This window comes from Dermochelys coriacea, chromosome 8, assembly GCF_009764565.3.
Source record: "Dermochelys coriacea isolate rDerCor1 chromosome 8, rDerCor1.pri.v4, whole genome shotgun sequence".
NCBI lineage: Eukaryota > Metazoa > Chordata > Testudines > Dermochelyidae > Dermochelys > Dermochelys coriacea.
The window spans coordinates 679,810-740,757 of NC_050075.1; the positions used below are offsets into that span (position 1 = coordinate 679,810).

The window sequence follows — 60,948 nt, forward strand, 5'->3', positions numbered from 1 at the left end:
AGGGAAGGAGAAGGCTTCTAACCTTTTATCTAGGAAGTCTATAAATTTGCCTGAAAGGGGATTGTGTAGGAATCCGCCTGATGGGCCAGAGGTCATTCTGGATGTAAGTGAGACCCAGAAAGAGTCTGTTGTTGCTCAGGAAAGTGTTTCTCTAGAGCAAGCCCTAGCTGAAGAGGTTTCAGAGTAGCAGCCGTGTTAGTCTGTATTCGCAAAAAAGAAAAGGAGTACTTGTGGCACCTTAGAGAGAGGGTAAGGGCAGAATTTCTGTGAAGGGTGAATTGTTGCATAGAAAAGCCCTTAGGGAAAGGAATCCTCATGGAGTCTTTGCAAGCAGTTTACTGCAACTGAAGGGTGTGAAAGTGATTTAATCAAGAAAGTTTCAGTTCCTAACAGCCAGAAATTTTCTGTTGTGAATGAAGCCACTGACTTTCCTGTTGAAAGATCCAGTGTGGATGGCTTTGAGAAGGTCTCAGATGGAGTGAAAACTGTTAAGAAAGTTAAACAGTCCTATAACTAAGTGGCTGTGTTTGGCCAGGTTGTTGAGAAAGGAATGTCTCCATGCTAGTTCTGTAAGTGAACAGTATGTGGCCCAGGTCAAGATTGGGGGCTCTTAACCAAGAGAACCCAAATTGCAGCCCTCCAGACTGGAGCGCTGGGAGAAGACTGGATCCCAGTTTGACCCCCGGGGGATTTGGGGTGGTAAAGGGGCACGGGCCGCATAAACCCTCCCACATGCAGCATGCGAGTGCTATCAACCACCCCCGACCTAAGGGAGGGCATGAAATTGGAAGGGCCTGGTGTAACTCCCACCAAGGAACGGGAGAGATGCTGGGGCATCCATGGGAACGTTGGTGGCTTCAAACTTCCCCAGGTCACTGGCTAAAGTGACTCCACTCAGTTCGGTCTCGAAGGCGGGAGAGATGTGACGAAGTGGGACTGTTCTTAATGTTTCCTCTGAATATTGTGGGGGTGCCTCAGTTTCCCGTATGCAGATCTTAAGTATCTAGGTGGTGGGATAAGGGTGTATGATTATTGCAGAGCCCTAGAGGGCAGGTGTGTGCAGGGGTATGGACACAGAGAATGGCCAACACCCTGTTTCCTGGCAACGGATGGCCTGCAAGGTGAGAGCTAAAGGGTTGGAGAACAAAGGAATCAGGTGACCATCTGGCCCTGGAAAGGGACAAAGCCTAGAGGAGGGGGGGCTGGGGAGAGTTTCAGCTTGAGGCTGGCTTGGGACATGGAGTGAAGTGCAGACGAAGTTGTCTGGCTCACTGCCCCCCAAAATGGACCCAGCTGAGGGGTCCTGTTCTCTGCACCTACAAGCTCTGTGTTAGACCATGTTCCTGTCGTCTAATTAACCTTCTGTTTTACTGGCTGGCTGAGAGTCACGTCTGACTGCGGAGTTGGGGGGCAGGATCCTCTGGCTTCCCCAGGACCCCGCCTGGGCGGACTCGCTGTGGGAAGCGCACGGAGGGGCAGAGGATGCTGAATGCTCCGAGGTTAGACCCAGGAAGGGGGAAGCCAGGTGAGCTGTGTGTCCTGGGGACAGGCTGCTCACAGAAAGGAGACTTCCCCAGATTCCTGCCTGGCTTCGTAGGGAGCAGTTCCAGGGCATCGCCTGGGGACTCCATGACAGCTGAGGAAAGGCAAGAGGAGCTGGGGAGCTCCAGCCTGGAAACTCCCCAGGCTGAAGCCTTGTTAAAGGCCAAAGCAGGTACTGGGGCTGCAGAGGTAGCTGGTTCAACCCCCTTGCCAATGATGAGTGGCCATTACAGACTGCAGTCTGCCCCAGTGACTAGGGGCTAGATGACTACTGGAAGTAGCCACTGAGACGAGGTGGGGATAGAGGGTTGGGGGTTCTGCTGGGAGGGGAGACCCAGCATGTGGGGGTACTGCTGTGGGCAGAACCACAGTGTAAATGGCACAAGTGTCCAGGAGGGACACGGGGCCTGAGGCAGGAGAGACATCGGCCAGCAGAGGGCGCTCTGGAGGCTGAAGAGCTAATTCCAAAGACGACCAGCAGGAGGCGCTGCATGGGTGAGTCTTTGCTTCGCTATAGTGCTGAAGAAGAATAATATTCTAAACTGGGAGGAGAGGTAGATACGCTGGAGGGCAGGGATAGGATACAGAGGGACCTAGACAAATTAGAGGATTGGTCCAAAAGAAATCTGATGAGGTTCAACAAGGACAAGAGTAAAGTCCTGCACTTAGGACGGAAGAATCCCATGCACCGCTACAGACTAGGGACCAAATGGCTCGGCAGCAGTTCTGCAGAAAAGGACCTAGGGGTTACAGTGGATGAGAAGCTGGATATGAGTCAACGGTGTGACCTTGTTGCCAAGAAGGCCAATGGCATTTTGGACTGTATAAGTAGGGGCACTGCCAGCAGATCGAGGGACGTGATCATTCCCCTTTATTCGACATTGGTGAGGCCTCATCTGGAGTACTGTGTCCAGTTTTGGGCCCCACACTACAAGAAGGATGTGGAAAAATTGGAAAGCGTCCAGCGGAGGGCAACAAAAAATGATTAGGGGACTGGAACACATGACTTATGAGGAGAGGCTGAGGGAACTGGGATTGTTTAGTCTGCGGAAGAGAAGAATGAGGGGGGATTTGATAGCTGCTCTCAACTATCTGAAAGGGGGTTCCAAAGAGGATGGAGCTAGACTGTTCTCAGTGGTAGCAGATGACAGAACAAGGAGTAATGGTCTCAAGTTGCAGTGGGGGAGGTTTAGGCTGGATATTAGGAAAAACTTTTTCACTAAGAGGGTGGTGAAACACTGGAATGCGTTACCTAGGGAGGTGGTGGAATCTCCTTCCTTAGAGGTTTTTAAGGTCAGGCTTGACAAAGCCCTGGCTGGGATGATTTAGTTGGTGTTGGTCCTGCTTTGAGCAGGGGGTTGGACTAGATGACCTCCTGAGGTCCCTTCGAACCCTGATATTCTATGAATATCCAAGCAGTCTTCTCTGAGACTCCCTGTCCCAGGAGCAAAGGATGACAGAAGAGTCTGGAAATGAGCCACTGGCTAGGAAAGGGGTGGAGGGATGTGATTTGGTGGAACATTGGTCCCCATTCTATGGGGCTGTATAGAGTGGCTGGCCTCCACCTCAGTAGAAGGGGACCAATATCGCTGAGGACAGGCTGGCCAGGGTAGGCAGGAGGGCATTCAACTAATAGTAAAAGGGGAGGGTAAAAAGAAGGATGATCTGAACCCTCAGCTAGCACAAAATCGAGGTGCTGAGAACAAAATGAATCCAGGTACCAAGGACGTGGAGAGAAGAAATTCTTGAATTGCCTCAACCCCAGTGTTAGGAGCTTAGGCAACAAACCAGAGGGATTGGAATTGCTCATTTATGAGCATAAATTCGATCTAGTTGGTATTGCTGACACCTGGTGGGTTGAGTCACACAACTGGACTGTTAAAATCAATGGTTATAACCTCTTCAGGAAGGACTGAATGGTCAAAAGGAGAGGAAGGGGCACTCTATGTCAAAAAAGGCACTGCCTCTTTCTGAGTCACTGGTAACTCGGAAGAAAAGGAAGTGCTTGTGGCTCAATTTCTAAACAGAATGGGGCATTGGTTGGTGTCTGCTACAGACTCCCAAATCACACTAGGAACAGGATGAGTGGCTCCTTAAGCACTTAACTGTAATGTGAAGGGAAAGAAGCTGCCTGATCAGTATTTCAATCTGAGTGACACGTACTGGAGGTTTCATGCTGCCAGCACTAAAATGTCCTTGGAATTTCTAAACATGACAGATGATAATTTCCTGATTCAAAAAGTGTTGCATCCAACCGGGGGACAGGACGGGATGGGACGGGACGTAATATCAAATCTTGTTGTGATGGATAAAGGGACTGATCAAAGAACTAAAAATTAATGGTAACTTAGCTACACATGATCATGACTTGGTCACATTTATAATGTGCAAACAGAGTAAAGTCCAGATCAGTAAGATAAAGATATATACACACACGTGTATGTATATATATATATATATATACACACACACACACACACACTTTGTGCTTTAAAAAGGCTAGGTTCACAAAGCTTCTGAGCCAAATCAGCTGGGAGGAAGAATTTAATCAGAAAAATGTGAATGGTAATTGGCAGTTGTTTAAGAACACTTTACTAGGTGTCCCAAAAGCCACAATCCCACAATTGAGGAAGAAGGCCATATTGGTTAAAAACCAATCTGGTTTAGTGGAGAAGTGAAGGGAGCTATAAAAAGAAAAAATATGTATATAAAACAAATGGAAGAAAGGGGAAGTTGATTGTAATATAACTCAGAAGACAGGAATTGTAGCAAATTGATAAGGGAAGCAAAGGGACACAAGGAGAAATCTATAGCCAGCAGAGTTATGGACAATAAGGCGGCATTTTTTAAAGTAAACTAGGAACAAAAATAATCCAAACACTGGTACTGGTCCATTACTAGATGGAAATGGTAGAATTAGCAATAATAAAGCAGATAAGGCAGAAGTGTTCAATAAATATTTCTGTTCAGTATTAGGGGGAAAAAACAGATGCTGTAGTCCTATCATATGATAAGACTCTTTCCATTCATTGTCTCAGGATGATGTTAAACAGCATCCCTGACATTTTTCAGTCAGCAGGTCCAGATAACTTACATCCAAGAGTTTTAAAAGAGCTGACCGAGGAGCTTGCTGCACTATTAATGTTGATTTTCAAGAAGTCTTGGAGCACTGTGGAAGTTCCAAAAGACTGTAAGAAAGCTAATGTTGTGCCAATATTTAAAAAGAGTAAATGGTATCACCTCCATAATTATAGGGCTGTCAGCCTGACATTGATCCGGGGCAAGATAATGGAGCACCTAAGCCAGGACTGGATGAATAAAGAATTAAAGGAGGGGGATATAATTAATCCCAATCAAAGTGGGTTTACGGAAAATAGATGCTGTCAAACTAATTTGATATCTTTTTTTAGATGAGATTACTAGTTTGGTTAATAAAGGTAATAGCTGATGTAATAGACTGGGACATTTGCAAGGCATTTCACTTGGTACCACATGACAATTGATTTAAAAACTGGAAAGATAGGACATTAACAGGGCCCTTATTCAATGGACTAAAAGCTGGCTAGCTGCGAGGTCTCAAAATGTAATTGTAAATGAGGAATCAGCACAGGGCAGGTGCATGCTAGTGGGGTCCCACAAGAATCAGTTCTTAGTCCTGCGCTATTGAATGTGTTTATTAACAACCTGAAAGAAACCATAAAACCAGTACTGTTAAATGTAACCCTTCTGGCAGGGGTGCTCTGAGTCCCTGGTCTACAGCAGTAATGGTGGCAGAGGCTCAGGACTCCATTTCCCAGAGTGCCTCAGGCCTAGGGCAGAGCTAGAACTGGCTGACAGCACTACCAGACCCAATGATGTGCCAGAACTGAGAGACAAGGGTTTGGTTTGACCTTCCGTGGGGGCTGTGTTTGGAGTGGAACAGGGAGAGACAAGTCACAGCTGGGGGGGGCCTTTTGCCCATCCTAAGGGAAGGCTCCAAGTCTGAGCAGTGTCGTCACAGCTGAGAGCAGACACCCAGGAGGCTGTGGAGCAAGTCCTGGCCATGGCCTAGCTGCCCACTGGAACCCAGACCGGAGAGCCGCAAAGATGGTTTGACCATCGGGAGGGACACTGTAAGAACACCCCTGTTTGTTGCTGTTTTAAGAAGCCCGTGCTTGAAGTGCTGCACCATCCCTCAGAGCCCGAGCCTGAGCTCACTACTTTCCCTGCCAGGTGCTGGGAGGGAGCACAGGCGGTGTAAATGTTGGGAGGGACAGAGTTTGTATATTGTTCATTTTGTCTTTTATCATCCTGATCCCTTTGCTCATTGTCCCCTGCCCTGAGTTCCCCACACCAGTTACTCTGGGCCTTGGGATAGCTATTTGAGTTTGTTGTGCTCTGACTGACATGCCTCTGGATGAGATAGGGTGTTGGATATTTTCCCAAGGGACAAGCCCTCTGTGTTCTCTGCACTGGGAGGGATTTCCTTGGGTGGAGGCACCAAGCACCCTTATAGGTAAGCCCAGGACCCAAACCCCAGAGGAGAAAAGGGAGAAGGCCGCAGCCACACTGCAAAGCTGGGTTACATAAAATTTGCAATTTACACAACAATTGGGGGAGTGGTAAATAACGAAGAGGACAGGTTACTGATTCACAGTGATATGGACCATGTGGTAAGCTGGGTGCAATCAAACAATGGGCATTTTAATTTGACCACTTGTCAATGTGTACTCCTAGGAGCAAAGAAAGTCTGCCATACTTACTGGGTGCAGGGACATGGGACGGGACGACACTCTAGCCGGGGAAGCAGAGACTCTGAAAAAGATTTGGGGGTAGTGGTGGCTAATCAGCTGAACATGAGCTGTAAGTGTCATGCTGTGGCCAAAAGGGCTAATGCCTTCCTGGGATGCATAAACAGGGAAATCTTGAGTCTGAGCAGAGAGGTTATTTTACCTCCATATTTGGCACTGGTGCGACCACTGCTGGAACCGTGTCCAGTTCTGGTGTCTACAATCCAAGAAGGATGTGGCTAAATTGGAGAGATTTAGTGAAGAGCTGCAAGAATGGTCAAAGGATTAGAAAAGATTCTTGTGTAGCTTCAAGAAGCTCAATCTCTAACAGAGACCCATTTATCTGATCTAATTGGGAATGGGGCCAGATTGGATCATCACAAATTTGGATAATCTGGAAAATGTGAGGTTGCAGTGCCATCTAGTGGCCACAGGAGAGATCTGCTTCTGGACCTGTGTGCGCTGGTGGTTCAGTTAATATAGAGAGCTGGATAATGGAGGGTCGGATAAACCAGGTTCTACTGTATTTAGCCTAATAAAGAGAAGGTTAAAGGGTGACTTGATTGCAGTCTATAAGTAACAACAAGGGGAACAAATATTTCATAATGGGCTCTTCAATCTCGCAGAGAAAGGGATAACACAATAGCGGGAAGTGGAAGCTAGATAAATTCAGACTGGAAATAAGAAACATTTTTAACAGTGAGAGGAATTAACCACTAGAACAATTTAGCAAGGGGTGTGGTGGATTCTCCATAACTGGCAATTTTTAAATGGAGATGGGATGTTTTTCTAAAAGATCTGCTGTAGCAATTATTTGGGGAGGTTCTGTGGCCTGCGCTATGCAGGGGGTCAGATTAGATGATCACAATGGTCCCTTCTGGCCTGAGAATCTATGAATCTCACAGATGTTATGCAAAATACAGAAGGCACTTATCACATGAGACCCATAATAAGAAACATCCAGCCTTGTCATGAGGCACCACCACCTTCCCTTCAGCCTTCAAACACACACTCCACTGTCATTCTGCAGCTACTCTAGGTAAAATTAAACCACTTTCTCTTGGCAAAGCGACAGGTTTCAGAGTAGCAGCCATGTTAGTCTGTATCCCCAAAAGAAAAGGAGTACTTGTGGCACCTTAGAGACTAACAAATTTATTTGAGCATAAGCTTTCGTGAGCTATGAAAACTTATGCTCAAATAAATTTGTGGGTCTCTAAGGTGCGACAAGTACTCCTTTTCTCTTGGCAAAGCATCCATTAAAAGGCTTCAGGAGCCAAGGAAGCAAAGGGTAAGCTGTGTCTTCCAGAATGACAGGAGGAATCGTAACTCTGCTAATGTCCATAATGGTCTATGCAGCAAGCAAGCCCGAGTTTCTATAGATCCTGGTATCATGGATCTTTCCAGACGCCCCACATTAACACGGTGAATCTTCCATGGTGATCAACATTACAACACCGTGGAGAAACACTCCTTCCTGTTAATTGTCTTTGGCCTGGCGTAGGGGACAAAGAATAAGGGGGTGTGTGTGTCCCCTAAATAGCCCCAGACAGTTTGGGAACCCTATCCTTGCAGAACCAGCAATAGCTTCCTGTGCATTGTCAAGCTTTGACCCAGAACAACAGCACCTTCCTCATAGCATCACAAACCTCCATGACAACAGCCCTGATAGTTCATCTATCATCACCCAACTGGTTGCTGCAGCCAAACTATATCAACCATTTGAATTCACCAAGACTCAACAGGAGGTTTTTGACAAAAGTAGAGACCTTTTTCACCTTCTAGATCAAACCAGGCAAGAGTGCAGGATAGAAACTATGTCCAAATTGAATCTCTCACATTCCAGCTACACCACCTGGGAAATGATTGAGACTGTGCAGCGATTCTAGCCTGGACAAGAGGGAATACTCAATCTGCAAACTCCATCACATTCCAGCTAGCCAATGGCAGATCTCCTAATCAAGACAAAGCTTTCAGCCATCCAGCTGACATAGTGGTTGATGAGAGATGGCAGGCTCCGAGCGTAGACAGAAACCTCATGGCTTCTTTCACTGACCAAGAGTTCGACACAGTTATACATCAACTGCAGCCGAACAAGGCTCCTGGGCAAGATAACATCCACAATGAGTTTGTCTCTCATTTGGGGCCAGTCACCAAAAGCTGGTTATATCCAGGACTGCAGCATCCCAAAAGCCGGGCATAGAGCAAAGGTCATAACTGTTCTCAAGACGGGGAAACCATTGACAGACCCAATGAGCTACTGACTGATTTATCTGCTATCTTCCCCCATAAATTGAGGGAAGAACTAATCCTGATGCAGAGTCATGAGGTGGTCGATCCCGCTGGATTCAGAAGGGGATGATGCACCCAAGATCAGGTATTTCGTCTGATTCAGGACAGAGATGAATTTAGTGCCTCGCATTGCTAGTGGCTGTTTGAACTATACACCAATTCCAGTCTGTATGTGCTGGCACACAGTTCTGCCAGCTGTTAAGTCTCTTTTCATCTGTCACTGCTGTCCAAGCACACAATTACATCTCCATTACGCTATGAATCCTATGGCTATCTCCACCCCATTCTCAGACAGGGAACAACACACTGTGTCAGCTCAAAGAGCTGCTTATATTCAGGAGAGGCATCCACTCTTGTGGTCCAGGACGGGATGCTGAGGCTGATCTCGACACTCCTTTGCCACAAAAAGAAAAGGAAGACTTGTGGCACCTTAGAAACTAACAAATTTATTTGAGCATAAGCTTTCGTGAGCTACAGCTCACTTCATCGGATGCTACAGCCGCTCACACACTCTCAGCTCTTTCCCATGCCTGGATGATCAGTGCCACCAGGGAACTGAAAATCAAGTCTCTACAGAGTGGAAGCATCGGTGTCAATTCAGGATTCCATCACTGCACCTGCCTTCTTGTCCACTTGATTGTAGATGTTGGACCAAGCTCAACAGGCTACTCTCTGGCTGAACCAGAATTGCCACAACCATGGACTCACTTGCCCTGGTTTCCTTCCCATGCTGAATACGGGGCAGCATCACAGACTATAACTCGGGGTGGAAAAGTGCCCAACCCAATTTGATGATATACCCCATATTCTTTATGGAAATATCTGTAGGATATGAATGTGGCATAACAGATATATTTCATGCAAGATGGGTCATGTGAAGTTTCATTGGAAAGGATACGATTTACTGAATGTGATTATCCTGTTTGTATGCATGTATTATTTCTGTATCTAAAGTTAGGAATATTGACAATGTAACAAGAAAAGGAGTACTTGTGGCACCTTAGAGACTAACAAATTTATTTGAGCATAAGCTTTCGTGAGCTACAGCTCACTGAAGTGAGTACCTGCTGGTACTTTTCCACTGGAAACAAAGGCTTCCCACCTTATGTAAATTCTGTTTAAGGCTGGGGAGTAAAGCAAACAGGACTCTTCTCCATTGCCTTCCTGACCAAGACGACAGACTGCTGAAAGTACCTGACAAGACAGAGGAACTGAGCTGAGGGAAAGGCAAGGGCTGAGTCCAAACTAAGACAGGAGTCTAGTCTGTAAAGAGAAATACCTAGAACTCTAAGCTACAGAAACTCTTCAACTTGCCTAAAACAACATTTTGAGTGAAAAATTATTTCTTGAAACCAAAACACAAAAACGAGGAGTACCAGTGGCACCTTAGAGACTAACAAATGCATCTGATGAAGTGGATTTTAGCCCACGAAAGCTTATGCCCAAATAAATTTGTTAGTTCCAAGATACCACTAGTACTCCTCGTTGTTTTTCTTTTTGCTGATACAGATTAACACAGCTACCACTTCTTGAAAACATCTCTTTAAGATCTTAAGCTTAGTATGTGTGTTTGGTTTTATTTGTTTAGTAATCTGCTCTGTTCTGATTGCTATTCCTTATAATCACTTAAAATCTGCCTTTTATATGTAATAAACTTGTTTTTGTTTATAAGTAAACACAGTTTGTGCAATTTATAACTGGGGAGGGAGGGGAGGCAAGAAGTTGTGCTTATCTTCCTCCACATGGAGGAAGGGGGTGAATTTATGTGCTTACACTGTACAGATTTCTCTACCGTGCAAGACAATGGTATATTGGGTGTACTTTCGAGAGGGGATCTGCACGTGAGTGCTGGGCAATTTCCTAGCTGAGTCATCCCATAGAGAGCTGTTTGCTGACTCTGTGTAATGATTGTACAACTGGTGCATCCCTATCTATGTGTCCGTGTGTGTGCTGCCTGAGGCTGGAGAGCCTAATTTAGCAAAACAGGATGAGGGAGCCCAGGCTAGTGGAGCAGTCAGGCTCAGTGAAACCCCAGTACATCAGGTGACACCCCAGAACGGGGGTCCAACCTGTCACACCGACCTCTGGAGGGCTGTCTACCATGCCTAGATTCCCTCAATACAAAAGCCATCGTGTGGTTACAAAACACTGGACATCGAGCTGTGACGTTTGCATATGAGAGGAAGTAGCTAATCGGGGGTGGGAAGCTTCCCGGTGGTGTTGGCAGCGTGCTTCACTACACTGAGGGGAGCTCTCACACCGTACCTTCAGGGTTAGTGCTGTGCAGATTTCTAGAAAACTGATCTTTGTCATCTTGAAGTTCTGCAGACAATGAACAGTGAAGTTCTGTCCCATCAGTCACTGCAGAGCCCAGAACGGGTATACCACCGAGCAAAGCTGCTTCAGGTAAATGCTCTGCAGAAGTAAACTGCCCTACAGCTACCGCCTGCCCCTCCCCACACCTCAGCCCCACAGCTACCGCCTGCCCCCCCCACACCCCAGCCTCACAGCTACCGCCTGCCCCTCCCCACACCTCAGCCTCACAGCTACCGCCTGCCCCTCCCCACACCTCAGCCTCACAGCTACCGCCTGCCCCTCCCCACACCCCAGCCCCACAGCTACCGCCTGCCCCTCCCCACACCTCAGCCCCACAGCTACCGCCTGCCCCTCCCCACACCTCAGCCCCACAGCTACCGCCTGCCCCCCCCCACACCCCAGCCCCACAGCTACCGCCTGCCCCTCCCCACACCCCAGCCTCACAGCTACCGCCTGCCCCTCCCCACACCTCAGCCTCACAGCTACCGCCTGCCCCCCCCACACCCCAGCCTCACAGCTACCGCCTGCCCCTCCCCACACCTCAGCCTCACAGCTACCGCCTGCCCCTCCCCACACCTCAGCCTCACAGCTACCGCCTGCCCCTCCCCACACCCCAGCCCCACAGCTACCGCCTGCCCCTCCCCACACCTCAGCCCCACAGCTACCGCCTGCCCCTCCCCACACCTCAGCCCCACAGCTACCGCCTGCCCCCCCCCACACCCCAGCCCCACAGCTACCGCCTGCCCCTCCCCACACCCCAGCCTCACAGCTACCGCCTGCCCCTCCCCACACCTCAGCCTCACAGCTACCGCCTGCCCCCCCCCACACCCCAGCCCCACAGCTACCGCCTGCCCCCCCCCACACCCCAGCCCCACAGCTACCGCCTGCCCCTCCCCACACCCCAGCCCCACAGCTACCGCCTGCCCCCCCCACACCCCAGCCCCACAGCTACCGCCTGCCCCTCCCCACACCCCAGCCCCACAGCTACCGCCTGCCCCCCCCACACCCCAGCCCCACAGCTACCGCCTGCCCCTCCCCACACCCCAGCCCCACAGATACCGCCTGCCCCTCCCCACACTCCAGCCCTAGAGTTACCGTCTGCCCCTCCCCACAGCCTAGTTACCGCCCTGCCCCTCCCCACAGCCCAGCCCCACAGCTACCGCCCTGCCCCTCCCCCACTTCGCGAGCCGCAGCCCGACTCTGCCGCACGCGCTAAGAGCGACTATTGGGCGGGGTGACTCCTGGCCGCTCCTTTCTATCACACCAGGATCGCGGCAGAGTGGCAGCTGGTCCTCCAATCAGGTGTCTGCTCCGCCTGGTAGGCGGGGTCCGTTCGCCACATAGCTCATGACGGTCGAGTCCGCGAAAGCGCTGAGATTGCGTTTTGCTGATTGGCAGCTCCCTGACCTATCAGACTCCTCTGACATTGCAGGTGCCAGGCTTAGCCAATCGCCGCGCGCTAACACCCACCCACACCCACACACACACACACAGAGCTAGCTCTAGATCCCCGCCCCTGCACACCTCCCTCACCTATGGGCCAATAGGAATGGAGCGGCGCGGAAGGGCGGGGTTCATGCGCCGTGCGGCCCAATGAGGGGGCGGCGCGGGAGGCGAGTGCTCGGGGATTGCCGCGCTCAGGTAAACAGTGGGCGGGGCGAGCAGCCGGGGCGGGGCCGGCGGCGGAGGCGGGCGCCGAGCCGGAGCCGGAGCCGGAGGCAGCGCGAGCCCGGCCGGGGAGGAGGCGGCGCCGCCCCGGGCCCCATGGAGCTGGAGAACATCGTCGCCAACACCGTCCTGCTCAAGGCGCGCGAAGGTGCGGCCGGGCCCCGCCCGCTGCCTTGGGGCTCGCCGGGCCGCGTGTGAAGGGGGTTTGGGGGGGCCGGGGGCCGGGGCCGCGTGTGAAGGGGGCGGTGGGGGGTCCGGGGGGGCCCGGGAGCGGTGGGGGGCCCGGGGCCGCCTCTGAAGGGGGCGGTGGGTGGGGGGTTCGGGGGGGCCCGGGGCCGCCTGTGAAGGGGGGGGGGGTTCGGGGGGGGCCCGGGGCCGCCTGTGAAGGGGGCGGTGGGTGGGGGTTCGGGGGGGGCCCGGGGCCGCCTGTGAAGGGGGCGGTGGGTGGGGGTTCGGGGGGGGCCCGGGGCCGCCTGTGAAGGGGGCGGTGGGTGGGGGTTCGGGGGGGGCTCGGGGCCGCCTGTGAAGGGGGCGGTGGGTGGGGGGTTCGGGGGGGGGCCCGGGGCCGCCTGTGAAGGGGGCGGTGGGTGGGGGGTTCGGGGGGGGGCCCGGGGCCGCCTGTGAAGGGGGCGGTGGGGGTCTGGGAGGCCTGGGACTGCATTTGAAGAGGCAGTGGGTAAAGGGGTGGTGGGTAGGGAGATGGTCGGGGATGGTTAGGGGTTTGGGTTTGGCCAAGCCACAGAGCACACACAGGAGCGGCAAGCTCCAAGGCCCAGGTAAGTCTTGGGCGTGTGGCTGTGGCATGAGTGGGTGCTGCAGTGGGGCTGGTGAGAAGCAGTGTTTCTGCTGCAGGAGATGTATGAAGAGGACTTGGGGGTCAGTGACAGGGTTACTGATAGTTGAGGCAGTTGGGAGGCCTGAGTGGAGGAGGAAGGCAGAGTGGCTGGCCTGGGGGAAGTTCTTGTTGCACAAGCTTCTGCCTATGAGATGTACGCAGGAAGCTGAGCTATAGCCACAAACTGATATGGTTGGGGCAGGCAGAGAGAGGGGCATTTGTGGTGTCTGAAGAGAATCAGAGTGAGTTAGCTAAGGGAGTTGTTGGAAGCTGTAGGGCTGCACTGGGGGTCAAGGATGTGCCTTGAAGTAAGCATCTTTACTAGCAAAAAGAGGGTAGTTGTTCTGAGGGATCTGGGTCCTAGACCCAAAACTAGTCAAGGATGTTGAGGGGAAAAACCTTTCCCGAGGGGGGTGGTCATGCTGCGATATGAGGTGGATAGTGGCACTTTTTAGAGAGCTGGAGAAGGTTCCAAAGGAATTGTTGAGAGTGGAGACAATGTAGGGAGGGGACCTGTGTTTAAACGACAGAAGGAAGGGAGTCTGGAGAATGGATTATGTTGGGTGTGGCTGAGCATGTCCAATAGATTGGAGTGTATATGGATAACTTGGGTGAGATTTACGGAGGTATTTGAGTGATGCCCCCGAGTGTGGGTGTCAGCCTGACACTTGTTACCTGGGTTCACAACCTGGCATCTTGTTGGATCCTTTGCTGCTGCTGGATGTCCAGGTCCCAGTTAAGAGAACCTTTCATCACTTTTGCCTGGAGTCTGGGTCAGAGACTTAGCAGCAGGTATCTAGGTCTGTCATCTCGGAGTTGGGTCACTGGAATGAGCTGTACATGGGCTACATCTTCAAAAGAGCCTGTTACGTTATGTTCAGCCCAAACTCTCCAGAGGGTAAACAAGGTTTTATTAAGCCTGAGACAAGTGGGAATGTTTGACATCTTAAAAGTCTAGTGGAACACGTTGTTTTTAAACAAATAACCCTTCTCTAGCCACGTGAGCCACCCAAACGCTGGAGCACTGAACTCCAGAGTGGGACTGACTATCATTGTACCAGCTGAGCAAGATGCATAAACCGTGTCCAGATATAAACTGACTTCTAGAGATTCTTTCCCTTCTGATAACTCTGAGTGCTGATAGTAACACAAGGAGAGGTTTATTTACATCATATGATTTTTTTGTTGACAGTGCTGCATCTGGAGATTGCAGCTTATCCAGAATGTGGACTTTCCCAGGGGAAGCATCTCTCACTGGTTTTCTGTGACCTACGCTGGCTAGCAGCCCATTTCCATGGGATATTTATGATGGCTTTGACCTATAAAGCCCTGGACACTTTGGGTCTTGCCTCCTTTAGAGACTATCTTTGTCCTTGTATGATTCCACAGCAGCTGTGTTCACCAGGAGTGCACAAGCTCACAGGCCCATGGCTTAAGCAAGAGAAGCCTAGGGCAGGGCACTTTTGGTAAAAAGTTCTTGACTTCCCTCTCCTTGGTCTGCCAGGTCCTGGATTGGACAGCCTGGCTGCGTTCAGCCCAGGATTGCCATTGGGGAGGCTTTAAGGTTGTGCTATGCCTAGTTTATCACGTTGTCTTTAGTTTTTGTGCATGTCCTAAAAAGGTTATAACTAAATGCCTCAAATATCTGGGGTGGGTAAGGAAGGGAAAAGTATTAGGGATGCTCCGGTAGAGGAAATACCAACATGAATTAGATTTGTCACTTTCAGAGAAGGAAGCCAACTCCTTACCCTACTTTTTCCTGATCAGATGAATGTGGAGAAGAGGCTGTATGAAATGAAAGAGGGCGGAAGACTGGCTAGCACTCTTGGCAGTGCTCTCTCTAGTCTGAGCTTTTAGTCCTACAAGCAGAGAGGCCACTGTCACTGGCAGCCCACTGGAAGCATGCATCTGCTCAGTTATCATTGAAAATCTCCCTCTCTTTCTCCCTCACAGAGCTCTTGATTATGTTGTCAAGAGACCCCTTTCTAATCTGAGGTGTGAGGATCCTCTCCCCTCCCTTTCACTCTCCCTGTAAGTTTTTTGCCCTGTGCAACTCTTCACAGGCCTTGCTGCATGGTCTGAGGATGGCTGGGATGTCGGTGAGGACAAGTATGCAAGTCAAAGCTTCCTGGCTCACATTGCCACTGTGGCCAAGCATGCGCTCAGTTGCCAAGGAGAAGCAATAATGCTGTTTTCAACAGGTGGCACAGGAGAAGCTTGCACGTAGTGCCTAGTGTTCACTCTTGCCCTTCCCACTGCTGTCTTCACCATTTGTACCTTGATGGATGCACAAACCAGCTACGCAGTGAAATTCTGGTGCTTGTAGTCACCCTCAATCTTGTTGGTCTTATCCTTATTTAGTATGGATCCAGATCTCAACCTGCATTCAGTGGTAACTGTGGAGACTTTCTCTTCATCTGCTAGCTGCGCTATGGGGCAGAATTACTCACTGAGGGTTTGCTGTAGGCTGGGCATTATTAGATTTTCTCAGATGTATTTTCAGTCCTGGAGGACAGCTGGCTTTTGGTTTCTTCATCACAGTCTGAGATACTAGAGTCTGAATATTTTATGCTGCTGGAAGCTCTGATTCTAGATTGCTGCCCTGACGTGGTTACTGAAGGAGACGTGCAGATAGGGCATCGTATCTGTTGATGCAGAGAAAAGCAAGAGCCGGACATGACTAGTTATGTATATGGCTTACAAGAATATGCAGTTATAACAGTTAATGCAAACAGAGTTTGGAAGGGATAAAAACTCATGCTTTGAGGGTTAAACTTGTTGGGGACTAGGATGAGACCTACATGGTAGGTAGTTTACCTAACATCTGCTACTGCTGGGTTTCTTTTAACTTCCCAGAGGCGTCTGGTGTTGGCCTGTCAGAGGCAAGATACTGGACTAGACAGACTGCAGGTGTGATCTGGCCTGGTGATGCCTTTGTTGCCAAAGATCAGCCTGGACTCTGGAATTTGACTTCTAGACTTTTTGTATGTCATTCTGAACTCCGAGGATTGTGGACTTCACTGATTAAGAGGCTGGTGAACTCTGCAGGGCTGGTGGGATAAACTTGTCCCTAAATGAAGCCCCAGAACTTGGTGTCCAGTCCTGTGCTCAAGTGGCTGTGAGACTGGCACACCTATCTACTTGCCACTGTTCCTTACTGCTGATGTTGCACCAGGAACTCAAGACCCTTTAGGGTTTCTGCATCTCTGGGCAGCAATTCCTCTGTCAACAAAGCCATTTACACACCACACTGTGGATCTCGGTGGTTCCAGAGCCTGTCCCAGAGGCTGCTGCTATCATAAAGGCAAAGGAGCAAAGCCTGGCTCTGCAGTCTCTTGGGCAAAATGGTAGATTTCAGCCTGACAATCCAACTACCTCTGTAGTGGCCCTCTCCACCCCAGTGCCGACCCCAAAACTTTATAAGTGCAGGTCCCATTCCTTTGCTGACTCCTATAGTGACCATGGACCTCAGTATTCTGCAAAATGGAGCAGACTCTGCCAGGTACTGAAGCTGAATTCCAGGACTTCTGGGTTGGGTGGTAGGCTAGTAGCAACAGAATTATGTGAAACGTGGAGCTGGCTAGAGGTGCAAGTTGACTGTGAGGGTGATTAGACATTGGAACAGCTTACCACTGGAAGTGGTGAATTCATTATCATGTGAAGCCATTAAATCAAGGCTGGTTGTCTTTCTAAAAGAGATCTAGTTCAACCCCATGTTACTGAGCTCAATAGGTTTCAGAGTAGCAGCCGTGTTAGTCTGTATTCGCAAAAAGAAAAGGAGTACTTGTGGCACCTTAGAGACTAACAAATTTATTAGAGCATAAGCTTTCGTGAGCTACAGCTCACTTCATCGGGCAATAGTGTCACTTATTGAGTGAAGAAGAATTCCCTTCACTGCAGGAATAGGGGGTGAAATTCTCTGGTCTCTGTTATGTAGGAGGTCAGACCAAGTGAACAGAGAATAGCTCCTGCTGGATTTTAAGTCCATGAAAAGGTTTTGAAGATGAGGGTTTTTGGGGAAAAACAAAAGCTGAATAGGGACATGGGCAGAGAAACTCAAGCTACTTGAAAATCAGGTTTCGGGTAGAAACCCCAGGGAAGGTAGAAGACTCAGGCCAGGTAATCCCACAGCTATATGCCAATGAGGTGGGAAACTGAAATCGCTTCAGTGTTGGATTTAGATACGGAAGGATCCAGTGTCTGAAGAGACACGCTATCAAAGCCTCCAGAGTAGTGGTGGGTAACCTGTGCCTGTCAGGGTATGCACTGGTGGGCCGCGAGACAATGTTTATTTTGACAGTCTGCAGGCACCGCCGCCCGCAGCTCCCAGTGGTCACAGTTCCAGAGGAAACTAGGTGGCAGCAATTATCTTGCTCACAGACTCAAGAGATGTGAAAGGAACCCTGCTCCTGCACTGACTGTCATAAACTGCTGATTTCCAGAGACTGGAGTCAGTTACTCGCACATGGGGAAATGGGGGAGCCACAGCCTCGATTCTGGGCAACTATTCAGCAAGGAGCTCAGCCAGCCTTCTGCTTCTGCTATTAACGGTCACTTTCCATGGGCGTCTGTGTGCAGTTAAGCACACCCACAGAGTTAATGTGCTGTACAGTCTTTTATTAGAAAGCACCAATCCAGGGTTTGTAATGTATGTGATTAGAGAATGAAAGATGCTGGGCTAGCTGCTTGGGTGTGCCAGAGCAGTACGTGGCTATACCACCTTTCCGCATCCCCCTGTCCTGGGGGTCAAATTGCAAAGCCCTGCTTGCAAGTGAGAGCAGCCTGTGCTGATGGACAGAACCGCTCTGCTGGCCAGGATTGCTAGCCAGTCCCGCCCTCCCTGGAACACCACTTACACTGATGCCGATGGGGTGGGGTGATGCTGCCCTAGACCTGTGGAACAGTGCACTCCAGGGAATCCTCAGCTGCTGCCTGAAGAGCGCTTCAAGTTTCCGTTGCACTGCTGCAGCGGGGCCAGGAGCCAAGAGGGGCTGAGGATCTGGCCCACTGACTGTAAAGCTGTTCCCTACAATATCAACCCGTCCCCCAAATTAACTCCCCATCATTCACCCACTCTTGCCCCAGATGCCTTTGAAAATAGGCCAACTTGGCAGTGTGCCCTGGAGCTCAGCCCCTTCAGGCTTTGGGTGGGGAAGAGCTCCTCCTGGAGAATGGTCTGCTCCTGGCTTCTTCCCCCTTAAGGCATGGGCTGTTAGCTGAAGTACCCCCACTGCTGGCTGCTGTGAGGGAGTTCTGCAGGGAGGGCAGCTAGAGCTCAGCTGGGCACCCAGCTGCTTGCTGTAACCAAGGGGAGAGCTTGGGGGGCGAATGCCTTGCTGCTACGGTTCCTTCTCTAAACAAGTCAAAGGAAACATGAGTTCTGCAGCTCTTCTCTTCCTGCCGCCCCTCTCCCCAGCATGAAGTGGGGCTCTGGGTCTGCCTTTCATCAAACCCTCTGCATGGCAGGTGGGCTCTCCCTGGCTCTGTGGCCCACATCTCCCTCCCTGCTTTTGTCTTTGTCACTGATTAGTCCTTCACGTCCTGTAACTGCAGGCTGTAGCTGAGAAGAAGGTGTCTGTACTGCTGGCTCCTTCCCACTCCTGCTTGCCCTGAGTCACTTCCTTCCTGGGTTTGTATAGTTAGTTGCATAGCAGAGCTGCTGTTGTTGGGCAGATGCAATGCTGCTGCCCACAGAACATGCAGCAAACTCCGGCACGTGCACCAGGTGCTCAGCTCCTTGGGCTCCAGCCTGCTGTAGCCTGCGTGGCTGCATGAGATACTCTGGGCTGGAATTTCGCTGTATCCAGAGCCCAAGTAATATGTTGATCTGGTGGCTCGTGCCCTATTATCGGAGGCAGCAGTGTCTCCTCTGGATGTTTGCCTCTCTGAAGCTTTCAGTGTTGGGTGTCTGTGTGAAGTGAGCTTGGGGGAAGCGCTCTGCTTTTTGCCCCAGAGAAGGCAAGCTGATTTAAACAGCTCTTGTTGAAAGCAGCAGTACCAAGGGCTGGCCAGAGCTGGAGGCACTTGGTCTTGCACTGTACCTGGGGATTTTCTGCCGGGTACAGTCCCTCTCCCCACCCCTCTGCCAGGGCTCTTGTCTGTGTATTTAATAAGTGTCCTGTCCTGTCCCTTTGTCCTTTCCAATGGTCTCTTATAGGCCCCCCCAGTGGTTGCTACAGGAAATCTGGCTGGCGGGGGATGTGCAAACTGTCAAGGATCAACACTAGGGGTTGGCTCATGCGTTCAGCAGTTGTTGGTGTGCTGCTGCCAGCTGCTTTTTCACTAGCTGATTGATCAATCAGAATGAAACATCTTCTCCTTTTTGGAAGAGTCCCATTTCTGTGCCTGAATCAGCTGGGTCTGGCTGAGGGGTTGAACACAGCCCAAGTGCACCTTGACTGGCCTGGAGGAGAGGCAGGTGTGCTGTGGGCTAATTTCCAGAGTGGATATCGTACCCTGCAGCATTTTAATACTTGCCATTTACATAAAGTATTGTATACACAGTATTTAAAGAGCTTCCCAGTTCTGTCCCATGGCGCTGAGCAATTAACCCTAAGAGACCAATCTGCTTTTAACAATATTGATGCTAGCTTTTGGATCCTGCTTTCCAGACATTAACTAACTCTTGCTCCCTACCTGGGAGGGAGCAGTTAGTTCCATTTGCAGGTGGGGAGGCTGAAGCGACTTGCCCAAGGCTACCCAGTGAGTTGGCTGCAGAGCTGGGATTAGAGCAGAAATTTTTGTCTCCCAGTCCCACATGCATTTTTCATTAGCATGTTGCCTCCCTGTAGTGAATATATTTAACCTTGGAAGATTAGGTAGCATGAACATCCCTAATTGTGCTAGGCAGGAAATTCTGCAGCTGGGGACTTCATACCTTCGCAGCACCGGGTAAATGTTATCCTTCAGCTTACTTTCAGAGATGGGGTTTGAATACAGGCCTGGGAGCTAGAACTTTAGCTGATACAGGTGCTCTTAGGCCTTCTCCAGTCTATGCCTTAGTTTCCCCATCTGTAAATGCAGATAACTCCTTTGAAATGGTTGGACAGAAGAGCTCATTATTGTTGATTCAGTGACTTCCTGCTCCTCTCTGTTGAGCTGGAGTGATTTATCTTTCCTTTAGCAGCAAGGCGAGGTCCTGTCACTCAGGGAGAAAGGCACCATTGCTGTCTAGATCCACAGCATGGGGCTCAGGTCCCCAATGTGCATAGCCTTGTGACTGTTCCAGGGAGTCCATTTCCTGATTCCTGCTGGCTGGGTGTAGCCCAGCATGGGGGGTGTCTCCTTCCCAGCTCTCTGTGCTGCTAGGTCGGAGGCTCTAGCTTGGTCTTTTTTGTGGCTGCCTCATTGTGATATCTGTTCTCTGTCCCCTGCAGGCGGCGGAGGGAACAGGAAGGGCAAGAGTAAGAAATGGCGCCAGATGCTGCAGTTCCCGCACATTAGCCTGTGTGAAGATTTCCGGCAAGCACTCGGTGAGGAGTAGCTGTTTGTTGGATGTCAGGTGCTGTCCCCTGCCCTGTTTGCATGTGCAGCTGGCGGATGTACATGGGATGACTTGGGATGACTCTTAGTTGCCTGGCGGGGAGTTGTTCATCCATTGTCCTGCAAGCTCTGCCTAATTGCACTTGAGTCTCACTGTGTCATGGGAGAAACTAGGGGCACTGTGATGTGTATGCGGCACAGATCTGCCAGACGTGGTAAGAGTCTGGGTGCAGAGAAAGGGGGAATGCTGGTAAGTCATGCTTTCTCCAAGCCAGCTGGACACATCCAGCAAGGTCCTCCAGGGTCCTCTAGACCAGTGGCTCTAAACCTTTCCAGACTACTGTACCCCTTTCAGGAGGCTGATTTGTCTTGTATACCCCCCAAGTAACATCTCACTTAAAAACTACTTGCTTACAAAATCAGACATAAATACAAAAGTGTCACAGCACACTGTTACTGAAAAATGCTTACTTTCTCATTTTTACCATATCATTATAAAATAAATCAGTTTTAATATAAATATTGTACTTACATTGCAGTGCATAGTATATAGAGCAGTAGAAACAAGTCATTGTATGAAATTTTAGTTTGTACTGACTTCACTAATGCTCTTTATGTATCCTGTTGTAAAACTAGGCAAACACCTAGATGTGCTGATGTACCCCTGGAAGACCTCTGTGTACATCTGGTTGAGCCACTGCTCTAAACCATTAGATGTTTCCCCAGAGACAAGAACTTTCTTTTCATGTAAACATAGCCCAAAGGGTGTCGCTGAGCCCCAGCTCACATTTCAGGGCTGCCCCTTACATAGATGGAGTAGTGGGTTCCTATGGCCAACGTCCTATATACTCCCTGGCAAGCTGGGCCTAAATTCTTCACTACCATCCCTGGGGATCTGGTGCAGTAGCTTCATTCTGATTACCAGTGGAGCTTTTCAGTGAACTGCAGCTGAGATAGTCACAGTGGATGCAGTAGCGCTGGGTTGTTTGTTCTGATACTCAGTTCAGTTTATTGTATGCTGTCCCCATGTTTTCAGTGCCTGAGGTGCTTCGGGGTTTGGTACTGACATTGCATAACTGCATCATCAAAGCCATGGAGGAAGCTGGAGGTTTTGGCAGTTGAGTAGGGGGCAGCTGGAACTTTGGGCACTGGAGTTGTTTGACACTGGGATAAAAGCCTTACAGATGAATAGTAGTGAAATAGCGAAGTCACATTTTAAGTTGTCACCTGTAAGTTTCAGCGTTAACAGCCAATTGAGATGAATTATATAGTTCACCCTCCTGAGCTGTTGTTTCGGGCTGTCTGCAGACTAAGGCATATGTCACTGTATCAGCTGCATTCAGGTCACATTAGGAAGGTTCTGTGTAACCAAGAGGCCTGTAAACTTGGGCCATGATTCTGCACTGTGTATGAGCACACTGGATGGTGTTGGCCACAGGGACCTGGGGGTGGCTCCCTCATCCTGAGTGTGAGGCCTCCCGGAAGTTAGAGCAACAGGGGGCCGACTCTAACTTCCATCCTGTGTGTGAGCTCCAAGCTTCTCCTAGCTCAACTCCATCGCACCCCGTCTCACCCTGCCCTGTGTGATGCACTCCTGCCCTTCCCCACAACTTCCTTTCACTGGGGGTGGAGGGTGCCACTAGTGAACTTAGGGTCAAATTCTCCTGTTTGCCTTTTAAAACAAAAGCTGAAATTTTGGAGCAGCTCTGCCCCCTGAGGATGTTGGCTGCCTTCGTCTCTAGCCTGTTCCGTAGCCATCCCTATATTTGTTTGCATTTCTGACTGCTCTGCAAACTGAGCAGAGTGTTTCCTTCAGCTGGCCTTGGTGCTCAGACCTCTGTTCAGTGGGCATTACGAGGCATTTTGTTAGCAGTGCATTTCATCTGCTGTTGTGCTGCCTGTTCCCTCAGGCTGGCTGTCAAAGTTTAAATGTCCTTTCCACTGTCCTTTGGCACATCTGGCCAAGGCATTGCCCTTGGGTTGCTTGGGAAGACCTGGTTCCTGTCCCAACTACTGGGTCGTTCCCCCTGCCCCCTCTCCTCCCTTTGCTGGACTCCAGCTTTGTGCTTTACTGGCTATAGATCTGTTCCAGATAGAGACTCCTTCTCATTCTCAGTTAAAGGACTGAGATACTGCTGCCCTTCTGGGGAGAGGTGAAGGGGATGCGCAGTCCATGTTCAGGGTGGGTCAGCATGTTTGTTTCCAGCAGTGGTTCCTGTATTTTCCCCTCTCACTACTGGCTTCAAGGTCAGGTATGGACATTCTTCTTTCCCTCCCCACACAACCCAAGGGGGTGGACAGGCCCCTCTACATAACTGAGCTAAAAAGGTCATTGCAGAAATCCAGTCTTTCTGCATGCACTGGTCGTGCCAAGTCCTGCAAGAGTGAAGCCTGTGCCGTGCTGGGGCCAGTGATGGCAGCGAGGGAGTCTCTGACCTTGCCAGGCTGCAAATCTTTCACTCCTCATTGGAGTGAGCTCATTTCCCCACAGAGAAGGAAACAGTGGAGCTAGTGAGGCAGCAGTGTGCTCCCCCCCCCCAGCGCTGGAGCTGTTGTCTCTGAGGTCTGCACCACTCAGGAAGCCACAGCTTCCTCAGGAGAAACTGCTGCATAGGGGAGGGGAACGCCTACAATATGTCTGCCATGAAGGAGGGCGGGGACCTTTGTCCTGGGGAGTGGCAGGGGGTAGGTGCTGAATATAGTGAGATGCATTCTCCCCATCCCCCCAGTACCTCCCTTAGTGAGGGAACATGTGCCTTGCAGGCCATGCCACTCACCCGTGTAGTGTGAGCAGAGTGAGGTCCTTCTGCTCTGCCTGGACCAGGGATAGACCACAAGGGCAAATGAAGCCCCCTGCAGGCTGGGGGTGGCCAGGTGTCCCGGTCCCTGATGGCTGAGTGCGGGCTCTAAAACATTACTGATGGATGGGGAATAAGCAACGTTTCTAATGGGTCTTGCAGGAATCAGTTCAGTCCACCAGTATTTTTACCAATGTGCTGAAAGAAAATATGAAGTCATTGCAGACTCAAAAAGAAATAAAGAAAAAAATTGCAGATGGCCCAAAGATTGATCAGGGTGGTAAATAAAGATGAGGACAGGTCACTGATACTTAATGATCTGGTTTACTTGGTAAGTGGGGCATGAACAAATGTGTTTTATTAGGGCAACTGCAAAGTCCTACATCTAGGAATAAAGACCATAGACCGTATTTTATCCTGGAATGCTGTGGCTCTGAAAAGGACTTGGTGGCTGGGGCGGAGGAGGCGGTATGGTAGATAACCAAATGAACAGGTTTCAGAGTAGCAGCCGTGTTAGTCTGTATTCGCAAAAAGAAAAGGAGTACTTGTGGCACCTTAGAGACTAACAAATTTATTAGAGCATAAGCTTTCGTGAGCTACAGCTCACTTCATCGGATGCATTTGGTGGAAAAAACAGAGGAGAGATTTATATACACACACACACAGAGAACATGAAACAATGGGTTTATCATACACACTGTAAGGAGAGTGATCACTTAAGATAAGCCATCACCAACAGCAGGGGGGGGAAGGAGGAAAACCTTGGAAAAGAAGCTCTTGAGGAATTCCACCATGATTTCAACAATTTCCATCCCACCATCAACCTCAGCCTGGACCAGTCCACACAAGAGATCCACTTCCTGGACACTACGGTGCTAATAAGCGATGGTCACATAAACACCACCCTATATCGGAAACCTACTGACCGCTATTCCTACCTACATGCCTCTAGCTTTCATCCAGATCATACCACTCGATCCATTGTCTACCGCCAAGCGCTACGATATAACCGCATTTGCTCCAACCCCTCAGACAGAGACAAACACCTACAAGATCTCTATCATGCATTCCTACAACTACAGTACCCACCTGCTGAAGTGAAGAAACAGATTGACAGAGCCAGAAGAGTACCCAGAAGTCACCTACTACAGGACAGGCCCAACAAAGAAAACAACAGAACGCCACTAGCCATCACCTTCAGCCCCCAACTAAAACCCCTCCAACGCATCATCAAGGATCTACAACCTATCCTGAAGGATGAGCCATCGCTCTCTCAGATCTTGGGAGACAGACCAGTCCTTGCTTGCAGACAGCCCCCCAATCTGAAACAAATACTCACCAGCAACCACACACCACACAACAGAACCACTAACCCAGGAACCTATCCTTGCAACAAAGCCCGTTGCCAACTCTGTCCACATATCTATTCAGGGGATACCATCATAGGGCCTAATCACATCAGCCACACTATCAGAGGCTCGTTCACCTGCGCATCTACCAATGTGATATATGCCATCATGTGCCAGCAATGCCCCTCTGCCATGTACATTGGCCAAACTGGACAGTCTCTACGTAAAAGAATGAATGGACACAAATCAGACGTCAAGAATTATAACATTCAAAATCCAGTTGGAGAACACTTCAATCTCTCTGGTCACTCGATCACAGACCTAAGAGTGGCTATACTTCAACAAAAAAGCTTCAAAAACAGACTCCAACGAGAGACTGCTGAATTGGAATTAATTTGCAAACTGGATACAATTAACTTAGGCTTGAATAGAGACTGGGAATGGATGAGTCATTACACAAAAAGAAAAGGAGTACTTGTGGCACCTTAGAGACTAACAAATTTATTAGAGCATAAGCTTTCGTGAGCTACAGCTCCGAAAAATGCCTCCGATGAAGTGAGCTGTAGCTCACGAAAGCTTATGCTCTAATAAATTTGTTAGTCTCTAAGGTGCCACAAGTACTCCTTTTCTTTTTGCGAATACAGACTAACACGGCTGCTACTCTGAAACCTGTCATTACACAAAGTAAAACTATTTCCCCATGGTATTTCTCCCTCCCACCCCACCCCCCACTGTTCCTCTGATATTCTTGTTAACTGCTGGAATTAGCCTACCTGCTTGTCACCATGAAAGGTTTTCCTCCTTCCCCCCCTGCTGTTGGTGATGGCTTATCTTAAGTGATCACTCTCCTTACAGTGTGTATGATAAACCCATTGTTTCATGTTCTCTGTGTGTGTGTATATAAATCTCTCCTCTGTTTTTTCCACCAAATGCATCCGATGAAGTGAGCTGTAGCTCACGAAAGCTTATGCTATAATAAATTTGTTAGTCTCTAAGGTGCCACAAGTACTCCTTTTCTTTTAACCAAATGAACATTATTCCCAGTTGAGTGCGATGGCTAAGAGAGCTAATGTGATGCTTGGATGTACAAGCAGGGGAATATCAAGCAGATGCGGCGGGCTGACGTTACCATTGTATACAGCATTAGTGAGACCGTTACTGGAATAGAGTCCAGTTCTGGTGTGTGCACTTTAAGAAGGATGTTGACAAATTGTGAAAGGTTTCTAGAGTAGCTACAAGAGCGATCTGAGGTTTGGAAAACCTGCTGTACAGGGAAAGGGTTTAGGAGTTCAATATGTTGAAATTATCAAAGAGAAAGCTGTGGTGACTAGACCATGGTCAGTAAATCTCTCCATGGGGGAAAGATTTTTGATAAGAGGGCTCTGTAATGTAGAAGACAGAGGCAGACCAAGATCCTATGGCTGGATATTGAAGTTATCCAGATTAGATTAATGGAGGAAATAAGGCACACAGTTCTGACAGTGAAGGGACTGCCTGTTGGAACAGCTTTCCCTAGCCTCATGTCAGGTGGAGTCTCTAACCAGGACTAGATGTCTTTTTCTAAATGCTACACTCTAGTTCAGCTACAAGTTATGGGCTCCATAGAGGAATCACGGGGCGTGGTTCTTTGGCCTGTATAAACAGGGGTCAGAATAGATTGTAGCAGTGAACCCTACTGGCCTTATCTGTGAATTCTCATTGGCTGTGGCTGTGCTGGACTTTGCTCATACCTATACTTGAGGCAAATGGCTCACTTCCTCCTTTGCATTTGCAGAGCGGGACTATCGCAGCCTTTGTGAGAAGCAGCCGATTGGGCGCCTGCTCTTCCGGCAGTTCTGCGAGACGCGGCCTGAGCTGTCACGCTGTGTCAAGTTCTTGGATGCTGTGGTAAGCACAGAGCTGTGTGAGAAATTCCTCCAGAACGCTGTGACCCATGTTCGGAGAGTCGGGGGCCAAGTCCCAATTGGCCTAGAGCCCTCAGTCTGTTGCTAAATGTAGGGCTGAGTGTGTGAGGAAACCTGAACCCTTGGCCTTTCCTCCCCGCCTCAGCATAGTGACCGCTTCTCTGCTTTATGCTGCAACATTTCCCTGGGGAAAGAATCTGTTACCTGCAGTTCAGTAAAGATCTCTGGAAAGATTGGGGCTGTGCCCTGAGGCTGGGGGGCAGTGTGCAGAAGCCCCATGTGCCAGTAATGATGAGAGGGGGATTACTGATGGCAGGCGGATCATTCATGCTGTTCTGTGGCACTCCCTCTGCACGCACTTCCTGCATGTCTCCATGCCCAGCAGGGGGACTCCTACCAGCCTCATTTTCTCTGTACAGGCAGAGTATGAAGTTACTCCAGATGAGAAGCGGAAGGAGTGTGGGCAGCACCTGATTGACAGCTACCTAAACCCCAAGGTAAGTGACCTGAGCAGGCTGCTCCAGAGGCTGAGCTGCTGGCTCCATGCTGGCATGTATAAGAGGGACGCTTGGGAAGCAGGTGGCTGCATAAGCACCCAGATGCTCACCGCATGCTCGGGAAAGAGCACCAGCCACCCCCAAATGCAGGGCATCCCCTTACAGTCAGGGAGGAGGGAGCAAAGAGTCCCTCCACTACCCCAGGAACAAATGTGTCTGAGCTCCAAGTGTCCTGGGGGCAGGCCGAGACCTGTGCTGGGTTCCTGTGGATTCCATTCCCCTGGCTGCAGCCCATGGAGGACCCTGGGGCTCAGCTTCCTGTGTCTGACCCAGCCCCTCCTTTCCCAGAGTGAGGATCATGTGCCTGAAGTTCCATTGCAGCTGGTGAGCACCTCTTCTGAGAGGCTGGAGCAGGAGCCATGCAAGGAGCTCTTTAAGGAATCAACCAAGTAAGTGGGGAGGGGCCCCGGGGCCTGGCTAGAGGTTACATTGGATAGTGTAAATATTCCCAGGGGAATGGACATTACAGGTAATTGGCTGAGTCCAGTGTGGCCATCAACATACGCCCCTTGCAGGAGCAATTTGGGTTGCTCCTGGGATTTGACTCTTGTTAGCTATCCATGCTAGTGAGCGGGATTTGCATTTGCAATGAGCAGGCTGAGTCTAGCCAGCACTGATGGGGGAAGGAAGTGTGAGTGCAGGCCAGCTTTTGCATTTTCTGCATTTCAGGGGTCCCTGAAGGCCACAAGGTGATGCAGGAATCTGTTCTCTTGTGTTCTCTGTCTTTACTGGTGTTCGAGTCACCATCCTGCATGGATCCTGTCCTATCTCCTATGGTCAGCCCTGGACTTTCTGGCCTCCTGCTTGTGGCTCTCGTTGGGCTCTCCAGCCCATCTCTTTGGGCTGAGATTGGGACAGACCAAGTGTCAAAAGTTCTGCTTGCCTAACGCGGTCTGCATCTGGATGTGGCTGTTATGAACACATGGTAGAAACTGTGAGTCCAGGGGACTCCAGGAGGTGGGGTATGCAGGGGCCTGAGGCCTGCTTGCTTGGGGGGAACCACAGTGATGGTGCCTGGAGTTCTGTACCGTGTAAGTATGTAAAGGAAACTGTTAAGCAAGCCAGTCCTTCTCCCCCTCCCCTGTCATGCTGTCCAACTCAGACGTTGCCTGACTGAATACTGGGTGTAGCAGCAGGTGCTCCCACTGCCTTTATGGAACATAACCAATGGCGTTGTGTGAACAAAGAGTCTCCAGTCTTGGCCCTGCCATCTCTTGGCAGCCCCTGAAAAGGGAAGAGCCCATCTGCTGCTCTCGATGTCGTCTGCAGTCCAGACACTTTCTGCTGGTCTCATCGCTCTGCGGGCTGGCCTTGGCACTAGCCTCAGGAGCCAGTAACGGTTCAGACAGGTTCCCGGTGTGGCCTGTTGTGGACCCTGCTCCGATCTCCCCACCTGCACATAGCAACGGTCCCTCAGCAGATTACAATGTCTGGGCATGGGCCTTCTGCAGGGGGCACCGTTGCTAAGGACTCTCTCCCAAGGGGCAGACAGCACCACATCCTCCTCGTGTGCATAGCACAGCCAGCATCTGGTTACAGGGGCCATGCTTGGATCTGAGCAGTGCCAGCCCAGCTTCATAAACTGCTTTCCCCACAGGACGATGTCATTCCCAGTGTCCGCTTCCTCTTCCTGCAGTGGCTGCAGATTACTGAATGTCAGGACCAAAAAGCTGGAGTTTATGGGAAAGGGCTCTTCTGGGGTGCTGGTGGGTGCTTGGGGCAATGCCTGGCTGCCCTGCTAGGAGGGGGCAAGGGTCTCATTCGTCTTGGATGCAGCTGTGGGGAAGGCCAGCTACTGCTTAGATCAGAGGGGTCTTGGGCCCAAGTCTGGGCTGGCAAGCTGCTCCATCCTTCGGAAAGCATTTACAGTGTCCTCCTGCCCAGGAAGCATAACTGACTGGCTGCCCCTCTCTCCCAGGCTCATCCATGACTATCTGAGCGTAGCTCCCTTTGCCGATTACCTCGACAGCATCTACTTCAACCGCTTCCTGCAGTGGAAATGGATGGAAAGGTAACTCTGTCCCTGTTTCTTTTGGGGGGGCACGGCAGCCCAGGGGCCCTGCAGGCTCAGGGCTAGGAGGTGCTGCTCGAAGAGAACCTGCAGCCCTTCCTTGAGTTCTGGCCAAAGCCAGTCAAGTGGGAGCAGATGTTCTGTTACCTCCCATCAGCTCAGGGTGCTGTTCTCCTCAGCACCTCCGGAGCTCTTTCCAGGCTTTAATTAAGGCAGCAAGAGGGCCCTGCTTTCCCTGTGGCTGCAGAGCCAGGGTTCGCCCTCTGAGTTCCTGACTCCGTCAGCTAGCTCAGGCCAGGTGTGCCTGCTGCACCAGGGAGGGTGGGGGGACTTGTTCCATGCAGCCTGGTACCTCACTGCTCCCACTCCCATTTCATGCCAGCCTCTTCTGCTTTGTTCACAGGCAGCCAGTGACTAAAAACACTTTCCGCCAGTATCGCGTGCTGGGAAAGGGAGGCTTTGGTGAGGTGAGTGGCCTGCATGCTCTCCTGCCTTTGAGTATGAGGGAGATTCAGGGGCCAAACCTTTGTCTTGCCAAAGGGCCTCACCTGCCCCGACGATGGGACTGGGCCTTGCTTTCTGACCCAGTCCCCAGAAAAGTCTCACTTGCTGAGTGCTCTCTGCTCTTGCTTTTGGTCCCCTTTTCTGGAGCTGGGAGAGCACCTTATGTTGGACACTAGAGCTGCCTCTGGTGGGGAGGGAGGGGCTGGCATGGTGTGTGTTCAGGACAGGCAGTGCTGGGGGAATACTTGTCACCCTGCCATTTCTTGGGCAGAGGGCCAATATCATTATCTCCCATCTTACAGATGGGGAAACTGCAGCACACACCTGGGATTCTCCTGAGTCAGTAGCAGAGCCAGGATTAGAACACAGGACTTCCTGACTCTCAGATCCTTGCTTATGCTGTTGGGTTACACCTCTCTCTCGGGCTGTAACTGCCTCAAGCATCCCCTCCATGGCAGCCAATGGGCTGCAGACTTGTCAGGACTTGTGTCCAGGTTTCACTGTCATGCGCTCACAAGGGGACAGCTCAAAGTTGGGAGAAGTAGATAACCAGAAGAGTCAGATGGGCAGGCCACACTGGGCAATGATCAGAGATCAGCAGGCCAGGGAGAACCATATAAGCCCCACACCAGGAAAAGAGTTGGTCTGGTGGCTTGCTTGGCTGCCAGATCCAGAATTGCATGGCACTAATATTAGCAGTTTGGATGGGGTGGAGTCTGATCCCTGAGCCTGCACCAGCTGGGTTCAGGGGCAGGGTTTGGCCTGAAAGCTGAGCCTGCTGGCTTCCTCCAGGTGTGTGCATGCCAGGTGCGAGCCACTGGGAAGATGTATGCCTGCAAGAAGCTGGAGAAGAAGCGGATCAAAAAGCGGAAGGGGGAGTCCATGGCCTTGAATGAGAAGCAGATCCTGGAAAAAGTGAACAGTAGGTTTGTAGTAAGTACATAGGAATTGCTTTAACTTTGCATTAAGGGGTTGAGAGGCAGCTGACCCACCTGTGGCCCATACTCTGCACTGCAGTGGGGCTGCACAAGGAGGCTGTGTGGGTCCTAGTGCTGCATTTCCCCAATGCTGGACTGTAAATGTGTCATCTCCCTGGCTGGGCATGAGATGGCATGGCAGCAGTGCTCTGAGGAGGGTGCAGGCCTTGCCCGGGGGAACCCTAGGGTTCCCCCGGGCGTGTCTGGTTTTCGACCGAAACGCAGTCGAAAAGGGACCCTGGTGGCTCTGGTCAGCACCGGTGACCGGGCTGTTAAGTCTGGTTGGCAGTGCAGCAGGACTAAGGCAGGCTCCCTGCCTGCCTGCCTGCCCTGGCTCTGCGTGGCTCCCGGAAGCGGTGACCTGTCCAGCCCCTAGACTCGGGTGATCAGGGAAGCTTCACTTGCTGCCCCAAGCGCCAGCTCCACAGCTCCCTTTGGCCAGGAACCATGGCCAATGGGAGCTGTGGGGGAAGAGGCAGTGCACAGAGCCCCCTGCGCCTACGCACCAGAAATGCTGGCTGCTTCGAGGAGCAGTGTGGAGCCAGGGCAGGAAGGAGCATGTCTTAGCCCCACTGCACTGTCAACTGGGAGTTGTCTGAGGTAAGCACCGCTGCCTGGCTGGAGCCTGCACCCAGAACCTTCTCCTGCACCCCAACCTTATGCCTCAGGTTGGAAACCCCTTCCCCCCTCCCATACCCAAACTCCCTCTCGGAGCCTGCATCCCAACCCCAACCCTGAGCTCCCTCCTGAACCCAAACCCCCCATCCCTGGCCCCACCCCTGGCCGGAGACCAGACCCCCTTCCACACCCTAACCCCAGCCCAGAGCCCCCTCCTGCACCCCAAAACCCTCACCCCCTCCTGTACCCCTGCCCCAGTCCGGTGAAAGTGAGTGAGGGTGGGGGAGAGTGAGTGATGGAGGGAGGGTGGATGGAGGAAGGGGGGGGGCTCAGAGAAGGGGTGGGGCAGGGTTTTCTGTGATTAGAAAGTTGGCAACCCTAGACAATCCAGAGGACCCGCTGATCTTCACTCCCCTGCTGTGGGCCCAGATAACGGAATTCAGCCCCGTTTGCTGAACAGGGCACGGTGATGGAGCTCCCCCTACAGGCTGGATGGTGTCACAGCACTAGTCTGGTTTCACTCGGCTCACTCTTTTTTTTTTTTTTTTTTAAAGAGTTTCTTCATAACCCAAAGGGCTAAATTTGGTTTCAGAGTAGCAGCTGTGCTAGTCTGTATTTGCAAAAAGAACAGGAGGACTTGTGGCACCTTAGAGACTAACAAATTTATTTGAGCATAAGCTTTCGTGAGCTACAGCTATAAGGGAAAGCTTGGCCTATGCAGGAGGCAAGCTGCAGCCAGCCCCACCTCTGACCTGCTGCAGCTCTATGGGGGGGTGTGGCAGAGATCTACTGAGCAATTGTGGCGCATGATCCTGTGCCCGTTGGAGCAGGCAATGAGTGATGTGGAGGCTGCTGCTTCCAGCTGTAGGGAGGTATTGGCCACATGGCACTGAGCAGTGTGACAGTTCTCACCAGATAGAACTTTGGGGTGAGGGCCCTGAATGAAATGCTTCCACCCAGCTGCTTCCTGTCCAGGTGTCTTGTTGTCCTAGCTGGATAGCAGCTTTGGTTCTGATCTCTTCCCTGGAGACTTCCCAGCTCCTTGCACAGACAATGCAGACAGTTCCCTTTCAGTGTGCAGTGAAGAGGGAATCTCCTGTGAGCTGGGGATCTGCCTGGCTCGACCCATTAGCTACTGCCCCATGGGAGACTTGGATTTGAATGGTTTTCCTCTCTGCAGTGTCTGCCCTGGCTGGTTGAGGGCTTCACAGCTGGAAGGCAGGTGAAGCCAGAAAAATAGGAAAAAGCCCCCTCCAAAGAGATAATCCCCAATGTGTCTGATAGGTGATGGGGATATGAAACAGTTCTAACTTTGCCACCCAGGCAGCTGTGTCCAAGGCTGGCTGGCTGCCTGGATGGGCATGGTGCCTGCCAGGGCCTCTATCTGCAAGAGCTCTGTTGTCTTCTAACAGCTTTTCTGCCCTGTCTTGCAGGTGAGCTTAGCTTATGCATACGAGACTAAAGATGCCCTCTGCCTGGTACTGACCCTCATGAATGGAGGGGACCTCAAGTTTCACATCTACCATATGGGTGAGGCTGGCTTTGAGGAGCCTCGGGCGGTGTTCTACGCAGCTGAGATCTGCTGTGGCCTGGAGGACCTGCACCGGGAGAGGATAGTGTACAGGTGAGTGAGCTTTCCCTGTGCTCCCAGGCAGGGGTATGTATCTCCCTTACACTGGCAGGGCTCGGGATTTGTACCCTGTGATGGTGGTGGGAGTAGAGGCTCACAGTTACACAATATGTCCTTTAGTGGGGCTGGTTCTTTCACTAGCTGCAAAGGCAAGAGGGCTCCGGGGAGCTCTGCCTCTTCCAGCTAGTCCCCTCCCAGTCCTCCATGAGAGTCACCCTGGAGCCCAAGTTAATGAGAGCAGGGAAGGCCTTAGAGGAAAGGCTGGCTGTAAGCCTGCTCTGGATGGGTTTGGATGAGCCCTCTACAAGAGAAGAGGGAAGCAGCCCAGTGGTTTTTCACTTCCCCTCTTTTCATGAGGCTTGGAGTCTGAGCTGTCAGCCACAGGGTGAACAGGAGCTGTGCTGGGCTCGCCTGGTGATGGGGATGTGACTGTAGGAAGGCTGCGCTCCTTGCTGGTGGGGTAGGAGCTGTATCCCATCTGCTCATGAGATGCAATATCTGCGCGTTGCACTAGGCTTGTACAGTCAGTCAGTAGTGGGCACTGCCCTGGTGGGATGTTGCCTGTAGGACTGTCCCAGGCTGAGCTGAGGCTTTTGCTGCTCCAGGGCATGTCTAATGGAATCTGCTGTCTCCCACTCTAGGGACTTGAAGCCAGAGAACATCTTGCTGGATGACCATGGTGAGTCGAAGGCTGCAGGTGGGAGAGGAGCCAGGAGTGTGTGGCGGTGCTCTGGCCCTGTGCCTGGACTGTGGGTGCCTCTCTCATTTCCTTGTGTGAATCAGGGCTACTTTGTGCTTACCAGCAGCCATGGCCTAGCCAGTCAGCTCATGAGCTCCTAATGCTGCTGTTCCCATATTCAGGTCACATCCGTATCTCAGATCTGGGGCTGGCTGTGCACGTGCCTGAGGGGCAGACGATCAAAGGCCGCGTGGGGACAGTTGGCTACATGGGTGAGTATCTCCTGCGACAGGAAATCTGGAGGCTTTGTGCCCTGATTTCCAGATTTGTAATGTGTTCAATTTGCATAATACCTCCCTCTTCCAAAGTTTGCCCTGCCCCCCACTGTGTCCTTTCTGACCATAGAGACCCTGCCTAAATTATGGCCTCCAACAACCTGCCTTTGGCCACAGAGAGATGGCTAGAGTGATTGCCTATACCAGTGGCTCTCAACCTTTCCAGACTCCAGTCCCCTTTCAGGAGGCTGATTTGTCTTGCACACCCCCAAGTTACATCTCACTTAAAAAGTACTTGCTTACAAAATCAAACATAGAAATACAAAAATGTCACAGCACACAATTACTGAAAATGACCAACTTTCTCATTTTTACCATATCATTATAAAATAAATCAATTGGAATATAAATATTGCACTTACACATTTCAGTGTATAGTATACAGAGTAGTATAAACAAGTCATTGTCTGTATGAAATTTGTTTGTACTGACTTCGCTAGAGCTTTTTATGTAACCGGTTGTAAAACTAGGCAAATCTGATGATGTACCCCTGGAAGACCTCTGCATACCCCCAGGGTAAATGTACCCCTGGTTGAGAACTATTGGCCTATACAGTGTCACTCTGTTCATCACCCTGGGCTGCATTCTAGCCAGAGCTCCATGACTGGGGGCTTTGCTTTTGAGGTAGGTGTCTGTGGACAGAGCCCTGGAAGACCCTTGGAATCTCTGATTTAGAATCCTAGCCATCCTTCAGGATTGCGTAACCATGGGGACATGGTGCTTTGCACACACAGCTCCCCATGAAAACAGGAGACAGAAGCGGGGTGCCCAAAACTAGGAGTTTACTGACAGATCATAACAGCTCTGGTATCCTCAGCTGGGTTCAGTGAGGGGATGGTGTGCGTGCTGACTGAAAATTAGACTGGAGACCTTGGAGCAGATCACTGTAGGCACTGATTCTACATCCCTCCTGTGACCCGAGGTGCCCAGGGTAGCCCACACTGAAAATGCCAAAGTCAGCGCAGGTTGCAAGAACGAGAGCAGATTCTCCCAAAACTAGTGGTTAATACTGTAGTTAGATTCACCAATCGGTCACAAATTGTGCTTCTGATCCCCAACACTGGTTATCAAGAAGCCAAAAAAAGAAACCACACAGCCCCCTTTATTGCATTACAGTCTCTGGCTCCTAATCAGCAAATAGGTCCAGTAAAGTGAGAAGTTATTTAAAACTCTATTCACTGTACAAAATGTTCTTCTGATCCCCAGAGGGCCAGCCACATTCCCAGATCGATACTAGTTTGGATCTGACCCAAAATACCACGCTGCCAGCCAATCCCTTAGAATCTAAAACTAAAGATTTATAATAAAAGAAAGGAAAGAAATGGTTGAAGCTCTTTCTAACAACTATCAGATACATACATGTGACTTCAGAGTCCATATATCGGGTTCGTAACTGCATTGGTGAGTTTGCTGGCTTGTAAAATCCCTCTGGAACACACCCAAAGCTTGGATGGGTCTATCAGTCCTTTGTTCAAAGCTTCAGTTTGTAGAGAAGTTACTCCAGAGGTGGGAAGCAGGATTGAAGACAAAATGGAGAAGATGCAGCTGCCTTTTATATTCTTTGCCATGTGGCTTGTACATCCTTTGGCCCAGACACAAGCTCCCAGCACATGGGCATGGAAAAGCTTTTGGAGTCCCCTGTCCATAGGCATGTTCCTACATGTCCTGCTGACTCATAGGTGTAGCCCGTGGCTTCTCTCAGGTTTCAGAGTAGCAGCCGTGTTAGTCTGTATTCTCAAAAAGAAAAGGAGGACTTGTGGCACCTTAGAGACTAACAAATTTATCTGAGCATAAGCTTTCGTGAGCTACAGCTCACTTCATCTCAGTGGATTCATTGTACAGCTGATTGCCCTTGATGGGCCATCCAACAGGCTAGATAGTGCTGATGTCAAGTTGCCTAGGGGTGTCACCCAGACACACAGCACAGGTTTGAGATGTAGGTATATATCACACACTTATAACTCATGATACAAAGATACAGACATATAAACAAGATTATCATATTTAGCAAATCATAGCCATGTAAGGTCTCAGTGGAAAAGTTATCTGGTAAGATTCATTGCCATATATAATATTGGTATCTTCTAATATAAGCAGTCACCCATATTCCATACAATTGCATTTAGTAGGTGGGATGCTGTAACATATAGCAGTTGAGCAGTGGCACGCAACCATGGGTGGCAGGTGGGCCCCCCCTTTGGGGAGGCCAGCCCCCGGCTCCACTCACTCCCTCCCCATGGTCAGAGCCCCAAGACACGCACGCAGACACCCCCAGCCAGAGCCACAAGCCCCTCCCCCAGCCAGAGTAGCCCTGAACTCTCCCCCTCCCCCGACTCGGCTGGAGGAGCCCTGGGCGGCCCAGAAGCCCTGAGCACTCCCCACCTGGGCGGGAGGAGCCTTCTGTGCCTCCCTTTCCTGGCCCCAACCTGCTGCGTCTGTTAGAAGATGCTCTTGATGTGCCCCATGCAGAGTCCAGGGGAGGAGCTTCCCCTGGCCTGTTCTACCTACAGCCCAGATATGCTGAGCACACCCCCATCACAGGCCTCCCGTAGCAAATTCATGCCCAGATAGTTGTGGCTGCACAGCCTTAGGGCTGGACAGGTCTCCTGTCATTTTTGATTGGTCACAAAAATCATCCTTTTCATATAGTGCCTATTCATCTTTTCCAAGAGTCCTCCCAGACAGTCAAGGCTGGGGCTGTGCCCACACTCTGACCACACCACTCATTCTCAGAATCTGCCAGTGCCACAGAGCAAGCTAGCTCCCTAGCTGTGGCTCCGGGACTTACCCATGGGTGCTGGAACAATTTGTATAGTGGGGATGCTGAGAGCCATTGAACCAAACTGTGAACCCTGTATATGATGGAAACCACTTCAAGCCAGGGGGTGCAATAGCCCTAGTTCTAGCACCTATGGGTTGACCCGATAGTTCCAGGGGAGAAGAGCAGGGGAATTGCTAAGAGGTGGAGGAGGCTAGAAGCTGGCAGCCTGGAAGGAGCCCTTGCCCAGCTCTCCTGCCTGAGCCATTCCCAGCCCTTCTCTGACAAGGCTAGATTCACCCTCTGCCCTTGTGGGTCGCGTTCCATCCTCATGTTGCACTCGTTTGCCCCGCCCCCTTGCAGCTCCCGAAGTAGTGAAGAATGAGCGCTACACATTCAGTCCCGACTGGTGGGCTCTGGGCTGCCTTGTCTATGAGATGATCGAGGGCCAATCTCCCTTCCAGCAAAGGAAGAAGAAGATCAAGCGGGAGGAGGTGGAGCGGCTGGTGAAGGATGTACAGGAAGAGTACTCGGAGAAGTTCTCGCCTGGCGCTCGCTCCCTCTGCTCCATGGTACCAATGTCTGAGTCCATGGGTGCCCAGGGAATCCATGGGTTTTCCAGGGCTGGAGCACCCACAGAAAAAAAATAGCGGGTGCTCAGCACTCACCAGCCACAGCAGTTCGGCAGCTTGAGGAGGGGTTTGGGGAAGGGCGGAGAGCAGTGTGGCCCTGAGTGCAGGGGCAAAGTGAGGGCAGAAAGAGGTGGAGTGGAGGTAGGGACTTGGGGGAGGGGGTGGTGGGAGCGGGGCCTTGGGTGGAGCACCCCTGGGGAAAAATAAGTCCACGCCTATGTCTGAGTTCCTCCCTTGCCCTGCAGATGCCAGAGCAGCAGTGTCCAGGCTTGCTACCCTTCGCTCAGCTAACGCTGCTCACGTATCTTTGGTCCCAGCCAAGTCGGCTGGGGATGAGGCTGCAGGCACAGCCTGCTGCCTGAACTTGGTGGGGGACGGGGAGTTGCACCCTGGCATCCAAAAACAAGGCATGTGGCTGGATGTGCACGGACTCACCCTAGCATCTACCTGACAGGAGAGCCTGCCCTCTTGAGAGGTCATTCAGAAGCCCAACCTAAATTCAACCTCAACTCCTAGTGTAGACCAAGGCTAGGTGCTGCTGTTCCAGGTATCTTATTCCCCAGGCTTCTGTGGAAGGGTCCTGCCCTCTGCCTGCAGTTCTCACCCTGCTGCGATGTGTTGTAGCTGCTGTGCAAAGACCCTGGGGAGCGGCTGGGGTGTCGAGGAGCTGGAGCCCAGGAAGTGAAGGAGCATCCTCTTTTCAGACACCTGAACTTCAAGAGGCTGGAAGCAGGCATGCTGGACCCCCCCTTCAAACCAGACGTAAGTGTCGTTCCTGGACAGATCAGAGGCTGTGGCCCTGTAGGGAGGAGCTCCTCTCCCACATTACCTCTCTGTCCCATTTGTGTGGATCTTATCCCAGATGAGCAGGGGCCCTGTAGCTACTTACTAACGAGGTGGTCCCCTGCTCCCCCCACTGGTTGGGGTGTTTCTGGAGCAGCTGCCCCAGCCTCCCCAACGAGAGGGATGCTGTTGGAATGAGTGGCATAGGTGGGAAGGGAACTACCTGGCAAATGGTGGGAGTTCTGACGGTGCCCAGGGGGCTCGGCTCTGCTGCTTTGTGACTGCTGCTTCCGCTTCTCTCCCAGCCCCAGGCCATCTACTGCAAGGATGTGCTGGACATTGAGCAGTTCTCCACGGTGAAGGGAGTGGAGCTGGAGCCCACAGACAATGATTTCTACCAGAAGTTTGCTACAGGGAGTGTGCCCATCCCGTGGCAGAATGAGGTAGGGGGGGTTCATGCACATAGGGCGTCTGCACTGCAGGGGGAGGCTGCCTCCCATAGCACAGCACTTGACTAGGTCCAGGCCTTGGAGAAGGGGCCAACAGAGCCCAGTGACCCTGCTCCTCCGTGCAGTGACTGAGTGAAGAGTTCTTGGCAGTCTCTTGTGCCCTGTATGATCAGCCTTCAGGGGGGTAGGTAGGGGCTTTTCTGGGCTGTTCCGGTCAGTGGATCTCCAGCACCCAGGATCCTGTCTGCTGGGGCAGGTGGGTGAGTGTCTCAGGCTGCAGTCATCTCCTTTCTCTCCTAGATGATTGAGAGCGAGTGTTTCAAGGAGCTGAATGTCTTTAGCCTGGATGGCACAGTGCCCCCTGACCTGGACTGGAAAGGACAGCCTTCTCCACAGCCCAAAAAGGGCTTGCTACAGCGCTTCTTCAGCAGACAGGTAAACCCCCAAGTGGGGAGCGGGCCCTCTGGGGATGGCACCCACCTTCTCTCTGCACTGAGACTGCCAGCACACTCCCCCCTCCCCCCCAGCAGAGTCAATGGCAGGAGCCAGACACTAGGGGGCACCAGAGGAGCAACGTCTCTCGTGGTCACCAGCATGATGGGGCCAGTGTCCAGGGCAGCCGCACTCCTCTGAAACGCCAGCCGAGTGCCTCTCCTGGGCCTTCGGAGCCGGGCAGGTCCGCTGGCCTCCCTGCCATGTTCCCTGAGGGCTGGAGCCCTCCGCTGTGCCCACCGGCGCCTGCAGCGCACTCGCTTTTCCCTGGATTTTCAGGCCTGCAGTTGATGGAGCTTTGTCCCCCTCAGGAGTTAGCAGCCCTGACATCTCCAAGCAAGCTACTGCCCTGTAGTGCACACGGCCTGATGGGGGGGGAGGGGGGACTTATACTCCTGCAGACTTCCTGATCATGTTGGCTTGTGCTGGGCTAACTGAGCTTGCATTTCGCTAGGGGAGTGCCCAGGAAATGGTGATCTGGTCTGGCAGGGGTCCAGCCCCATCTCTTCTCTGCTGAGCCCCGTTCTTCCCTTGTTTCCCACTTGATCCATTCATAGAATCATAGAATCATAGAATATCAGGGTTGGAAGGGACCTCAGGAGATCATCTAGTCCAACCCCCTGCTCAAAGCAGGACCAATCCCCAATTTTTGCCCCAAATGGCCCCCTCAGGGATTGAACTCACAACCCTGGGTTTAGCAAGCTAATGCTCAAACCACTGAGCTATCCCTCCCCCCATGCTCCCTGGTCTGAGAACGATACCTGTCTGTAGCATAGAGACTTGTTGCTTCCCTCTGCAAGAGGTGGCTCTGTACCTCCAGTCCTCTGAGACTGGCTCAGTCCTCGCATGATCCTGTGCACCTAATCCTATGACATCTGTAAAGAAAATGCCAGCTGCAGCCAACTACACTGTTGCCAAGTAATCTCCAAGCCCTAGGTCAGGGCAGTTCAGCTTATTTGAGGCCCTAGTTCAGATCTGCTCATGTGGACACGACCACTCGAACCCTGGATTGGGGTGAGCAAACTTTCTGGCCCGAGGGCCGCATCTGGGTATGGAAATTATATGGCGGATCATGAATGCTCACAAAATTGTGGGTTGGGGTGAGGGAGTGGGTGAGGGCTCCAGCTGGGGGAGTGGGCTCTGGGATGGGGCCAGAAATGAGGAGTTCAGGATGCGGGAAGGGGCTCTGGGCTGGGACAGGGGTGAGGACTCCATCTGGGGTATGGGCTCTGGGGTGGGGTTGGGGGTGCAGAAGGGTGCTCCGGGCTGGGACCAAGGGGTTCAGAGGGTGGGAGAGGGATCATGGTTGGGGCAGGGGGTTGTGGTATGGGAGGAGGTCAGGAGCGTAGGCTCCAGGTGGCACTTACCGGAAGCAGCGGCATGTCCCCACTCCGGATCCTACACAGAGGCACAGCCAGGCGGCTCGGCAAGCTGCCCCCTCCTCAGGTGCCGTCCCTGCAGCTCCCATTAGCCATGTTTTCCAGCCAAAGGGAACTGCAGGGGTGGTGTTTGGGGCGGGGGAAGCATGTGAAGCCCCCTGGCTGCCCCTACCCATAGGAGGGGGGACATGCCACTGCTTCCGGGAGCCATGTGGAGCCATAACACAGTCAGAGCAGGGAAAGCCCCCAGCTGGAGTTCTGGAGCAGGGAAAGCCCCGGACCTCACTCCCCAATGGGAGTTCGAGAGCTGGATTAAAACGTCTGAAGGGCTGGATATGGCCCCCGGGCCGTAGTTAGCCCACCCCTGCCCTGAATGCTAATGTGAACCTGTGGCTTTCCCATGCTCTCCAGGCAGTCTGCACAAGCCATCAACAGTCACTTCCTGGGCTTTGTCTTTATTGGAAACTTGAATAAAAGCAGGCTTTTCCCATAAGCCTGGCTCGTCTTCAGGCTTCCTTCAGGGCCTCTCTGTGTGCCTTGTTTGCTCCAGGCTCTGGGACACACCCCTTCTGATCTGAGGGGATGGGAAGGGGAAACTATGGGGCAGCAGGACTCGGGCCCCTGCATGTATCTCTGCCATCACAGTAGATCAACAAGAGCTTTCCACCCTCCAGAGGGTGGGAGATTGTCCAGCTCCTGCTGGAGACTCACACACCCTCCCTGTGCAGCTCCAGTCTATCTGCATGACGCTATCTGTGCTGTGCTGGAGGATGACAAACTCCCTCTCCACCCCCTTTGTTAGCTCTTACCCTGCATGTGGCAGTAGTGCCCAAAGGCTGTGCATGCATTGTGCTGGGTGCTGCCAGGGAGACAAGGACGCTGCCCTGAAGAGCTCAGTCTGGTCTGAAACACACGCCAAGCATGTGACAGATGGGGGCGGGCTGGACTGGGGTCTGGTGCCCCGCAGTCCTAGGGGCAGTGGGTGTTTCTAACTGCACTGGAATGCCCAATCCCCTCTCCTGCCTGTGTTGGCATTGCAGCAGGAGAGGGGACGAGGCATTCCAGACCAGCTCAGGGAGGGTGTCCCATGCAGAAGGGGGCAGTGGAGAAGGTAGAGAGGAGCAAGTGGAAGGGGGCAAGGTAGCAAACCTGACAAGGGGATGACACGAGAGAAGGCCAGATGGACATGGAGGAGCAGAGGGAGGCAGGGCCTGGATGGGTGAGGACAAGAAACTTGAAGTGGGTGTTGTGCAGGGCCAGGGGAGGGGCACGGTCAAAGCCCCAGGTCAGAGAGCTGATCTTGAATGAGTTGGAGGGGCTGCCATGAAAGCTGGGAAGGGAGCGTCACTGATGGAGGTGCCCAGGGACTGGACCAGTTGGCTTTGGGAGGTGGAGGGGAGGAAAAAGTGGCCGGGTCAGATCTATCTGTGTAGTTGGGGTCAGGGTCTGAGGTGTGTGCCCCCATCCCAAGCAGAAGGACTCAGTGCACAGACTCCTGAGTGTCCTACTGCCAGGCAGAGTCCTCAGCGTTAATGAGACTCCCAGCGTGGCTCAGCTTGCAGCAGGCAGACATGCTGCTTGGTGCACAGCTCTTGGGCGCCAGTGGGCGCAGAGCCACTGCAGACTTGTCTCTCTGCATGTTCTCTGGCATGGAGTAGCCTCGGTTTGTATCCAGGGACAGGCAGAGCCCGTGCTGCTGCCACTGAGCTCCTGCCTAGCAGCTGGGTGACCTGAACACAAGTAAATGTCAGAACAGCCTGGCCCAGACTCATTCCGAGCTACCTCCTCTGCTGGTTCCTACTTTCCCCTTGTAGGCTCTCAGCATGGCTGTCCCTCTTCAGTGCTGTTTCATAAGAGCCTCTGGCCGGAGCCACTTATCCCACTGTCCTGGCACAGGAGTGCTCTGAGCCAGCTGTGGGTCCTGGCCGGGGGGCGGGAGCTGCAGCAAACATGGGGCCCTGCCCGGTTGTGACTCACCGGCCTTTCATGCCACACCTTTTCTCTTTCCAGAGGTGAGCAGCCCCTCTCCTGGCTGCTCTGCTCAGGGAAATTCCTGGTGGCCTAGACTCACCTGCGGACATGGCAAGACCTGGGGAAGAGTCATCTTGTCCTTCAGTGCCTAACCCCCACCCTCCCCACCCCAGCAGAGCAGATGCTGCTTGTGTGTGTTCATCACCCCGTGAGCGACTAACCCTGCTTCCCTGCACTCTCGTTGCCTCACCCCAGTGTGAGAGGAGGCTTTGCCACTACTGTCCGCTCAGTCAAAGCTTCCCTGCATTACCACTGCTGTGGGCCCTGCTCCCAGCGAGGGGCTCCAGGAAGCCAAAGGCTCCTGCTGACCCCCTGACCTCCATCCTGGGCTCCGAGTCTCGCCAGCCCAGGTGCTTTGTAGGGTTTAGTATATTTGTATAGGTTTATATGTACTGAGGGCACAAGGATTGATTGTGATGGGCTCAGAGAGCTGCCTTGCCCAGATCCCTGTCCTCTTCCTGCTGAGGAGCCGGCTTCCTGTGGGCCCCCAGTGATCAAGGGGCCTTGTGCTGTGTGGGGTGCAGATGTTGGGTCAGACGTGAGCTGGTTGCTGTGTGTCTTCTGCACCTTGATGGTTTTCAGTCTGAGCAAGGCCTGTGAGGTCTCACCTCAAGCCGCTGAGCTGGCCAGTATAGGATTGTTCCTCCACTCAAGGGCATGTCCTCTGGGAAATGGTCCTGCTGGAAGGACTCCCCTGTCTGTTTCCCTCCCAAGAGTGTTAGCTCTCTTCCCCTGGCTCCAAGTCCCTTCTCTCGCAGGGCGGGCTGCCCCGCCCTGCTCAGGGCAGCTGGGGGCGTGTTGTTTTGTACCCATGCTCACCCTTTGCTTGCTGTGCTCCTCTCTCCCTCTCCTCCCTCCTGTTGCCCTTCTGACTTCAGGACTGTTGTGGAAACTGCAGCGACAGTGAGGAAGAACCCAGCCGGCTGTAGAGCCCAGCCTGTTCTCCGGGCCTGGACCCTCTTGCCTCTCCCAGGCACCCAGCTGTGCAGCACGCCAGCCTGATGGACAAGGTAGCAGCTGCCCTGCCACATGGGATTTGTTTACAGTTTTGCACATCTCTATTTTGAGACACTCGAAGTAGCCCAGAAAGATGCTCTGGGCTGTGAGCAGCAAGCCCCGTGCCAGGGAGCACTGTGCAGCAGGGCCTCCCTGTGCTTGGGGAAAGCATGTGGCTGGGAGGACCTGGAGGCTTCCGAATCTGCTGCTTGGAATTGCTCTCCTGCTGCTGCTGCTCCCCTTCTGAGCCCGCTGCTCCCCTCCACTGGGGAGGGAGGGATCCCCCAGCACATGGTGGGGCTGCCAGGGCAGAAGCTGGCAGGAGCAGGTCCAGTGACCCATTCCAGTAGCTGGCCAGTCTCGCAAGCCCCAGGTGTGATATATTTATATAGGTCTGTATGTATGTATATATCAGGCGTAGGTTTTTATTTCTCTGGGGAGGGGGTCTTTCTGCATTACCCCTCCCCCTCCTGTGGGCTCTGGGCACAGTGCTTCCCGCAATGGGGGAGCTGCTGTGCCTGCTCGGCCTGGAAGTCCAGGGCCCCTTAACGTGTCTAAAGCCTCTTCCCTAGGACCTTCTGGGACTGCTTCCGAGGCAGCTGAGCAGCTGCACGCCCCCAGGAGGAGGCTGGACTCCACCTGCACCTGCTCTCCTGGCAGCACATGCTGGGGGGAGGTCCATTGCGCAAACATTCCTGCAGCGCTTTCGCGCAGGAAAGTACCATGCCAAAGCATTTACCACTAAAAAGCCCAGCTATGGGACCAGTCAATGCTTCGCCCCATCCCCTTTGCCCTGCTGGGCACCTTTCCTCCTTGCCCACCCCGGCACTCTGTGCCTCTGGCCCTCTGATGGCAGCCAGGATCACCCCGGCTGTTTGAAGCTGCAGTTCAGCATGTGCCGCTCTCTGCAGCAAGGCGGGATGTGGCCTTTCCCAAATAAAGCTGGAAGCCAGGCCAGCTTCTGGATTCTGCATGTGGTGTGGGGTGCCCTGGCTGCTGCTAAGAGCCATCATAGATGGCTTGGGTAGTCCCCTGGAGGAGCTGCAGCAGGAGTCAAGGTCGCTGTGCAGAGGCCATCGGTGCCCAATGTGTCTGTTACCCTCGTAGCTTTCGCTTTGTACAGACTCCATAGGAATATGCCTCTGCCTCCATAGAGGGCAGTGGGGCCAAGCCTGCTGCCTGTGTCCAGCTGTGGTGTCTGCAGCTCCACCCTGCTCGGAGGTACTGAGCTGCTTTCAGTGGAACAGCCCTGCTCAGGCACACCACCTCCAGGCTGCTGAGCCCCAGGGACCTGTGCCAAAGGCATAGTGCACCTCACCCTTTCTCCATGGGAATCTCTTCCATTAAGCAGCCTTGCAGCATCTGGAAATCTTGTGCCTTCAGGGGAATCAAAGGAGAGGGGCTCGGTGGCCCAGCTGGAGCCTTGCATGGCCCTATGGGACTGCTTCAGCCCTCGGACATGCTCTAGGGGTCCATCCATTTGCTCGTGTCCTGTACAGTGCACACTTGTTCCTAGCAGTAGCGGGACTCTTCTCCGTGCACTGGGCTGGCTGCTCCTCGGTCAGACCTGTGGTATCGTTCGCTTGCATTGCACTGATGGTGGGAATATTTAAAGAATTTTTAACCTTTTTGTTAAATGTAAGTTATGTCATGTCTGTTGCTGCCGTGCAGAGGTGAATACAGTGAGCACAACACACTGCCCGCTGCCGCCTCCTTCTCCCGCCGTCTCTGCCTAGCAGCCTGGTACACAAACCTGCTTGGGGAGAGCTGTGCTGCTTTGCCCAGGAGTACAGTCATCAACTTTCACGTGGTAAATTAGCTCTCCGACTTTCACAATAAGCCAAAAATCAAGCTAATCCCATTTCAAAACAAGCCAGTCCCTAAGAACCCCAACACTCGGTGATTAGATCCCCGGCCTGCAGTCTGGGACTGTGGTGAGCCCTCTGTGCACCCCTGACTCTTCCCCCCCCCCCTTGCCCCTGCTTCCCAGGAGCCAATCACAATAAAGAAGCAACAAACTAGAAAACAAAAACTAGCTAACAAGCAATTCACAAGTCAATTAAGCCAAAAAACAAGCCCAAATTCTGTTTTTTCTCTTGTGGGTTTGGCAGGTCTGTTTAGGAGCCTAGGATTAGCCCAGCCAAGCCCCTGGGTTCTCGGCTGCCTGGTGAGCCATAAGCATGCAGAGGAGTGAAAGGTGCTTTCCTCTCTTGGGCCAGGGTGGCTCCTCTGTAAATTTTGCACTTCCATAGGCCTGGATCAGGTTTCTGCTATGAACACTGAGAGCCCTCCCCTGGGCATCCACCTACCAGTCACGTTCGTCTGCCTGCTGCATCTAAGCTCCCCAGGAATCCTGGGTGTAGCTCTGCCAATGGGGCCTGGCTCCCACTCTGTGCCTTGGGCAGTGCCCATCCCAAACTTCAGGATCCCCCTTCTTCCTCCGTCTGAGCCACTCTCTAGCAGCTCACCCTCAGCTTCCCCTCACTGGGGGCCTTGGGACTTGTTTTTGGGTGCTCCTAGCCACTTGTCTGAGCTGCATGAGGGGCACTCAAGTGTTTAGCCCTGTCCAGCCAGCAGGGAGCGTTGGCCACTTGAAGGAAAGGAAGGCGGCTGGAAAGGGGTAGCAGCTCGGTCGCCAGAGGGTATGTGGAGCTGTCTCCCCTGGGGTTGTGAAGGGAGAACACAGTGGTTGGCTTACCCTCAGCACAGGGGCCTGCTCCAGCCCGAAACCACAGAGAGCCTGACTGTACAGACACTCTCCTATCCCTGGGGCAGAGCAGGTCTTGCATACTGGTGGAGAAAGTGTTTGTTTCTCCCTGGGAAGCCCCCTCCAATAACCCCAGTCAAATCCTGCTGCTGGACTGTCTCCATCTGGACAATGAGGATGGCTCTCAGCTGGGAGCAGTTCTCTGGGACAATACCTCAGCATAAGAGACTGCATGGGTTCATGCTATGGCTGGGTGCTAGTACTGCCTGGCTGGAGGTGAACTTGCCCCCTTGCTGGAAACTGCAGGCATGCTCCTGCTGAGGCCCTAGAAAAGGGAATCTAACCCATGCCCTGCAGCCTCCTGCTGGGAGGGACTCCAGCTAGCATGGGAGGGTGGCTGCATACCAGGGTTTTCTCTGAATCAGTGCCCTTGTGGAGGCTCATCTGTAACACCCACCTCTGCTATCTGATTTGCTCCAGCCCCTCTCAATCTGCTGCCAGGTGCAGGAGCTGGGATTGCCCATCAGCAAGCACAGGCTAGGCCTCCCATCAGCTGCAGTGCTAGTCAGGGTCAGCAAATTAGTTCTAAACACAATTCCAGGGCCCATGCAGGGTGCCTTCATTCTGCCCTCCATGCATTGCTCCCCCTGCCTCCCACCAGCCTTTATGCTCCCCACATTCACTTGCTCTTAATCCCTCCTGCCCTCAGTTCATCCCCTCCCTCCACAGCTGCTGAAGTCTGTGGATTTACTGTTGCATTTTCCTGCCTTTAGAAGTGGGTTGTCCACACCCTATTGCTGTGGCAGCCCCACGTGCAAGGGGAAGTGCAGACACAGCTCGACCAAAGTGCTGTCAGGTACACCGAGGATACTAAGGCTGTGAACAATGGTGTTTAACTCCTCCTCCTCCTCCTCTTGTGCTGGTGCAGGCTTTAGGGATTACCAGGCATGTACGTGGTGCCCCTTTAATGGCTCCTCGCAGGGGCCACTTGCCCTGCTATGGCATCTGCTCTGCCAAGCTGTGGCCTATGGGGGGGTTGTGTACGAAGGCCAGGGTTTGTTCCAGCACTTTAGCAATAGCTGGAGCCATTCTAGTGTTGCTTTCCTCCCCAGCATGTTTGGGCAGCACAGGCTGGGGTGAAAGCAAGGGGCTGGGGCATGTTTTAACGGAGGGTGTAAGTTAAATCAGTTTTGCACTTCCAGCTGGAGTGGGCTGCTTTTCTCCCTTTTCTAGTTGGAGTCTGGACACTTGGACTGAGCCACAAGCATATTCTGCCAGCCACTGCTCCAGCATGTGCTCTCTCAGGATGTTACTAGGCTCCTACTTGGAACCACTGGCTAAAATGACTTCCTATGTGCTGAAACAAGCCCCAACAGCCGCGGCCCTCCAGGCCTCTACAGGGCGCGCTGATGGTGGGAGCTGTGTCTCTCCCCTCTGTTTGCTGGAGATATGCACTGTGGGTGGGTCCTAGCCCCCCTCCAAGCTGTGGTGAAGTGGCTCGGAGAGCTGCCTGGGCACACGGGGACCTCTGTGTGTGTGGGGTGGGGGGGCAGGGAAGGCAGGGCCCCTTCCCGCAGAGTCCCAGCTCCCCCCTTCACACATTACTGAGAGCTGGCACTGCCATCCGTGGTTTGCGGGAGGGAGGTGGTTTCCAGTAGGGGAGTGTCACCAGGCCAAGTCAGAGTAGTTGACTTCAGCCTGTGGAAGAACTGCACCTGCCTGGTGAGAACAGTCTGCCCCTACTGTCGCTTGAAAACTGAACCTGGAGGGGCAAGCAGCCCTAGTGCCAGAGCCCTCTTGGAATGACTGTGCTCCGCTTCTTCTGTTTCAGAGTAGCAGCCGTATTAGTCTGTATTTGCAAAAAGAAAAGGAGGACTTGTGGCACCTTAGAGACTAACAAATTTATTTGAGCATAAGCTTTCGTGAGCTACAGCTCACTTCATCGGATGCATTTTCTTTTCACTTCTGTGCCTCACTCAGTGGAGGGGCAGGACCCTGCATGCCTTGGGCACCATGACATGCCCCCTTTTCTGGCTGTTGGCAGGGAGCCAAGCTCCTCTTCTCTGATCACTTCACCTGCTGTTGCTCTCAAATCCAAGTTCTGGTTCTGACATCACCTTGGTTGCTGGGGTGATGGGTGTGACATCACATGCAAAGGATTAGGGTTTCCTGTTTAGGGCTATAAGCAGCAGGGGCTGGAAAAAATAGCAGCAAAGCTCCTATTTCTGGGCATGTGTCCTGAGACCCACCAATTGCTCTTATGCCTGATCTGGGAGGTGGCAGCAGGTTTTCAGTGCTGAAGCTAATAGTTTGAAGCTGTTTCCTGTGGGAATGGGCTGAGTGACTCCATTGATAGAGCATGGATCTACCTGTGGCAAGTGCCCTGTAACTTCACAACAGTTCCTGCCTGCCTGCTGAGGGGTGGGTTTTTTATGTGGGGGCTCCTGCAGGCAGAGAGATTTTGGAGTGAGCAACGCTATGTGGCTATAGCACAGGGAAGGAAGGAGAGTTGGGGGGAAGATGTGACTTTAATATCCTCTCTCATAATTCAGCTTGGTAATGGCACCTCTGGCTCCATGCTGTTGAATTCAAGGCGGAGGAGTAGGACTGGGTGGTTGGTGAGATGCATGTATTGAAAGGCTGATAAGTTAATTTTTGGAGCTACTTGCTAGCAACTTGGGAGCATGTGCAAGTCTCCAGGCTCCTTGCAGCCTCACTGAGTTTTGCCAGGGGGAGGCTGTGCTCAACGAATGTTAATCATAGAATCATAGAATATCAGGGTTGGAAGGGACCCCAGAAGGTCATCTAGTCCAACCCCCTGCTCAAAGCAGGACCAAGTCCCAGTTAAATCATCCTAGCCAGGGCTTTGTCAAGCCTGACCTTAAAAACCTCTAAGGAAGGAGATTCTACCACCTCCCTAGGTAACGCATTCCAGTGTTTCACCACCCTCTTAGTGAAAAAGTTTTTCCTAATATCCAATCTAAACCTCCCCCATTGCAACTTGAGACCATTACTCCTCGTTCTGTCATCTGCTACCATTGAGAACAGTCTAGAGCCATCCTCTTTGAAACCCCCTTTCAGGTAGTTGAAAGCAGCTATCAAATCCCCCCTCATTCTTCTCTTCTGCAGACTAAACAATCCCAGCTCCCTCAGCCTCTCCTCATAAGTCATGTGCTCTAGACCCCTAATCATTTTTGTTGCCCTTCGCTGTACTCTTTCCAATTTATCCACATCCTTCTTGTAGTGTGGGGCCCAAAACTGGACACAGTACTCCAGATGAGGCCTCACCAGTGTCGAATAGAGGGGAACGATCACGTCCCTCGATCTGCTCGCTATGCCCCTACTTATACATCCCAAAATGCCATTGGCCTTCTTGGCAACAAGGGCACACTGCTGACTCATATCCAGCTTCTCGTCCACTGTCACCCCTAGGTCCTTTTCCGCAGAACTGCTGCTGAGCCATTCGGTCCCTAGTCTGTAGCGGTGCATTGGATTCTTCCATCCTAAGTGCAGGACCCTGCACTTATCCTTATTGAACCTCATTAGATTTCTTTTGGCCCAATCCTCCAATTTGTCTAGGTCCTTCTGTATCCTATCCCTCCCCTCCAGCGTATCTACCACTCCTCCCAGTTTAGTATCATCCGCAAATTTGCTGAGAGTGCAATCCACACCATCCTCCAGATCATTTATGAAGATATTGAACAAAACGGGCCCCAGGACCGACCCCTGGGGCACTCCACTTGACACCGGCTGCCAACTAGACATGGAGCCATTGATCACTACCCGTTGAGCCCGACAATCTAGCCAGCTTTCTACCCACCTTATAGTGCATTCATCCGGCCCATACTTCCTTAACTTGCTGACAAGAATGCTGTGGGAGACCGTGTCAAAAGCTTTGCTAAAGTCAAGAAACAATACATCCACTGCTTTCCCTTCATCCACAGAACCAGTAATCTCATCATAAAAGGCGATTAGATTAGTCAGGCATGACCTTCCCTTGGTGAATCCATGCTGACTGTTCCTGATCACTTTCCTCTCCTCTAAGTGCTTCAGGATTGATTCTTTGAGGACCTGCTCCATGATTTTTCCAGGGACTGAGGTGAGGCTGACTGGCCTGTAGTTCCCAGGATCCTCCTTCTTCCCTTTTTTAAAGATGGGCACTACATTAGCCTTTTTCCAGTCATCCGGGACTTCCCCCGTTCGCCACGAGTTTTCAAAGATAATGGCCAAGGGCTCTGCAATCACAGCCGCCAATTCCTTCAGCACTCTCGGATGCAATTCGTCCGGCCCCATGGACTTGTGCACGTCCAGCTTTTCTAAATAGTCCCTAACCACCTCTATCTCTACAGAGGGCTGGCCATCTCTTCCCCATTTTGTGATGCCCAGCACAGCAGTCTGGGAGCTGACCTTGTTAGTGAAAACAGAGGCAAAAAAAGCATTGAGTACATTAGCTTTTTCCACATCCTCTGTCACTAGCTTGCCTCCCTCATTCAGTAAGGGGCCCACACTTTCCTTGGCTTTCTTCTTGTTGCCAACATACCTGAAGAAACCCTTCTTGTTACTCTTGACATCTCTTGCTAGCTGCAGCTCCAGGTGCGATTTGGCCCTCCTGATATCTTTCCTACATGCCCGAGCAATATTTTTATACTCTTCCCTGGTCATATGTCCAACCTTCCACTTCTTGTAAGCTTCTTTTTTATGTTTAAGATCCGCTAGGATTTCACCATTAAGCCAAGCTGGTCGCCTGCCATATTTACTATTCTTTCGACTCATCGGGATGGTTTGTCCCTGTAACCTCAACAGGGATTCCTTGAAATACAGCCAGCTCTCCTGGACTCCCTTCCCTTTCATGTTAGTCCCCCAGGGGATCCTGGCCATCTGTTCCCTGAGGGAGTCAAAGTCTGCTTTCCTGAAGTCCAGGGTCCCTGAGCTGCTCTGCTGTCCCCGCTGCTCAGCTGGTTCGCGAGGCTCTGGCTATTTTCAAACAGCCAGGCTTCCCTGACGCAAACACACAGACACCCTAATGCCCGCCCCCTGCAGGCTAGCAGCCAATCAGACACTCACTCAGGCTCTCTCCCTGCCCTCCCAGCAAACACACGCTCGGATACTTCCTCAGCAAGCAAACACACACACTCGGATACTTACCAGTCCCAGGCAAACCCCTGCTGTGAGCTGCTCTGCTGTCCCCGCTGCTCAGCTGGTTCGCTAAGAGTTCAAGACCCAATTTCCAAATTGTTGTTCAGCAGTAATAGCAAGGGAGAGAGCAAGAGTTTGGCTACCAAATGTGGCACCTAGCATGTCATTTCCTGTATGGAAAGGGGCTCTATCTGCCGAGAGCAGCACTGGTTTTCTTGGCAAATGGTGGGGGGGGCGTTGTTTTGTTTTTTTAAAGGAAATTTCCCAATAAAAACTTTGAAACATGGTTGCAAATTGCTTTTTCCCCAAGAATTCCTTGTCCTTAGTTGCACCTAAAAGCCCTGGGCTTCTAAGTTGCAATTAGATCTAAAAACAAAAAACTGAGACCTCTATTAAACTCTTGGAAATGCTTCATTGAGGGACCAGTAACTGAATTGACCCCAGGTGGTGCCTGTCTGCCAGCGAGTACTTCCCCCCTCTGGCAACGGCAGGCTACCTCCTCCTGTGTTGATCCAAGAGGTTAGCCCAATTCTGTGCACTGCAGGTAGTTTCTGATGACCAGGTGTCACAGAGTCCCTGGCCGATGCTCTTTAACTGCTCCTTACGAAGCCAGGCAGGAATCTGGGGAAGTCTCCTTTCTGTGAGCAGCCTGTCCCCAGGACACACAGCTCACACAACTTCCACCTTCCTGGGTCTGACCTTGGAGCATCCAGCATCCTCTGCCCCTCCGTGCGCTTCCCACAGCGAGTCCACCCAGGCGGGGTCCTGGGGAAGCCAGAGGGTCCTGCCCCCCAACGCCGCAGTCAGACGTGACTCTCAGCCAGCCAGTAAAACAGAAGGTTTATTAGACGATAGGAACATGCTCTAACACAGAGCTTGTAGGTGCAGAGAACAGGACCCCTCAGCTGGGTCCATTTTGGGGGGCAGTGAGCCAGACAACCCCGTCTGCACTTCACTCCATGTCCCCAGCCAGCCCCCAACTGAAACTCTTCCCCAGCCCCCCTCCTCTGGGCTTTGTCCCTGTCCTGGGCCGGGTGGTCACCGGATTCCTTCGTTCTCCAACCCTTTAGCTCTCACCTTGCAGGGGGGAAGGGCCCAGGCCATCAGTGGCCAGGAAACAGGGTGTCGGCCATTCTCTGTGTCCAGACCCCTGCACACACCTGCCTTCTAGGGCTCTGCAATGATCATACACTCTTATCCCACTCCCTAGATACTTAAGAACTGCATAGGGGAAACTGAGGCACCCCCACACTATTCAGAGGAAACATTAAGAACAGTCCCACTTCATCACACCAGGAGAGATTGATGATGGCTTCAGGTGTTTGTTTACAATGTCCTGTTTCCCTAATACAGGAGGAATCAAGCTGGAGTTAGTTTCTTTGCTCACAGTTCAAAGCCTCTTTTAACTAGGACTTTGCCCAAAAGCTCTTGCTTATGTGGCCATGCTGCTTGTGCTTCTTTTCTGCCTTCTCTCAGCTTCTCTGAGCTTTCTTGCTGTTTCTCACAGACACGCAAACCTTCACCAAACAATAGCCAGTGAAATTTCCTCTACCTGTTGGTTCAGATCCTGGGTTACATAAAGGAGTTTAATGCTTTTTACAACTATCTCAAATTGTTGGTCCCAGGCTGTGTGTGAGAGAAGGTGGGTGAGGTAATACCTTTAATTGGATCGACTTCTGTTGGTGGAAGGGACATGCTTTTATAGATTCATAGATACTAAGGTCAGAAGGGACCATTATGATCATCTAGTCCGACCTCCTGCACAGCCCTGGCCACAGAATCTCACCCACCCACTCCTGCGAAAAACCTCTCACCTATGTCTGCACTATTGAAGTCCTCAAATCATGGTTTAAAGACTTCAAGGAGCAGAGAATCCTCCCTCAAGTGACCTGTGTCCCATGCTACAGAGGAAGGCGAAAAACCCCCAGGGCCTCTCCAATCTGCCCTGGAGGAAAATTCCTTCCTGACCCCAAATATGGCAATCAGCTAAACCCTGAGCATGTGGGCGAGATTCACCAGCCAGATACCCAGGAAAGAATTTTCTGTAGTAACTCAGATCCCACCCCATCTAACATCCTGTCACAGGCCATTGGGCCTATTTACCATGAATATTTAAAGATCAGTTAATTACCAAACCCATCATACCATCTCCTCCATAAATTTATCAAGTTTAATCTTAAAGCCAGATAGGTCTTTTGCCCCCACTGCTTCCCTTGGAAGGCTATTCCAAAACTTCACTCCTCTGATGGTTAGAAACCTTCATCTAATTTCAAGTCTAAACTTCCCAATGACCAGTTTATATCCAAGGCTTTTGAGCTGCACAGAGTTCTTCTCAGGTTTGTCTTGCTCCAGACGTGAGGAAGAGCGCTGTGAAGCTTGAAAGCTTGTCTCTTCCACCGCCAAAAGCTAGTCCAATAAACATTATTACTTCGCAAAAAGAAAAGGAGTACTTGTGGCACCTTAGAGACTAACAAATTTATTTGAGCATCAGCTTTCGTGAGCGACAGCTCACTTCATCGGATGCATCCGATGAGGTGAGCTGTAGCTCACGAAAGCTGATGCTCAAATAAATTTGTTAGTCTCTAAGGTGCCACAGTACTCCTTTTCTTTTTGCGAATACAGACTAACACGGCTGCTACTCTGAAAACTATTACTTCGCCTTCTGTCTCCGCTATCTTTAATGAAGGGGGCTGGTTACACCACCTGATTTCAAACACGTTTAACCAAACTCATAACATCCATCCTCCACAAATCTTAGCTTCAACCATTGTCTCAAGGGAGTCCAAAATGGTGACGATCTAAATCAGTGGCTCTCAACCTTTCCAGACGACTGTCCCCCATTCAGGAGTCTGATTTGTCCTGTGTACCCCAAGTTTCATGTCCCTTACAAATTACTTGCTTACAAAATCAGACATAAAAATACAAAAGTGTCACAGCACACTATTACTGAAAAATGCTGACTTTCTCATTTTTTACCATATAAAATAAATCAACTGGAATATAAATATTGTACTTACATTTCAGTGTGTAGTACATAGAGCAGTATAAACAAGTAATTGTCTGTAGGAAATTTTAGTTTGTACTGACTTTGCTACTTTTTTACGTAGCCAGTTGTAAAACTAGGCAGTTATCTAGATGAGTTGATGTATCCCTTGGAAAACCCTGGGTACCCCCAGGGCTATGTGTACCCCTGGTTGAGAAACACTGCTCTAAACAACTGCTCCCGGTTAGAAGAGAAAGAACTGAACAAATCAGAAATTATTAGTCATGACTGTTACACATTTAGAGTAGCCTTCTATAAGGGTGTGTTCACATCACTAACCTGAAACCACTTTTCATAAGAACCACTCTGATCTAGTCTGGCCTGTGTAACAGGCCATCGGACCTCCCTGAATTAATTCTTGTTTGAACTAGAGTACATCTTTTAGAAAATCATCCAGTCTTGATTTTAAAATTGCCTGTGATGGAGAATCCACCGTGAGCCTTGGGCAATGCCAGTGGTTAATTACCCTCTGTAAACATTTGCATTTTTACTTCCAGGTTCTCTCACTTCAACTTCCAGCCACTGGCTCTTGTTAGACCTTTGTCTGCCAGATCAAAAATCCCATTATCAAATTTTTGTTCCCCATGTAGGTACTCGTAGATTGTGATGAAGTCACCGCAAACCTTATCTTTTGTAAAATAACTAGATTGAGCTCCTTAATTTGATCACTAACAAGCATGTTTTCTAATATTTTGATAATCTTGTGGCTCTTCTCTGAACACTCTCTTTGAATGGTGACCACCAGAACTGGACTTAGTACCAGCAACAGTTGCTGGTGCAAAATACAGAGGTAAAATATCCTCGTTACTCCTACTTTAGATTTCTCTGTTTATGCATCCAAGGATTGCGTTAGCCCTTTTGGACACAGCATTGCCCTGGGAGCTCAGGGCCAGTTTAATATCCACTATGTCCCCCAAATCTTTGTCAGAGACACTGCTTCCCAGGATAGAGTCCCCCACCCTGTAAGGACGGCCATCACTCTTTGTTCCTAGATATTTACATTTAGCCATATTACAATGCATTTTGTTTGTTTGCACCCAGCTTATCAAGTGATCCAGATTGCTCTGTCATTGACCTGTCAACTGCAAACTTTTATCAGCAATGATTTTGTTTTCTTCCCGGTCATTAATACAAAAAATTTAAATAGTGTATGTCAAAAACTGATCCCTAGGGGACCCCACTAGAAATGTACACATGGAATCATAGAAATGGTGGGCTGTAAGGGACCTCAAGAAGTCATCAAATCCAGTCCCCTGCTCTGAGGCAGGACCAAATAAGCCTAGCCCATTCCTGGCAGGTGTTTGTCTAACCTGTGTTAAAAGCCTCCAATGACAGGATTCCACAGCCTTCCCTGGAAGCCTGTTCCAGAGTTTAACTAGCCTTAGAATTAGAAAGATTTTCCTAATGTCTAACCTAAATCTCCCTTGCTGCAGATGAAACCCGTTGCTTCTTGTCCTACTTTCAGTGGACGATTGATCACCACCCTCTTTATAACAGCCCTCACAGATTTGAAAGTCCCCCCTCAGTCATCTTTTCTCAAGATTAAACATGCCTAGTTTGTTTAACTTTTCTCATAGGTCAGGTTCTTTTTCAAGTGTGTGCTCCACCTCTGGTGGTCATGTGTTTCATGTGTCTTCAGCTGAAGATTTGTTAGCTGTGTCCTTTCGGCCTACGCATGCACTATACACATCCTCATGCCCGAGCCATTAATTCCTTCTCGAGCGCCTTGACCTGAGATGGGGCTGCAACGTGTTCACTGCCAGCCTGCCTTATCTTTATAGAGTCTCTCTCTTAGTCTTAGTTTAGCAAGTCGAGCGTTTATGTTTTGGTGAGAGGAGTGCCCTTCCCTCTCTTCTCCCACCAGGGAGACTTGTCTTCCTCAGGAGAGCATGCCAAGCTCTTCAGGCTTCAAATGTTGTGCCATTTGCTGGGAAATTCTTCCAGTTAGCCATGGCTGCTCCAAGTATCTCCACTGCCTAGGGGAGCTCCCCATCCCACAGAAGTGTAGCTTCTAGTTAGCTCAGAAATCTAGGGCCAGGAAAAAACAGGACACCAAGTTGAGACATATGATGGAGTGCTCTCTTGGCCCTACTTTGGATCCAGGTCAGGAGAATCCCCCTGTACACTGTCTCCAGACAGAGCTAGTGCCCCTTTGATTTTGGTCCATCGCTTCTCCAAGGAAGGGAACACTTCAGAGACCTGTAAAGGCCCCGGGAAGAGGTGCTCTGACTTACCTCATAAGGAGTTTGCTCCAAAGAGATCACAGTCTCCCACTGAGTCAGTGGTCTTGGAATCAACTTGTAGATCTGGTACCATGGAGGCTGCAGGTTCCTCAGATGCAAGGAAAACCAAGACGCTCCTCCAAGAGCAAGCATGGTCTGAGCGAGCCTTGGTAACAACCGGACATGACAGGAATGGCAAGGAGAGACATTCTTCCAGAGAGGTGTCATCAGACACACCTCTGCCACTAGTATCTCCCTCAGTGGGTCAATTGGTACAGTTTGAAATGTCTACACCCTTTTGGAGCATTCTAAATCCTCTGTACCATCTACATCCAGAGAGACTGTCATGTCATAGTGACACTACATTCAGTACCGGAAGAATTTTGGACTCAAAGGACTTGACCGTAGCAGAGGAAACACCGTCTCTGTTGATCATGGGTACAAAGGGTCCCTTGGTACCAAGACTAGTTTGGTCCAGACTCTGGTTTATCACAGGTACCACCTGATTCATCACCACTTTCGGTTGGGGCTCTTCACTGATCAAGAGGAGGAGGATGAAAAGGACTTCTGTTCACCTCTTCAGTCTCAATACAGGGTTCTCCTTTCCCCGCCCCTCATAGGAACACTTGCTATGTGGGCCACAGAGATGGGGAGAAATCCAGGACAAGGCATCACAAGGGGTGGGAGCAACCCTGGGGGCCCCCCTCCCCAGTAGGGACTCCTCAGTGGAAATCCTGGGCTGCTTACCAACAGCAGTTCCCAGGGCTCTGAGCCAAGCTCACCAAGAGGGAAGGGAGGTGCAGTCTCTACCGCCTCAGCCCACCACAGCAGGGGAGACATTTAAGGAACGAGACGCTAGAGCAGATGAGGCCGCTACTTCTCAACCCACTATCTCCCCACCATCATGTGATGAAACAGGGATGCCTCTGCATCATCTCTGGGCAACAACTTTAAGCAATTTCAAGACCTCACCAAGAATATGGCAGGCTCCCTTCAGATACCACTCGGAGAGGTCAAGGATTGCAATAGGATTTATTGGATACCTTCCAATTGGCAACACCGACCAGACTCGCCCTTCTGATTCACGAGGTGACCTAGGATTCTGCAGGGATGGCTTGGCACAGAAATGAATCATACCTGCTGATACTGGGGAGGGGCACGTGACCACCCCACATATCACCTCTGGGAAGAGCCTTCCAGCCCCACCTCCCTGGGCCAGGGCAGCCAATTCTGCTGGCTCCTGGAGGACTGAGGCCACAGAAGTGGGGAGTATATGCCTCTGGGCGAGGCTGGGGCCAGCCCAGGGAGATTCACAGCACCAGTGTCTCCCTGGAGCTCCCGCGCCCTCACGGACACCTCAGCAGGGGGAGGGGCATGGGCAATGTCCCTAACTTGAGCTGAGCAGACAGACCCTGCTCTCTGTGCCTTCCCCAGCAACCCCCCCACCCCCGTGCCCGGCCCAGGCTGCCATATTCCCCCTGCCAGTTACCTGGGGCTGGGGGGCTCTGTCCTTTTCTCACTGCACTCCCCTTGCCCCTCCCCAGCATGTGTCCAGCCTGCTTGGCCCCTCTCCCTGGCAGCCAGGAGTGGAGGGAGGGGACTGAGCTGCTTCTCAAGCCAGCTGAGGGTGGCCGCGGAGGGTCCTGCTTCATGCAGCTCAGTGGCTGCCTGCAAGAGCCAGGCTGGGGAGGGAGCAGCGTCCCACACCCTCCACTCTCAGGCCTGGCTGCCAGGGGCCGGGGCTGAGAGAGCTGGAAACGTGATGAGGGGGAAGGGAGGCTCCCACCCAGAGGGCCTTAGCGCTGTTCCTATGGTTAGGCCTATAGCACAATGTTGAGAAGTCTGTGTTGACTCTGTGAAGAAGATACATGGGGTTGGCTGGCTGCCAGGGCTGTCTTCCCAGGGACAGGTTCATAACCTTATCAGTCCTCAGTGAGACTATTCAACTGAGCTCTCAAACCTCAGTGAGGTTCTGTTTGCAGTTCCTGGGTGACATGGCAGCTTGAACTTGTCACAGCTCATGCAAGATTGCACCTTCGCTGCTTTCATGGGAGACTCAGGACAGTCACCTCACCAAACAACTTGGACAAACAGGTTGAAGATTCCCTGGACTGGTGGGAGGACACCACAACCGTGAGGCCGGCAGTCCCTTTGGCCAGTGCCACTGGCTACTGTAACAACGGATGCATTGCCGCTCAGATGAGGGGCACATCCTGGTGTTCATACAGGCCAGGGCAGGCAGCCACCTCAAGGGACCAGTCTACACATCAACCTGCAGTCAGAAATGTCTGTCTCTGCTTTCTCCTTCTCATCAGAGGGAAGTCTGGCAAGATCTTGCCAATGTGGCATGTATGTTTCACATCAACTGACAGGGTGGCACAGGATCCCCCTCTGGGTGCTGAAGCAATACAATTATGGAATGGGTGCATAGCCCATTGTATTCACATTTCGGCAGTGTACATTCCTGGAACACACACTACCACACCGATGTTCTCAGCAGACGCTTCTCCCAGGACAAAGAATGGGAGCTGGACCCCCCACAGACCCTAGACGACATATTTGAATGTGGGAATGTCCAGAGGTGGATCTGTTTGCCTCAGCCACAAACAGGAAGTGTCATCTGTTCTGTTCCAGGGAGACTAGGCCTTCAGTCTTTGGAAGATGCATTTCTCCTTCCTTGAACAAAGGGCCTGTGTCAAGGTTCCTTCCCCACTCTGAACTCTAGGGTACAGATGTGGGAACCTGCATGAAAAACCCCCTTAGCTTATTTTTACCAGCTTAGGTTAAAACTTCCCCAAGGTACAAACTATTTTACCTTTTGCCCCTGGACTTTATTGCTGCCACCACCAAGCATCTAACAAATATATAACAGGGAAAGAGCCCGCTTGGAAACGTCTTTCCCCCGCGCCCCAAAATCCTCCCAAACTCTACACCTCCTTTCCTGGGGAAGGCTTGATAAAAATCCTCACCAATTTGCATAGGTGAACACAGACCCAAACCCTTGGATCTTAAGAACAATGAAAAAGTAATCAGATTCTTAAAAGAAGAATTTTAATTGAAGAAAAGGTAAAAGAATCACCTCTGTAAAATCAGGATAGTAAATACCTTACAGGGTAATCAGATTCAAAACATAGAGAATCCCTCTAGGCAAAACTTAAGTTACAAAAAGACACAAAAACAGGAATATACATCCCATTCAGCACAACTTATTTTATCAGCCATTTAAACAAAACAGGATCTAATGTATCTCTAACTAGATTGCTTATTAACCCTTTACAGGAGTTCTGACCTGCATTCCTGCTCTGGCCCGGCAAAGGCAACACACAGACAGAGAGAACCTTTGTTTCTCCCTCCCTCCAGCTTTGAAAGTATTTTGTCTCCTCATTGGTCATTTTGGTCAGGTGCCAGCGAGGTTATCCTAGCTTCTTAACCCTTTACAGGTGAAAGGGCTTTTCCTCTGGCCAGGAGGGATTTAAAGGTGTTTACCCTTCCCTTTATATTTATGACACGCTCCCCAAATCACAGATAGGATGTAACACTGGCTGTGATTTCTTCCTGGAGATCTTGGAGAAAACAAACAGACTTAATAAGACACGTGCACCTCTAAATATACTATCAAGTATATAAAGACTAACAATATTTTCCACATCTCAAGGATGATTTTAACCAGTTGATTCTGGGAAACTTTCACAGGAGAGTGCATCAGCCACTTTGTTAGAAGCTCCTGAGATGTGTTGGATGTCAAAATCAAAATCTTGGAGCGCTAAACTCCACCGAATAAGTTTTTTGTTATTTCCCGTGGCGATATGAAGCCACTGTAGCGCAGCATGGTCAGTTTGCAGGTGGAAACGCCGTCCCCAAACATATGGGCGTAGTTTTTCCAGAGCGTAGACAATAGCGTAACATTCTATTTCAGTGACTGACCAGTTGCTTTCCCTCTCAGACAGCTTCTTGCTGAGAAACACTACAGGGTGGAATTCTTGATCCGGTCCTTCCTGCATTAAAACTGCTCTCACACCACGCTCGGAAGCATTGGTGGTTACTAGGAATGGTTTGT

The 60,948-nt window shown here is 51.5% G+C and overlaps 1 protein-coding gene and 1 long non-coding RNA gene across 5 annotated transcripts; one reads left to right on the forward strand and one right to left on the reverse strand.

The window, feature by feature from the left end:
• Positions 1-12,578: 12,578 nt before the first annotated feature.
• GRK6 (G protein-coupled receptor kinase 6) lies at positions 12,579-45,481 on the forward strand. 4 transcript variants are annotated; one of them, XM_038413638.2, is made up of 16 exons: positions 12,579-12,732; positions 20,796-20,891; positions 26,823-26,935; positions 27,372-27,449; positions 27,798-27,898; positions 29,428-29,520; positions 29,924-29,987; positions 30,817-30,957; positions 33,053-33,243; positions 33,891-33,928; positions 34,111-34,200; positions 37,385-37,593; positions 38,278-38,415; positions 38,742-38,879; positions 39,186-39,320; positions 42,767-45,481. In XM_038413638.2, exons 1-16 carry the CDS (start codon positions 12,681-12,683, stop codon positions 42,770-42,772), a joined length of 1,683 nt encoding a protein of 560 aa, XP_038269566.1. In that variant the 5' UTR covers positions 12,579-12,680; the 3' UTR covers positions 42,773-45,481. The 4 variants fall into 4 exon arrangements, with proteins under 4 accessions (XP_038269566.1, XP_038269565.1, XP_043347400.1 ...); XM_038413637.2 differs by having other exon boundaries at positions 43,666-45,481; XM_043491465.1 differs by having other exon boundaries at positions 12,638-12,732; positions 27,335-27,449.
• Positions 45,410-49,247, reverse strand: LOC122455626. Its single transcript, XR_006273955.1, has 2 exons — positions 48,454-49,247; positions 45,410-48,312 (listed from the first exon to the last, which is right to left on the reverse strand). It is a non-coding gene; the product is annotated as an uncharacterized LOC122455626 (long non-coding RNA).
• Between the last annotated feature and the right edge of the window lie 11,701 nt (positions 49,248-60,948).

Excerpts from the sequence above, each read along its gene's own strand:
- GRK6 (XM_038413637.2), top strand. The coding sequence starts at position 12,681 with ATGGAGCTGGAGAACATCGTCGCCAACACCGTCCTGCTCAAGGCGCGC. Across the intron at positions 33,929-34,110 it reads CATCTTGCTGGATGACCATG|GTCACATCCGTATCTCAGAT; the intron begins GTGAGTCGAAGG and ends TCCCATATTCAG. Across the intron at positions 39,321-43,665 it reads AGCGCTTCTTCAGCAGACAG|GACTGTTGTGGAAACTGCAG; the intron begins GTAAACCCCCAA and ends TTCTGACTTCAG.